This window comes from Myxine glutinosa (genome assembly GCF_964187855.1).
Source record: "Myxine glutinosa chromosome 12 unlocalized genomic scaffold, kmMyxGlut1.1 SUPER_12_unloc_2, whole genome shotgun sequence".
Taxonomy (NCBI): domain Eukaryota; kingdom Metazoa; phylum Chordata; class Myxini; order Myxiniformes; family Myxinidae; genus Myxine; species Myxine glutinosa.
Genome location: NW_027616356.1, coordinates 751,397 through 823,156, shown reverse-complemented (window position 1 = coordinate 823,156; position 71,760 = coordinate 751,397). Strand labels below are relative to the sequence as shown.

Sequence of the window (71,760 nt, the reverse complement as noted above, 5' to 3'; positions counted from 1 at the left end):
TTATCTGTCCCTCTGCAGACCAGGGAGACAAGTACCGCTCGAATCCCGGTTTTAGATGGACTAGTTGCCGAGCGGTTTTAACAACCCGAAGTTCGAGCCATTAACAGTACTAAACCCGATCCTAAACGTTGGCCAAATCGTGCCACAGGTATTCAATGAAGGAAATCACTAAAGCGACCGAATGTGAAGAAGAAGACGAAGGTAGGAAGAACAAATATAATTTATTACTATTATTTACAAGACCAAAAATAACCAAGGAGAATGGAAAGGATAAGAAAATAACTGAACAGAAAGAAGCAAGGAGACACAGTGCAATATTAGCTTATATTAAACAGGCCTAACTTATACCCCGACAGGACAACACAAACAGACTCACACGAATGGGGAATTGCAGGTTGGTTTGGCTGGAGGGAGAAGAAGGTCGAACCACAAGCTGGAAGACTTGGCAGGGCGCACAGCAAGCCGGTCCTTTTCAGGCTGGGAGCGAGCAGGGCGACGTCGACACACGTATCTCGTTGCACGCGGCAGGGGCTGGTTGTCGCTGCACGCCTCGGGCTCTTTTGGTCCTCTCCTTCTCTCCAAATCGTCTGACGCGTCTTTCTCCCTCAATCTCCTGCCTGCGCGATCGTCGCACGTATCTCTTCTTGGGGGCCGTGCCACCGCGGGTTATATATGCCCCTCCCTTGAACCTTTGCGAAGCTCCTCGATGTTTCTCTCCACACCCTCTCCAAGCCCAACCCCTTGTTCTTGGTTGGTTGAGCGGGGATGACTCACTCCTCCCCTCTATGACGAGGTGGAGACACGCCTTTCGTCTCCGAGGTTACCTCGTGCGCAATGGAGTCAAATGCAGCAAAGTGGACGGGAGATGAAAATGCAGCAAAGTGGCTAAAGGAGTCAATTGCAGCAAACCTGGCAAACCTGGCACTTGGAAGATGCCATGGGGCGTCGGAGGGACCTGTCTTATTTAATTGATGCAACGTAATGAACTAGTGGATCACAGAACCTTCAACTACATTTACTAAGGACATAACTATGAGGGAAATCATAGATTTGCTACGTGTGTGCGATGGCCTAACTACAGACGACCTTTGATCTTTGACACTACAATTGGAGGGTGATATTTACAGGGAATATTTACAGCATACAAAAGGGGAAAATTTACATCAAATTACACACACAATTCCCAAATCCCCAACAATATATTGTTACTGATCGCGGTTTAGGATGTTGTTTGCCGAGCGAAGGCTCCGCGACCGAACAGTTGTTCCCCGACTCACCCGATTCACCCAGAACTTTGGCCGTATCGCACCACAGCTGCCCAATCTGGAAAAGACTAAAACGACGAATGCAAAGAGGAAGACGAATAAGACGAGAAGACGTACAGAAGAGTAATGGGATTTATTATTTACACAAGCAAAAAGAAAACAGTCACGTTTATTTACAACACATAAGACGCAGGTGACACAGTGCAAATACTAGCTTATACAGACTTAATTAACCCAGGGACAGAACAAACAGAACAAACTCACGTACACAAGAAGGGTGGAAAGGCAGGAGGTGGATGACTGGAGGGAGAGGAAGGTCCAAGGGGGTCCTGCAGCACGATCGGCGCGTTTAGCAGCCGCCGTTCCTTCACGGCCCTGCTCAAAACCGCCGTCCAGGCCCCAAGCGGCTGTTGGGTGTTGTTGCTGCTGTGGCCGCCGCTTGCTTTGCCAGGACTCGTCTGACTCGTCTGGTCCAAACCCTCAACTCAACAACACTCTTGCACGTCTCCCTGTCCAACCACTCTTTCTCTTTCTTGGTCCAACCACTCTTTCTCTTTCTTGGTCCAACCACTCTTTCTCTTTCTGGGTCCACTCACTCCTCACCACCGACTCTCCACGCCACGTGCGCGCGCGCCTTTTATAGCGCCTCCGGCGATCAAGCCGCCGGCCTTTTGGACACGCCCATCGGTGTGCTCACCTCGGCCCTGGTTGGTCACGCGACCCTCTGGCTCCGCCCTTGATGACGACGGGCGGGCACGCCCCTCTTCCCCGACCCGAGCACATGTTCAATGGTGGTTTTGGAGGGGATGTAATTGGCAATCGAGGCTTGGCAATGACGAAAAGGGATGTGAAAGGAAATGGAGATTTTGGGGATGGGAATGAAAGGGGATCTATTCTCTTTCACTGGTGCAATGGAGTACTTCAATTAATGGGAGACACAGCCTTACCCTAAAACACAGAATAAGATATAACTATCGAACAGGGGTATTCTATTATTGGCTGACGTGTATGCTTGTGGACTAATTATGGGATGCCCTTTCACCTTTACACAGCTCCGGAGGCAGGGGGCGCAGAATAAACAATAATAAAAATAATAAAGCACACAATCAAAAAAATATACAGTCCTCATATCCGCAACACTGCACCGTCCTCCTCTTAGGCACGCCCCGGGCCTACAACTTTTATTTAGTGTGACACGTAGGTGTAGTTCCCTCTACCTTTAACCTGACCCTGAGTGCGACAGTTTTAAAACATAAATAAATGTGTCCCGCTGCTCCATTGCACCCTGCCTAACAGACTTACGCCCACAGTTAACCGAATTGCGGAATGGTCTTCAAACTACACACTGACGGTGGGGAGCATTATTTACAATGACGCTATTTTTATTTACAAGACTAACCCAGGACCTGTGATTGTTCTTTCTGGGGGGGAGACAGGCTGCTCTGCATCAATGCACCATTAAAGCACCCAAAAACGCACCAATACACACCCAAGCACCAATCGGTGCAGTCATCACTGTTCAAGAATGTTCAACAATAAAAAAATAAATCAACAACCCCTAACCCTGCAGGTGATCTCTTGCTCTTCGGCTCCCTCTGCTGGTTATTATTATTTGTTCTTCCAGATGTTGTCATTCTTTCATTTTCTTACTGGCGGCCTATTTGCAATAAAGTGTGCCCAATGTGTCCTTTTTATTTTCCTTTATTTATGGCCCACAGGGCCGACTACGTGTGGTTCACCTGTGGGGCATCGGTGCCCTGTGGCCAAGGTCCGCCAGCAAGATTTCGGGCCCTCATGGCCGGTTCCAGCAGAGGGGCCATGCCCCAACCCATGGGGTCCATAAGTGGTGCTCGGCCACAGACATGTGGTCCATAATGTGGTGCATCGATGCAGACAGCTGGTTCTGAGAGTGCCGGGTGCACAATGGCCGACTCACGCACGCTCCCCTCGGCGCCCAATGGCGCACAGGTCATGTGGGAGACAAAAGAGACAATTGAGCGAGGGGTAAGGTCACAAGGGTACACATCAATAAGGCAATGCAAGGCGAAATGCGTACGGAGGGCGAAGTGAGAAAGCTCGTCCCTACCGTACGTCACCCCCCTGTCACCTACACGACCCTTGCCCTTACCCCATATTTACAAAATCTACCCATTTACAAATTCGTCACTACTGTCACGTCTTCCCCATATTTCTCCTATACCAAATTCGTCTCCACAATCCCTCTACTTCAAAATTTGCCATCACCAAATTCATCATCAATCCTCATAAGGAGGAAGAGATGGAACATCAAAGCACAATGTCACACCCACGTCATGATGCGTCTCACAATCCAAACATTTGCATCATAAAAAATAATCAAAACATGGCATGGTGTGGAGTACCTGTCACCTCAGGTGAGTGGATGCAGATGGTGCGAGGAGATCCTTCATCCTAACTATCCTCTAAATGATTTTAACACACTTTACACTACCCGGGGTCTTTCCCTGCCAATCCATTGGCCACTTACACTATGGGTTCTAACAACCAATTCCCATTGACCAAACTGTGGTGCTTCTCAATTTGGGGTCTCACTCCCCCGATTCATCTCCCGGTGCCCTCGCACAATTTCTGGGCTGCGACGTGTAGCTCTCCCAGCAGGTCTACCCACCTGCACACCTCCACCACTGCAGTTGCCACCCGAGCTTACCTAGCTCCTCACCCTAACCTAACTAACTGGGGAAAGCCCCTCCTGGCTCTGTCACCCCACTCGGTGCCCTCTGGCACTGGGCTACCCGGGTCCGTCATCCGGATCCTCGGGCCCCATCCACAACAACTACTACCGGCTCCCAGAGCCCACCTGCGGCCTCACCTGGCCGACATCCTCACAGTGGTGGAGTGCCCAACCAACTACACACACTAACAGGCTACACGCCCAGCCATTTCCACAACACTAATGCACCCATCCAAACATCATTCTTCCAACCGCACCACAGATGCCAATATCCAACCACAATTTACCTGTACCCTCTACCTAACACTTACACTACCCGCCCCGGGTATTCGTGATGGGGGTCCATCCTTCCCCCATTCACACCTTCGCACCATCCACTCCACTCCACAATTTCCACCATACTCACCCCACGACCATCCATTCCACTACTCCATACCATTTATTCCATACACCTGTCCTCCATTCACCTGTCATTGCACACCTGTGCAATCATACCTGGTGCCACCTGCACCCTCCTCCTCTTCCTAGACCATTTGGTCAGCACAATACACAATCACCTTCACTCACTCATACACTGCTCCACACACCTGTTCAGTTGCACACCTGTGCAATCACACCTGGTGCCACCTGCACCCTCCTTTCTTCCTGGACCATTTGGTCAACACAACACGCAATCACTATTACCATCACTCAAACACTGCTCCATACACCTGTTCAGTTGCACACCTGTGCAATCACACCTGTTCAATCCTCAAACACACAGCATCATCTCATCTAACTACTCCCCTCTGAAACTTGCGCTTCCCAGTCGTCCCTTTAAACTATTGCGCTCCCACGTCATTATCATCCACACTAAACTACCTGCGTCCCCACTACAGGTATCAGTCACTAACTAATCTTAACGTTACCTAATGTCATCTTCTAGGGCCCTACACACAATATCCTAACCCACCCGGGCTAGTTTTCACTGCCATCAACCCCATAACCTAGTGCTCCTTTGCCCCACCCTGTGAGGGATGACAGAGTTGCCATCCCACCACATGGGGGGCGTTCTACTATCAATTTGGCACACCGAATTTCAGCCAATCAAAAATTTTGCCAATCATCTGCCAATCACCGTACCAATCATCAAATTTTGCCTTTTTCTAATTTCGGGGCCAAAACACTATCCTCATCACCCGTCTACTTATTAGATCCTCTCGGTGCGCCAATTCCCTTTTAAAGCTCGGCTTCGTACAGCCGAGCAATGAGTGCGGGTTGTTTTGTGCCAGCGGCTGGATACGTCCCGCATTCGGGGCAGGGACGGGGGCTTACCCGGGCCGAGATCCCACGCACCACCTTGGCGTGGAGCCATCCAATGTCCCGATCTCGACCTGCCGGCACGTCTCAACAAAAAGTGGTCGCCATGACGACCCTTCCTATCGAGCTGCCCGCTCCGCCTAGTTGAGCACGGACGCGGCCGTTCCAAGCGAGGCCCAGCGTGGATCGCGTACGGCGGTCCTTTCGAACCCGCCGTGGCTCGGATCCCCGCTGGTTCTCGCGGCACGCGAAGCCCGGCACGCACCGAGGGCCCGATTCGGCTAAAAGTCGCTCTAACCGCTAACCCGGTTACCGTCGATGCTTCACCTGCATGCTTACACGCATACGCTACCCCTTCCTTGCTCATACCTCCAGCTGTTCCCATGCTCCTCGTACCTTTCCTTACACACCTCGGTACACTCATTCCGCTCACAGACTTGGTCACACACCTGACCACCGAACACCTTGGCACACATTCGTCGCTCGCACACCTCACCAACACACCTCTTCGCGCCCCCTCCTCGGTCACCTCCTCTGTGACAATCACAGGTGTGCTCTCACCCGCACACCCAACCACGTGCCTCACGACCAACTCAAGTGTGCATTCCCACACACGCTCTACCATTCCAGGTGTGCATCCTTCCATTCCAGGTGTACATCCTCGCTCACCTGTCACAACCAACTCACGCTCCGTGCCACTCTCACTACTCTCACCACCACTCTTGACAACGCACTCACCCTTACTCTCGACAGCGCACTCTTTCCTCATGCACCTGTCCGTTACACACCTTTCTCGCGCACACTCTTGCGCACACTCTCCCGTTACACCCTCTGTAACACTCACCACAGGCGTGCATTCCCCCTTACTCTTGACAGCGCACTCTTTCCCCGTGCACCTATCCGTTACACACCTTTCTCGCGCATCCTCTTGCGCACACTCTTTCGTTACTTCCTCCGTAACACTTACCACACCGCGCTTCCATGTACCCCCTCGCACACGCGCTACGACCGACTCACTCTCGACAGCACACTCACTGGTCGGCGCGCACTTTTTCCTCACACACCCCATGGTCGGACATTCTCGCACACCTCTTTTTTTGCACACCAGACCTGTCGCACACTTCACCAACGGCCTTTCACGAACACCCGGATCCAAACCAATCCCCAAGCCGACTGAAGCTTTCCTCACATCATATACCTTGCCGAATATTTCGCCACTCACCTTGGCACCTCGTCTCCGCACCTCTTTTGCCACCTGCAAACTTTTTATTTGGTTAGTGAGCAGCACATCACGATTCGAGCACAGACCTTGTACCAATTCCATTACTTCCTCCTTTATCTCCCTCTTAGTTTCCCTCCGTCTCTTCTTAATTTCACTCACCTCTTCTTCCACTTCCTCTAATTTTTGCTTCACCTCTTTTATTTCCCGGTGCGTCTCCTCAAGTTCGTCCTCTAAGGCTTCCGTGACAGTCTCTATGTGCATCCTCACCTCTCGGTCCTTCGTCTCCATTATCTCTGTCACCTCGTCCACCCTCATTGTCAGTCCCTCACGTACCATCTGACATTCCTTTTGTGTTGCTATTAATTCGTTTTTAATGTCCTTTTGTGTCGCTTTTAAACCCCCGATGATTGCAGTGTTCTTTTCCACTTGGTCCGCTAGTTCCCTTTGTCCGACTGTCAGCTGTTCTACTCCCTTCGTCAGACCCTCTATTCCCCCCTGTAACCTAGCCGTATTATTCCTCACCTCTTTCTCCATACGCTTCTCACCTCGCTTTACCTCCTCGCGTAGCCCCGAAACCTCCTCACCTACACCTCGTCGTATCCCCTCTTTCATCTCCTCCATCTCTTTTGTAGATGCCACCCTCATCTGTCCCAATTCATCCCTCTGAGCATCCAGTTTACTTTCTAACCCGATTTGCACCTCCTCTATCTGGTTCCCCATTCGTTTGATTTCCCGGGCAGATTGTTCCCCTATTTCCCGCAATTTGTCCTCCATCCTATTTTCTAACCCCATTAACCCATTTTTTACCCCCTCTAACTGATTCTCCTGGGCAGCCATTCTATTTTCCACCCCCGTTAACCCATTCTTTACCTCTTTTATCCCGTTGTCTAACCCCTCAAAATTATTGTCTAACTTCTCACCGGTACCCCTCGCATCGTCACTCATTGCCCCCATTTGGCCCTCTAATCGCTCACTATCAGCCCTCATTCCCACAATTTGGTTTCCCAACCGCTCACCCATTTCTCTTCGCTCTCGGGTGGACTTATCATTTTGGGCATCCATTTTTGCCATCATTTGAATCATAAAGACTCGCATGTACTCTGGCATCTCTGGCTTGGCTGCCGCGACCACGGACGCAGCGCAATTTGGTGCCGCTACACCCACGTGCGTGAGGACGCCATCTTGTGCGTCTGATACTCCCTCAACCGCCTCCTCATTGCTCCCCTCCATTTGATCCTGGGTTACTCCTAACCCCTCCTCCAGCTCACCCACCGGCATTCGATCACCTTGACCAGCCATGGCGCGATTTCAAAATTCGGGTTTTATTTCTTCAAAACACAATTTTTCAGCAGCTCGTAATTTTGAGCGCGTTAAGCGCGCTTCGGGCCTCGTATCCCACTCCTCGACACCAATTGTTACTGATCGCGGTTTAGGATGTTGTTTGCCGAGCGAAGGCTCCGCGACCGAACAGTTGTTCCCCAACTCACCCGATTCACCCAGAACTTTGGCCGTATCGCACCGCAGCTGCCCAATCTGGAAAAGACTAAAACGACGAATGCAAAGAGGAAGACGAATAAGACGAGAAGACGTACAGAAGAGTAATGGGATTTATTATTTACACAAGCAAAAAGAAAACAGTCACGTTTATTTACAACACATAAGACGCAGGTGACACAGTGCAAATACTAGCTTATACAGACTTAATTAACCCAGGGACAGAACAAACAGAACAAACTCACGTACACAAGAAGGGTGGAAAGGCAGGAGGTGGATGACTGGAGGGAGAGGAAGGTCCAAGGGGGTCCTGCAGCACGATCGGCGCGTTTAGCAGCCGCCGTTCCTTCGCGGCCCTGCTCAAAACCGCCGTCCAGGCCCCAAGCGGCTGTTGGGTGTTGTTGCTGCTGTGGCCGCCACTTGCTTTGCCAGGACTCGTCTGACTCGTCTGGTCCAAACCCTCAACTCAACAACACTCTTGCACGTCTCCCTGTCCAACCACTCTTTCTCTTTCTTGGTCCAACCACTCTTTCTCTTTCTTGGTCCAACCACTCTTTCTCTTTCTTGGTCCAACCACTCTTTCTCTTTCTGGGTCCACTCACTCCTCACCACCGACTCTCCACGCCACTTGCGCGCGCGCCTTTTATAGCGCCTCCGGCGATCAAGCCGCCGGCCTTTTGGACACGCCCATCGGTGTGCTCACCTCGGCCCTGGTTGGTCACGCGACCCTCTGGCTCCGCCCTTGATGACGACGGGCGGGCACGCCCCTCTTCCCCGACCCGAGCACATGTTCAATGGTGGTTTTGGAGGGGATGTAATTGGCAATCGAGGCTTGGCAATGACGAAAGGGGATGTGAAAGGAAATGGAGATTTTGGGGATGGGAATGAAAGGGGATCTATTCTCTTTCACTGGTGCAATGGAGTACTTCAATTAATGGGAGACACAGCCTTACCCAAAAACACAGAATAAGATATAACTATCGAACAGGGGTATTCTATTATTGGCTGACGTGTATGCTTGTGGACTAATTATGGGATGCCCTTTCACCTTTACACAGCTCCGGAGGCAGGGGGCGCAGAATAAACAATAATAATAATAATAAAGCACACAATCAAAAAAATATACAGTCCTCATATCCGCAACAATATATTGTTGCGGTTTTGAGTTTGTACAGTGAGTCTAATAAAGGTTAAAATTTGCCCCCCATAGTTAGTCACACAAGCAACATGTAGCCTTGCGATAGTATAGTTATGTCTTAGTATTTGTGAGCTTAGTTCCTTTCCATTGTTAGTCTGCGTTGAGTAAGAGCCAGGAGAAAATAGGCCCTACTGCCACCGATCATCCTACGTCCGTAGCCTCAATCCCTTTCGCGTTAACGTTGGTTCATTTTGGGCGAGTTAACACGAGGCAGGCAGAGGAGGACCAGGGCGGAGTCGAGGGCGGAGCAGCGGAAGCGCTGACGGTAAGCACGAGCTGCCAATCAGAGCTCAGAGGTGGTGAAGGCGGCGTTGCGTCACAGGGCGTAGTGAGAAGGATCGAGAGTGTTCCAGAAGGTTCGGGGGGCGTAGCTATAAGACCCGCTGCGCAAAGCCCTCGACAGGACTCGAACAAAGGACTCGCGAGAGAGGGACGTGCATCGAAAGGACTCGCAGATGAACGGAGGACTTGCATGAGGACTAAGCGTGGAAAAGGATCGTTATAAAGAACTTGCATGAGAACTCGCGCGCACTAACCAGCTTGGAGGATCGAGAAAGAGGATTTGGCCGCATGTGAGATCCGTACAGATACGCGGGCGCAGCCAGACGCGCATAAGCCGATATACAGTGCATTTGAGACGCACGAGTGAGAACGGCTGGTTAATCGCCAGCCACGCTAAAAGTCCCGCCCTTCGCCGTTCCGCCCCATCATCTGCCTTGTTCGGGAGACACGCTACAAGTCGCTGCCATTGCCTGCCACCATCTTCGCGGGACGTGCCCGGGCCGTGGAGAGCCGGACGGGGACCATCTCTGGACGACCACGTCGACACGTTGGGGAACATCTACCCTTCTGCAATTCCCTGTGTGAGTGTGAGCCGGGCCCGTTGTCTGGGAATAAGTTAAGACTGTCAAAGGCTACTCTGTGTCTCTGTGTCCCTGAACATTGTATATACGTGTGGGAAATAATTAAACCCTTGTTCTTCCTTTTCCTGATTCGATCGTTCCTGTGGTTTATTCATTTGACTAAGCGTGGCACGAGCACAACCGCTCTAATCGGGTTCCAACCTCGAGGTAACTGTGCGGACCACGTGTACGCAATCCGCTCGGCGTACTCACATCACACGTGGTTCGTGCGAGGCTTCTTTCCTCGCTCCCAGGGCAGCGCGGGGAATTAGGTACGAGCGAGAAGTGGTCCCGAAACCCTCCCCCGCATTTGTCCGGAAGGGACGTTGCAAGTCCCGGTTCCGCCAAGCCCAGTAAAGACAAGGGGATTAATCCCCCCTTGGTAAGGGGAAGAAGGGCGGCGTAGAGAACCGTAACAATATATATGCATATACATTGCCCAACAATAAATTACCTTTTTTTAAATTAATTCAATAATTATACTGCAGAACACGAGTTGGAACATGAAATCAGAACACAAACTTGATGTTTTGTCGGGGTATGCTACGTTACCCATCAGGTTGTGGAGTGCTCACAAAACTGTGGAATAATCACTCAAGGTAGCACTCGATGTAGCACTCGAAGAGGTCTAACGAAACAGTTGTTGAGGAACGGTGATAGTGAGTGATAACAAGTGATAGCAAGCGGATTACCACTACCAAAGGTGGACGAATGTTATGTTTTAACCCCTGTCTGTTTGTTACTTGGCAAAAAAAATTTTTTTTAGAAGTATGTTGATCACTCTGTTTTGTGTGTGTTTGTGTGTGTGTGTGTGTGTGTGTTTATGTGTGTGTGTGTGTGTGTATGTGTGTGTATGTGTGTGTGTGTGTGTGTGTGTGTGTGTGTGTGTGTGTGTGTGTGTGTGTGTGGTTGTGTGTGTGTGTGTGTGTTTGTGTGTGTGGTCGTGTGTGTGTGTGTGTGGTTGTTGTGTGTGTTTGTGTGTGGTTGTTGTGTCTGTGTGTGTGTGTGTGTGTGTGTGTGTGTGTGTGTGTGTGTGTGTGTGTGTGTCGGGAAACTAGTCAATTGCTTACGGGTTAACGTTCTTGCTTTAGGTGGAGAAACTATGTTTGAGATTTGCAATTTAAATAATGTTGAATATGGGATGCTGTGAAATTAACATCATTTATAGCAATTCTTTAAATTATTTATATTTAAGTTTAGGAACAACCGATACTGTACAATTAATTAAGTGTGTGTGTGTGTGTGTGTGTGTGTGTGTGTGTGTGTGTGTGTGTGTGTGTGTGTGTGTGTGTGTGTGTGTGTGTGTGTGTGTGTGTGTGTGTGTGTGTGAATAAAATAGAGAGATAGAATTGTGAGGAACAGAAATGAAAAAACGAGATGTGTGTGTGTGCGTGTGTGTGTGTGTGGTTGTGTGTGTGTGTGTGTGTGTGGTTGTGTGTGGTTGTGTGTGTGTGTGTGGTTGTGTGTGGTTGTGTGGTTGTGTGTGTGTTTGTGTGTGCGTTTGTGTGTGTTGTGTGTGTGTGTGTCTGTTTGCTCACTTATACTTGCCTGCAGGTCACAATTTTAAACAGATCTTCACGAAACATCACCAAATGGTAGAGTTGGTGGTCGGACAAAATCCTATATATATATTTTTAGGTCAAAAGGTTAACATAGGCCACATTGACCTTAACCCCTTTTTTCGAATTTCTAAAATCCTCAATTTTCATCCGATTGACTTGACATTTGAATAGGATTAACACCAGTTAACTGAATTCGGCCACCAACTATTTTTGCGATCAACATAGGTCACAAGGTCAACATAGGCCAAAGGTCAACCACTTTTTTTCAAATTTCTAAAATCCTCAATTTTCATCTGATTGACTTGAAATTTTAATAGGATTTGCATATCAGTTAATTGAATTCAATCACCAACTATTTTTGAGATCAACATCGGCCAAAATGTCAAAATAGGACAAAAGGTCAACATAGGCCCAATTTCTAAAATTGTCAATTTTCATCCGATTAACTTGAAATTTGAAGACGATTTGCATATCCAGTCACTTAATTCAACCACCATTTTATTTGTGAGGTCAAAAGGATGCGCTACCGAGTGCCATTCTACTTTGTTCTCTTTTGTCAAGTGTCGCTCTACGAGTGATTTTTTTCATTTGTTTGTGAACAGGATGTCTCAAAAAGTTATGGACGGATTCAGACGAAGTTTGGTGGTTGAGTTGGAAGATATGATAAGTATAGGTCATCCCTTATATGTAGGTCATCTACATACAAGGGAAGAGTGGGCCTAGTGTTTGGGAAAAGGAAAGGTGAAATGTAACCGACAGAAGGTGTAAGGTGGCGAAACGGGCATATTGTAGTCACAATGGCATGAATTAGTAAATAAAATAATAATAATAAAAACCATAAAGCCCACACTGCTATCAGACCAAGCAGCAGGCACCGGTTTCCCCGCACAACGTGATAACAGCATCCTTTGTGGAAAAGGTCCTGGGGTGGAGCAGAAACCCTCTGACTCAGATCGTCAGCACTTCGGTACAAAACCGTCACTTTTTGTTTTAGAGAAAAATAACATTTTTCCTTTTCGTCTTTCTGGGCCTTGTTTTGCTGATTATTTCATATTATTTTCCAGACGGTTACGTCTTTTACTTTGTCACGTTGGTATCTTGAATATCTCTGGACAATTCTCGGGGATTTACCATTCACCAGGCGGTTTTACGTTCACTTCACCTTCTCTACTGGAGAGCAGAGTTTGCTTTCCCCAGGCACCATATTTCATTCCTGTACACCTGGTGAGTTGATCAGCTTACCTTTATTACATCCACCACCGAAAGTGGACAGGAGGTTAGGTTTTCACCTGTGTTTGTCTGTGTCTGTTTGTCTATGAGCAGGATATCTCAAAAGGTTGTGGACAGATTTAGACGAAACTTGGTGGACAGGTTGTGTGTGTGACATGGACTAATTGATTACATTTTGTGAAAGATCCGAATCCGGATGCGGATAATATATATATATATTTAATTTTCTAAGTGATTGCTCGATTTTCATGTTGTGAAAAAAATCTGTCAGACGTTGGGTGTAAATTCATCAGGAGAACATGATTATTCTGCTCTAAATTTGCCTAAAAGAGTTGGAATGTACAAATCTAAGGTTAAAATTACAAACTTTCCCCTATTCGGAGAGGGGATACCTCCACCGCTGCCAGACCCTCAGACTTCCAGTCGCTACATGTATTCTCTCTCCCTTGTACCACAGATCCTTTCCATCATACTGGTGTTTCTTCTCTCAATGTTGGAAACTAAGTGATGTATAGCATGAAATCTAAAAAGCGTTGTGGACGAGATATGACAAAACTAGGTAAATGGAGTTGGTTCGGTGACAAGAACAAGCCGATGAGATTTTGGTTCAGGTCCGGATCCAGATACATCCCATCAGTGGATAGAAAACGTAACCTGTTCAACCTGGTGGAGGTATGCGCTCCACCGAGTGACGCTCTCGTTTCCTCCACCACCAAAGGTGGATGGAGGTTATGTTTACACCCCTATTTCTCTGCTTGTTTGTCTGTGAGCAGGTTATCTCAAAAAGTTATGGACGGATTCAGACAAAACTTGGTGGACAGGTTGTGTGTGACAAAGACAAATTGGTTAGATTTTAGTGAATATCTGGATCCAGATACACAAATTTGTGATGTGATTCTGCACCATTGAGACAACAACAACAACAACAACATGCATTTTAAGGCCATTTTCCCTGCTAGAGCGGGGGTTAGCCTTGCGGGCCCCATGACAATCTTCTCCATTTTGCCCTATTTTCTGCATCTCCCCTTGTTCACCCCCTAATTCTTCACCATTGAGAGATGGGACGAAAAAATTTTTTTTTTTTTTTTGTATACTGAATCGAGGCTCGTGAAAGAGCTAACATTTATTTCACAAACAAATCAACCAGACAAACAAAATATACAAAAAGAGGGAGCGGAAGACAAGATGGGGAGAGAAGGGGAAGCACACAAACACAACATTTGAGAGCAGGGAGAAGTGTGGGAGGGAGAGGGCTTGGGGGGAGGAGGCGTGGGAAGAGGGCGGGGGGGGGGGGGGGAGAGGTATAAAACACAAGGGGTCCAAGGACTTCCAGGACAAAGATTGGTATTTTAAAAAAAAAAAGTGTAGGATTTTGGGTGAAATTAGCGGGGGTAGAAAAGATCAAGGTTTTGGATGGGGGAAGATAAGAGATGGTGGTGAACAGCTGTTTTAAAGACCCGGAGGGTGGAGTGGGATTGAAGAGAGTGAGGGAGCTTGTTCCAGAGGCGGGAGAAAAGAGGAATGAAGGAGTGAAGGTGAGCAGAAAGTCTTGATTTTGGCAGTTTAACCATAAGAGGGATGCAGGAAGATCTTGTGCGACCTGTAGGAATATTTGGGGGACAGAGCCCAGATAGAGCTGGGGGGGGCAAGGCCAGAGAGGAGTCGGTAGAAGACCGAAAGACCACCAACCTGCCTGCGGTGAGTGAGTGAAAGGCCCTTGGAGTTAGCTTCATCGCGGGAGATTCCAATGATTCTGAACGCTTTGGTTTCAACAGCGTGAAGACGAGCTAGGTGTGAGGCCGGAGCACCAGACCAGAGGGGAGAGCAGTATTCCATAGAGCTGCGGATGAAAGCCTTTTAAGTGGTGAGGAGCTCAGGTGTACCAAGGAAGGACTTCGCACGACGGAGGATGCCCAGTCGGCGACTGGCTTTGGAGGCCAGATTTGAAATGTGGTTTTCCCAGGAAAGATCATGGCAGATAGTGAGACCCAAAAGCTTGAGTGACAGAACTTCTTGGAGAGGATTATTCAGAAAGTGGATGGGAGGGTTGTCCAGTCGGTCTTTTCGGAGAGACATCATAAGAGTGTGAGATTTGTCAGGATTGAAAGACATGTTCCACTTGTTTGCCCAGTCTGTGATTTTGTCCCGGTCTGCAGAGAGTGAGGAGGCTGCAGACTGCCGATCTGAGGGATGAGGAATGGAACGACAGAGAGTAGAGTCGTCAGCAAAGAGATAGAGAGGATTTTCAAGAGAGTCAGAGAGATCATTGATGAAGACCAGAAAAAGCACAGGGCCCAGAACACTGCCTTGGGGAACTCCAGCCTGAACAGGAAGAGGAGATGAGAGAAACCCATTCAGGGCCACACGTTGACTACGACTAGAGAGGACGTCCGCCAGCCATGCGTGGAGATTTCCATGGATACCAAGGAGGAGAGTTTGGTGAGCAGAGTGGGGTGCCAGACCATATCGAAGGCACGTGAAATGTCAAGGGAGACAGCTCTAATTTCCTGTTTGGTGTTGAGGACCTCCATCCATTGTTGAGAAAGCAGAAGCAGCATGTCCAGAGTAGAGTGACCAGGTCTGAAACCAAATTGATTGTCAGAGATCAAGCCATTGGAGAAGAGGAAAGATTTCATATCTGAAGCAATGATGGATTCCATGACTTTGCTGATAATTGGGAGAAGGCTGATTGGTCTGTAGTTGCTAGGATCTGTTTTTGCACCTTTTTTGTGCAAAGCGGTGATGTTGGCTGATTTCCAAGCAGATGGCAGATGACCTTGAGCAAAAGAGAGGGTGAAGAGAACAGAGAGAGGGAGTGAAAGAGCGGAAGAACATGATTTTAGGACCCGTGGGCTGATGCCGTCAGGACCAGTTGCAGAATCAGAGTCGAGGGTTGACAGAAACTTTTCCACCTTGTCAGGAGGAAAGGACACAGAGTCCAGGAGCAGCTGGGTACGACTGGGTACAGTGGGTACAGAGAGGGATGGGTTTGGGACACAAGATTTAGAGGCAAACACAGAGTTGAGGCATTCAGCTTTTTCACGTGCAGAGTCAGCCGTGTAGCCGTTTGAGGTGAGGGAGGGGATGGAGGGGGAACAAACACCAGAAACAGATTTGACCAGACGCCACCAGGATTTGGAAGAGGGAGGCAGATAAGAGAGTTCGGTCTTGAGAACGGAGAGATATTGTTTCCTGGCTCTCCTGAGGGTGGACACACACTTGTTTCGGGCTTTGTGAAAGGAAATTAGATTTCCTTCCGTTGGATTTGCTTTCCAGGAGATGAAAGCAAGTTGTTTCTGGGCAACAGCCTCACCACAAGATTTGGTGAAGATAGAAGAGAGAGAGAGAGAGATGGGAGACTGTGGTGATGTGACTGTGGAGATTGTGGAGACTGTGGTGACTGTGGAGACTGTGGAGACTTCACCACACTGTGGTGATGTACCATGGACGGGAGGAAGGGTATGACAACTGAAGACGAGATGGGATAAATCTGTGCATGAGAGAGATCAATTTACTTTGGAAGAATTCCCAGGATGAGTTGATGTCAGAGGCGGTAGAGATGGGAGACCAGTCCAGATGAGTGATGGCTGCTTGAAGACCATGCCAGTTGGCCTGAGTGAAATGCCAGACTCGTCGACGCTGAGGAGGCTCTCTGAGAATGGTCAGAGAGATGTCCACTTTAACAAGCACGTGATCAGATGAGCCGATTGGAGCAGAAGAAGAGCAGCAGACATTTTCAGGGAAGTTAGTCATAACCAAGTCCAGAAGAGAAGATGCTCCGTTGACTGAGATCCGGGTCGGGAAATTGACAGATTGTGTCAGTCCCAGTCCCATCCCATCCCATCCCAGTCCCATTGATGTCAGTCCCATCAATATATTGGAAGAATGTTTTTGTCATTAAAGAAGGGACTGATTTTGACCAATGAAATATAACGTGGTTGAAATGTAAGTACCATACTTTACCATACTATATTAAGAGATCATCATATAACTGTGAAGATGAGATTTTTGTGGGAAGCATTGCCGTAATTTAGTATGATCGTTGCCCCTGATTTAGACAGCCCGTGTTGTTTCTGTTTGTGCCCAACGTTCCCTATTTGTGGTGCCCACTTACAGAGCCATGTTCCTCCCTTCCACACTGCTGCCATATTGTAACCTTTGGCATACGTTTGTTGCAGCTACGTATGCATGGTGTTCCACAACAATAATCGGTGTCCATCATGGGTCCTGGCATGGTTCCACTGCCCGGAATGACCTCAACACACGTCACACCGATCCTGCTTCTGCTGCTGTGCTCCGCACTCACCGAGGCTCTACCTGAAGGGTGCAGTTACATTGATAGTGATAAGAAGACTTTAGAATGCAAAAATCAAGAAACCTTCCCCGACCTGTCCAGAATTCCCAAAAGCACCACAAAACTGCATTTTGTAAAGAATGCTTTTACCTCCCTGCCCTTTGGTTCTCTTGACAATCTGGAGAACCTGGAGGAACTGAAGTTTCAAGGAGTTGCTATCGATTGCCGCAAGTGTTCCATCTCCTACCTACACACGTGGTTGTTCTATCTTCAAACGGAGAAGAGGTTTATCGAAGCCGACAAAGTAAAATGCATCGATTACGGTACAACAAAGAACGAAACGGTGTTCTACTTGGGGACGGAGCCCGAAGAATGTGTGGCACCAACCAAATGCGGAAGCGTGTTGTGGCCTGACCTCGGGTTGCATGTACTCTACGCAATCCTGATCGTGCCTTTGGCCTATAGCTTGCACTGCATGCGGAACATGACTGCGGGCCAAGGAGGCGACACTTTAGCAAGACAAATGTCCGACACCCCATACGAGCATTTACTCCACAACAAAATATACGAGGACCTCGAAGAGCAAGCAGCGTCCCCCAGTGCTCCGCATGAGTCTCCATATGAAGAGATCAACATGAAAAACAGGAAGTGATGTGACAGGTCTTTTAACAAGCATACCTGCACATGGCAACAAGAAATTTCATGCCAAGACTTCAAATCTGTGCTTCTTCTATTGTGCTTTTCTCTTCAAATAAACCCATATGTATATATATATATATCCTTACTCAGCAATGAACTAACTCACAATTAAACTCAAGGGCAGATCATTATTCAGCAATCTCATCTGATTTCCTCATCATGACCAGCAGTGGTCACATTATAATGCTGAAACTATACAAACAGGTTGACCATGTAACTTTCTACAGATAATAATAATAATAATAATTCATTTATTTTGTATAGCGCTTTTCCAGAAGCCCAAAGGCGCTTTGACAGAGTGGAAAACATAATGCATAACAATACATGAAAACAACAATTGCAAAAAGACAAGAATCAAGAAAACAAACAGCAGCGATATACGGCATATATATAAGACAAGAATCAAAAAGACAAGACAAGAATCAATAGGGAAATATTTAAAGCAAAAGGAGGGAGAAGGAGAAGGTTTTGATGAGGTCCCGCAGATGAGTTTCATTAATGATCCAATCAAACTACTGATATGAGGTATATGACAAAACCATTAAGTGAGTTGTAGGGCTAAATTAAGTTCAGATTAAACTATGAGTGAATTATAGAGTTAATGAAAAACTGTTTCGCCCCAATTAATTAAATGAAAATTATTGCAACATATAGGGCTGCATGACGTCATCTTTTGTTTCTGGACGTTTTGGGAAAACCTACAAAGCAGGTTGCATTCCAGCCTGAAGGCTTGTACTACTACTCTCAGACATCTGCAGCATACTTCTACTTAATCTTCTTCTTCTTACTATAATGGAGCAAACGTGGATGTCACCGAAACTCCGAAATTGACAACGCCACCTTCGGTAGCAGCTGGTATTACAAATCATCTTCCTTTATCTTATGATATGGAGTATATTATGTTGTGATCAAAAAAAAAATTTTTTTTTAATCATAAAGTGAATTTTCAGCACTGTGCCACAACACATTGCCCCCCAAGGGTGGGCCGAGAAGAGAAGGATACTCCTGCCGGGAGAGCGGTTACTATAGCAGGTACTCCTGCCCGGAGGGCTGTTACTATAGCAGGTACTCCTGCTCGGAGGGCGGTTACTATAGCAGGTACTCCTGCCCGGAGGGCGGTTACTATAGCAGGTACTCCTGCCCGGAGGGCGGTTACTATAGCAGGTACTCCTGCCCGGAGGGCGGTTACTATAGCAGATACTCCTGCCCGGACGGCGGTTACTATAGCAGGTACTCCTGCCTGGAGGGCAGTTACTATAGCAGGTACTCCTGCCTGGAGGGCAGGTACTATAGCAGGTACTCCTGCCCGGAGGGTGGAATTACTAGCAGGTACTTCTGCCTGGAGGGCCCGGTTTAAGCTAGAAAACTGACCAGTAACGTGATGGTACTATCGTTTCATTGTCAAATGTACAGGTAATGATAACATTTTAGGACTTGTAACTAACCAATCAGGATATGAAATTATAAAGAACAATATCAACATGAATGGGTTAATTTAACGTTTATTTATACACGAACAAACCTATAATAATCACCATGAATCAGAACCTTTAAAGACACACTAACAGATATGTACAATGTACATTGATGAGTCGTGGAGATTCATTTCAACATTCGTGAAAAGGAAAAGCTTTTCAAACTGAAAATCTCAAACTATATTGGATCGAAGAAGAAAGGGAAAGAAAAAGTTTAATTTGAACTAAATAAAAATGTAAATTGAACGTGTTTTACACTTTTAGAATGAGCTATATATTTACTGTAGGGTTGAAAAAAGATATTTTGTAAAGTATTACTAAAGGGTAATTCAATTGTATTATAACTATTGTCGCTTTCGTATTTACGTCACTAAATATATTAACAGCACTTGTGCTTTATCGCCATTTTGATTCATTTCTTCAATAGCAGGTTAAACAATTAAAACTTCAAAACACAGGAATTGTTTAAACACAGCAATGCACGGCTGCTTGACTCATCCCCCCAACCCCCATCCCACCCCCACCCCTCTCCCTACACCCCCAGCTCCCGCTCCTCCCCCTACAATCCCAGCCCCCGCCCCTCCCATACAACCCCAGCTCCCGCTCCTCCCCCTACAATCCCAGCCCCCGCCCCTCCCATACAACCCCAGCCCCCGCTGCTCCCCCTCCAATCCCAGCCCCCGCTCCTCCCATACAAACCCAGCCCCCGCTCCTCCCATACGACCCCAGCCCCCACTCCTCCCATTCAACCCCAGCCCCCACTCCTCTCATACAACCCCAGCTCCTGCCCTCCCCCTTGCACACCAACCTTCCGCACCGCCCCCCTACAAAAACAGCTCCTGCTCCTCCCCCTACACTCCCAGCTCCAGCCCCACCCCCTACACCGCCAGCTCCCACTCCTCCCATACAACCCCAGCTCCGACTCCTCCCCCTTACACACTGACCTCCCACACCACCCCCAAACCACCGTGCCCCCACCCCTCCCCCTACACTCCAACCTCCCTCCCCTTCCCCCTACACCCCAACCCTCTGCACCTCCCCCCTAAACCCCAGCTCCCACACCTCCCCCTACACCCCATGTCCCACCCCTCCCTCCTACACTCCAACCTCACGCACCTCCACTCTACACCACAGCTCCCGCCCCTCCCCCTACACCCTCAGCTCCCACCCCTCCCCTACAACACCTGCTCCCACTCCTCCCCCTATACCCCAGCTCCCACCTACACCCCAACCTCCCGCACCTCCCCCCTACACCCCAGCTCCCACCTACACCCCAACCTCCCGCACCTCCCCCCTACACCTCTGCTCCCACCCCTCCCCCTACACCCTCAGCTCGCACCTCTGCCCCTTAAAACCCAACCTCCTGCCCCTCCCCCTTCCACTTCCACCTACCTTACCCCATTCAAACCTCCCCACCTCAACTCCACCACATTCCCGCAGCTCAAATATTTAAAGATCTTTGTCTCACTATATCTAAAACTTTTAATTACTGATTTTCCAAAGACCTTTTTCTCTGTAATCGTAAGTAATAATATATAATGTTATATAACTGCATATAAAGATTGGTGTTCATGAGGAGGTATTTTTGTTGAACACGTTTATTACTAAAAAAAACCAAAAAATAAAACGCTTTACTTTAGCACAGTTCCACAAGGTAAAACGTTTTGTTATAATCTGGTATTTTATGATCTCATCAATGGATGTAAACAATGGCGTTATTAAAACAATCTTCACTTTCACTTTGTTTCTTGTGTTCAATTCCGCTACTGTCATGTGCGTTGGGAGGGATCGGATGTTTAATTCCGGTATTGTCACGTGCATGGGGAGCGATCGGATGTTTAATTCCGGTATTGTCACGTGCGTGGGGAGCGATCGGATGTTCAATTCCGGTATTTCCACGTGCGTTGGGAGGGATGGAATGTTCAATTCTGGTATTGTCACGTGCGTTGGGAGGGATGGAATGTTCAATTCCGGTATTGTCATGTGCGTGGAGAGGGATCGGATGTTCAATTATGGTGTTGTCACGTGCGTGGGGAGGGATCGGATGTTCAATTATGGTATTGTCACGTGCGTTGGGAGGGATGGAATGTTCAATTCCGGTATTGTCATGTGCGTGGAGAGGGATCGGATGTTCAATTATGGTGTTGTCATGTGCGTGGGGAGCGATCGGATGTTCAATTCTGGTATTGTCACGTGCGTTGGGAGGGATGGAATGTTCAATTCCGGTATTGTCATGTGCGTGGAGAGGGATCGGATGTTCAATTATGGTGTTGTCACGTGCGTGGGGAGGGATCGGATGTTCAATTCTGGTGTTGCCACGTGCGTGGGGAGGATTCGGATGTTCAATTCTGGTATTGTCATGTGCGTGGGGAGGGATCAAATACTCAATTCCGGTATTGTCACGTGCGTGGGGAGGGATTGGATGTTCAATTCCGGTATTGTCACGTGTGTGGGGAGGGATCAGATACTCAAATCCGGTATTGTCACGTGCGTGGAGAGGGATTGGATGTTCAATTCCGGTATTGTCACGTGCGTGGAGAGGGATCGGATGTTCAATTCCGTTGTTGTCACATGCGTGGGGAAAGATCGGATGTTCAATTCTGGTATTGTCATGTGCGTGGGGAGGGATCAGACACTCAATTCTGGTACTGTCACGTGCGTGGGGAGGGATCGGATATTCAATTCCGTTATTGTCACGTGCGTGGGGAAGGATCGGATGTTCAATTCTGGTATTGTCACGTGCGTGGGAAGGGATCGGATATTCAATTCCGTTATTGTCACGTGCGTGGGGAAGGATCGGATGTTCAATTCCGGTATTGTCACGTGCGTGGGAAGGGATCGGATGTTCAATTCCGGTATTGTCACGTGCGTGGGTAGGGATTGGATAGCTTTGTGCTGTTCCCTTTGCTTTGACAGGGTGGGCCTTTGTGTGGCCTTACACAAGACTACATGATGTCAGCTGTCAATCAGGTCGCAGTAACCAGTGTCAAAAGGTTCAGTAACAAAAGCCCAATTGAGATGGTCCGGTCACGTCGTCCAAATGTCTGATGAATGCCTACCAAAGAAACAGTGGTGTGTTCCATTAGCAAGCAATCAGGTGTGTTCCATTAGCAAGCAAGCAGGTGTGTTCCATTAGCGACTGGTTCACGAATCTTTCTCCTTCTTAGTCCCCCATGCTTCATGCATAGAGTAAGCTTTGCAGTGGAGGATGAATTCCTTCTCCTCTAAGCTCCAGCTCTGTACATTTAATCTGCTCTGATTAATCTGGAACCAAGTAGTTGTTGGTTGTAGAACAGGCGTCACCGTTTTAGCTTTGGTGTAAAGTTCTGTCCTCTCATGAAGCAGGGATCCCCTTCATCGCTGGAGAAGGTGCAGTCATTATCCATTCAGCAAACATTCCGGCTGCTCGGTGTGGCCGCACAGACTTAGGCCTCAGCCGACGAGGAGTCTGTCGCTTTAGCCATTTTCTGTGACCGTCATTGTTTTGGCATATTTTTGTTACAGCTCGTCCCTGTTATTGTTATATCCTCTTTATGTATACTCATATCATAATAATCAATTATTAAACCAAAATCGAATCGGCTCATTATTGTCACCTACCCAACTCATCCACCTAGTTTTATCATAACCCCCACCCATAACTTTTTGAGATATCGTGCTCTATATCATTTTTGGCCCCATTTCTCAATGGTGAAAAATCACTTAATTCTTTTTTTTCTTCTCATATCCGGATCTGGATCTTCACCAAAACCTAATCAATTGGTCCTTGTCACACACCCAACATCTCCACCAAGTTTCGTCCAAATCCATCCGTAACCTTTTGAGATATCCTGCTATGTATAGTTTTTGGGACCTAGAATCACTTAAAAATTTCTAGTAGCCGGATCCGAATCCGGATCTTCACCAAAATCTAACAGTTTCGTCCTTGTCACATACTCTACATCTCTGCCAAATTTCGTCCGAATCCGTCCACAACTTTTTGAGATATTTTGCTCACAGACAAACGAACAGACAAACGGACAGGGGTGAAAACATAACCTCCATCCACCTTTGCTGGCGTAGGTAACTATTTGAGATATCCTGCTCACAGACAGACAAACATGGTTGAAAACAACCTCCGTCAATCTTCGGTAGCGGAGGTAATAATACTAGCCGAGTACCCACACTCTGGGTCTACTGGGTTGGTATAGCTTTGCATTACTTGCTGAATAAAATTAGTCTGTGTATTGCAAGAAGACTCATGATGTTTTGTGTTTCTAAAGAAGCCCACAGGGTACAAGGGGTCTATCGGGCTCCAATAAGGGTCTATAGGGCGTCTATATGGGTCTTAAGCATTCTGAAGATCTAAAGGGTATGTTCCAATAGTAGTTCGGGTCTAAAGGGGTCTGAGGAGTTGAAAAGGTCAAAGGAGTCTCAAGGGGTGTGAGGGTTTAATAATGGGATATAAGGGCCTAAAGTGGTCTAAGGGACACACAAGATTTGGAAACAAACACAGAATTGAGACATTCAGCCTTCTTACTGGCGGAGTCTGCTGTGGTGCCATCTGAAGCGTGTGAGTGGAGGGATGAAGGGGGAGCACACTCCAATAGGTATATGAAGATCCCCCAGCTCTCTCTGTGCTCTGTCCCCCAAATATTCCTACAGGTCGCACAAGATCTGCCTGCAACCCTCTTATGGTTAAACTGCCAAAATCAAGACTCTCTGCTCACCTTCACTCCTTCATTCCCCTTTTCTCCCGCCTCTGGAACAAACTCCCTCACTCTCTTCAATCCCACTCCTCCCTCCAGTCTTTAAAACAGCTGTTCACCACCATCTCTTATCTTCCCCCATCCAAAACCGTGATCTTTTCTACCCCCGCTAATTCACCCCAGATACACTTTTTTCGAAATTCCAACTTCTTTCCTGGAAGTCCTTGCAGTGTCCATATGTTTTATACCTCTCCCACCTCCCCCCAAGCCCTCTCCCTCCCACAGTTCTCTCGATGTCCTTGCTCTCAAATGTTGTGTTTGTGTCCTTCCCCCTCTCTCCCCATCTTGTCTAACGCTCCCCCTGTTTTGTGTTTTATGTGTCGGTTTGTGTCGGTTTGACTTTTTGTGTGATTAATGTTAGCTCTTTCATGAGCCTCGATGTTGTATACAAAAAAAAGAAAAAAAAAGAAGAAAAAAAAAGATTTATTGTATGGTCACTGGTCAGCCTCGGAAAGGTCATGGCTGATGGTGAGGCCGCTGGAAATAGTTGAGTCGAGAGACTGAACCCGTTCTTGTGGATGCGATCATGGAAAGAGTTGGGGCGTTCATCTGACGATCCTTCTGGAGTGACAGGTTGGGTGCGAGCTTTGCCAGGATTTAAAGACGTGTTCCATGAGTCATGAAAGCAGAATGTAATCAATTCCAGATCAGCAGAGACCAGAGAATGATGCAGTTGCCGTCACATTGGAGCAACAAACTGCAAAGACCTTTAATTATTTTTTTGTTTAATAATATAATTTAAACCCAATTTTCATTTACTTACAGTAGATTGTCCATTTACAATAATTTTAACCTTTTACATGATCGTTATCCCAACTTTACACCTTGGTTAAGCCACAGATGTACTGATAAACCCTCCTCTACTGGGTTTGTGGGATTTGTGGTGAGTGGGGGTGGTGTGGGGATGGTGAAGGGTGAGGTGGAGATCGACAGGAGGTGGGATGGGGGTGGGGAGGAGATGGGATGGGGGTGTGGAGGAGGTGGGATGGGGGTGGGGAGGAAGTGGGATGGGGGTGGGGAGGAGGTGGGACGGGGGTGGGGAGGAAGTGGGATGGGGGTGGGGAGGAGGTGGGACGGGGGTGGGGAGGAGGTGGGATGGGGGTGGGGCGGAGGTGGGATGGGGGTGGGGAGGAGATGGGATGGGGGGGAGGGGGGATGGGGATGGGGAGGAGGTGGGATGGGTGTGGGGAGGTAATAATACTAGCCTAATCAATTGGTCCTTGTCACAGGACCAATTGGGATGGGGGTGGGGAGGAGATGGGATGGAGTGGGGAGAAGGTGGGATGGGGGTGGGAAGGAGATGGGATGGGGGGGAGGAGGTGGGATGGGGATGGGGAGGAGGTGGAATGGGGATGGGGAGGAGATGGGATGGGGGTGGGGAGGAGATGAGATGGGGGTGGGGAGGAGGTGGGATGGGGGTGGGGAGGAGATGGGATGGGGGGGCGGTGGTGGGATGGGGGTGGGGAGGAGGTGGGATGGGGGTGGGGAGGAGATGGGATGGGGGTGGGGAGGAGATGGGATGGAGGTGGGATGGGGTTGGGGAGGAGGAGGGCTGGGATGGGGAAACTGAGGAATGGTGGGGATGGAGTAGTGGGGAATCACTATCGATGAAAGTAAAGATGGAGTTGTAAGCCTTTGCTATGGAATATGTTATTTTAAAGAGATAACTCCTGCACAAAGCGATTTTCATGGAAACAGCAAAGGATGTTGAATCCGAAAGACTGTCCGACAGGGGTCGTCCTGTTTGCCACTCACGTCTCGGAAACACGGACGGAGCAACGGACGTGAGTGCGCTCCTTGCGGACCGGTTCTTCTCGTGACGATCAGGGTGATTTGTTACGTCTTATATTCGTAACCTCCTCGTTGTCGCCATGTTAATCCCTCTGTGACGTCATTTCTCATCAAACGGGGCTTTGTTCTGATTTGAATGATTCAACAAGTACGGATCGAGAGCTATAAGCACGAAATATGTGTAAACTTTCTACCATATTGTATTTATCGAGGCAACCTGTTATTATTTAATTATGCATTAATGGTGTATGAGATGAGATGAGATGAGGTGAGGTGACATGAGATGTACCATACAGGATACAACCTTCAGAGCGTTGGTGATGTCGTCGTAGCAAGTCTCCTGGCACAGTCGGAGTTGTTTTTGCTGCCTGGTTCCCCTTTGCCATTGCGTTCCCAGCAATCCAGCGAACATTTCAACGTTGCACTTTGGCTGTGGCCTCGTTTTGGTACAACGTTCAAATGGATGGTTTCTTTGGTGTTGTTACAAGAAAGTTTCTTCATAGAAAATCTGTTGATACTGCCACTAATTATAATAAAATAATAAAAGGTCAGTCTTTTGATACTGCCACTGGCAACACGTAACCCAGTGAGTGCTACCTGCCGCATGGTCGGGTTGTCGGTGACTAAACCAACACACCTCAGTGACCTCAGTGACACCCTTCCAGGACGAAAAACAACACCTGACAAATGGCGGATGAGCTCTCGTAGTGAGCCAACGGCCATCCTGTAAGGAGATGGAGTCTCCTAAAAAAAATACCCATCCGGTTTGAACGGGTTCAAGTCATACCAAAAACTAAAAATGGTACATGCTGTCATATGAATATGTGAGCGGGGGGCGTGGCCGATGCGAAGGAGGGCGGGGGCTGGCAGACCTGATGAGAGATACGAGGCCGAGTGACGTGGCTTGCTGTCCTGTTCATTCTAGTTGCTCTGATTTCACCAGTTCCCGAAGGGGGGCTGTTAGGTCAGACAGCTTTGGTATAAAGGGGCCCATGTACGTAATGATACCAACTGCCTTGCGAAGTTCACAGAGGTTTTTCGGGTCCGGTAAGCTCTGGATTGCGTCCACTTTTCCTGGGTCTGGGTGGGCACCTTGTTGGTCATAGATGAGACCAAAAAAATGAATCTGTGGCTTTTTGATGCTGCACTTGTCGCTGTTGAACTGCAGGCCGAATCTGGCAGCTGTTTTCAAGAGGTGGTGAAGGTTTCGGTCATGTTCTTGCTCCGTTTTGCCGTAAACGGCAACATCATCAGCAATGCCGATGACACCTGGGCATTGCTCAAGAAGTTGGTCCATCTTGGCTTGGAACACGTCCTGGGACATCACCAGTCCAAACGGCATTCGCCGGAAGCAGTAACGGCCATATGGCGAGTTGAAGGTCGTGAGCAACTGGGAGGGAGGATCGAGCTTGATTGACCAGTACCCATTTTTGGCATCCAGCTTGGAGAAAACCATTGAGCCTGCAAACTTGTGCGTCAGCTCTTCAAGCGTGGGAGTACGGTGGTGGCACCTCTTGATGGCACGGTTCAAGTCCTTCGGGTCCAGGCAGAGCCTAAATTTGCCGTTTGCTTTCCGCAAACCTTAAGTTTGCCGTTTTAGGTGAGGCTACTGACCCAGTCTGTAGGCTCGTCGACCTTCCGTATGATGCCCTGTCTCAGCATTATGTCCAATTCTGACCTTACTTCGTCTATCATCTGGATGGGGCATCGACGTGGTGCATGTATTACAGGGGGCACATTGGGGTCTACCACGATGCGATACTGGCCTGGGAAGTTTCCAATGTTGTCAAATTGGTCTGGATACGTGCTCAGCAGGTCGTCCAACGTGTTAACTGGCTTGTGAACCGTGCAGTTCTCCTTCACCGAGCAGTGCAGGGTGAGGAGTTCAAGGTCCCTACAGGTGGGCAAGCCGAGGATTGCGGGGCCAGCGGCCTTGACTACGAAGAACTCTGCATCGACCCACTGGGTATTCCTTTTCTTGCAGGGGATAACAAGGGTGCCAAATTGCCGAATTTGTGAGCCATTGTAGGCCGTTGGTATTGTCTGGGGTTTCTCCTGAATATGATCAGGTAGCGGCAGCCCAGAGGAGTCGACCTTTTGGGGATACATTTGTCTGTATATCCGAAGGGACAAGGTATTGCCCTCTGCCCCAGTATCGACCTTGACTCTCAGGGAGTGAACACCAACTCAGTGAGGTAGTGAAATGGCCAAGTCCATGAAAATCTCTCGCTGGGAATCCATGGTCTGGCTGTGGGTTTTGATGGTGGTGAAGCTCAACGTGTTGCAGTCCCTGTCGGGGTCTTCATCTCTCCCCAGGGTGTGGAGGGGCTTTCAGGTGAAGGATGTGTGCCCTCTGGTGTCTGGGCGGGTTGTCTGCCGGCCTTGTTCTTGCCTTGCTCTTGAGAGACAGACGGCCTTCCAGTGGTTTTGCTTTCCGCATGCCTCACAGGTTGAGCCCCATACTGGGCATCGGTGTCGGGGCTTGGGTGGATGCTGTCTTCCACAGAAACGGCACTCTTTTGGGTGGTACCCAATTGTGTGGACAAAATTGGTTGCCTGTTGGGTCTGGGTAAACTGCTGCATGTGAGTGACAGAGGCCTCATGTGCCAGACTTATTTCCAGGGCTTGGTCCAGCGTGAGAGAGTCATCTTTTGCGAGGAGCGCTTTCTGTAGCTCCTGATGCCGCGTCCCCGCAATGAGCTGCTCTATTATGCGCTCGTCTGCCTCGGGGGTCTTGAACTTGCATTGGCTTGCTTGCTGGCGACATCTGGAGATGAAATTGTCCATAGTTTCATCTTCGTCCTGCTTAAATCGCTGTAAGCAGAAACGAGCCACACGGTAATTTGCCTGGGGTTTCAGCTCAGCTTCAAAACGCTGCCAAACAATCGCTGGCGTCACGGTGTTAGGCCTTGTGTCGTCGGCGTTCTCAAGGCCCCACGAACTGTAGCGCCACAGGCCTTCCTCACCTGATAGCAGGAGAATGTGGTCGACTTGTTTGTCACCTGCGACGTCCTTCACAGAAAAGTACAGCTGGGTACGCTTTCTGAATAGCTCGAAGGCTTCACCGAGGTTGGCGCTGGTCCAATCCATGCGCGGCATCACGGGTGCGTCCGCCATTGTGAGCTTGGCTACGAATCCCTAGATGGGGTTCCAATATTGAGGAGCACGTCATTTTGAGGACCACGCCCATCGACAGCCACCTCGCATCACCGGCTGAGCTACTGAATCAGAGGAAAATGAAATCCAACCTGCCTACCAAGGTGCCAAATGTAGCACCGAATCAGGACGCAACCGTAGAGGCACTTGAACGTCGGCAAGCAACCCAAAAAGAATACTTTGACTGCCGGGCTGGCCCGAATCTTTGGCCACTTCACCTGGGCCAACGAGTTCGGGTTCTCGAGGAGGCTGGGCGGTCCCACACTTGGGAACCAGCAATTGTGTCCACCACCCGCTCGGAGCCAAGGTCGTACGAAGTCGTCACGGAAACAGGAAACATCCTGAGGCGGAATCGCCGCCACATCCGACACGCTCAACAGACCCAGCCAAGGCGGCCGGAGCCCGAGATGTTCCAGAATTCCCTCGATGATACCGATGTTGACCGTGCCATTGCCAAGGGACAAATGGGTGCTGACGAGGAGCCACCATCATCTCCACGTACCCAAGCGCCTAACACACCACCAGCATCCCAAACTCGATCTGGTCGCACGGTCAGACGGCCTGTCAGGCTGGATATTTGATTCCTAGTGGTCTAGCTAATGTAAATATGTGGGTGGATAGCCATCCTGAACTGCATTGCAATTCACCCGGTAATACTGTGATTTTCTTTTTTGTTTTGTTTCTCTCTCTCCTTAGGTTTCCAGCCCATTTGATGCTCTGTATGAACTTGCCTATTATTATTATTATTATTATTTTTATTTACTTTTTGGAGAAAGGGGGATGTCATATGAATATGTGAGCGGGGGTGGGGGGGGCGTGGCCGATGCGAAGGAGGGCGGGGGCTGGCAGACCTGATGTGAGATACGAGGCCGAGTGACGTGGCTTGCTGTGCTGTTCATTAAACTGCTCATCTCCTAAGTTGAGACTTGGATTCATCTTATTACACATGCTGCTTTCTTGCTTGAAAAGGGTAGAACACAGACAATCCCCATCAGTTGGCATCCATGGGGAGGAGGAAATTCCTCCTGAGGAAATGCCCCGCTGAGTGCGGTTAGAAAAGCGGCGCCATTGTTACGACGTCGCTGGTACCAGGAGTATCCCAGGAAGTGACGGCAGTGATGGCACTTCCCCCAAGCTCATTGGCTGTGTTAAGTGTTTGTCTTGCCACTATGTCCTTGTGCGTGTGTTTGTCAGCTCTGTTATGAACCTCAACTCAAGTATTAACAAGGTTCAGACATACATGGCGGCGGCCATATTGGATTTTGACGTGGCCACCCAATTTACAATAGCGTTCTTCCTTGTGCCGAGATACACCCACACACCAGATTAGAAGTTGGTACTTCGCTTATTTTTCAAGATATTCATCTCACAAGGTTCAGACATACATGGCATCAGACATACATGGCGGCGGCCATCTTGGATTTTGACGTGGGATGCACCCACACACCAAATTCGAATGCGGTCCTTCGCTTACGCCCGCACGCACGGACGCACAGACGGACACACGGACGGAGGGGAAAACCATAGTCCCCCTTTCGCTCCGCTGTGCGACGGGGGACAAAAAAGAGAGGGGGTGTCTTGCTTTGAGCACCTGAACATTTTCGGGTTACCTCAGAATCAAGGAATGCCTTCTCCAACAAAACAGATGTGCAATCCATCGATTTCCTTCCTTCCTTCCGTGTAAGTGCTGCTTCATCAGGATGAAGATCACCGCACTGCAAGACTTCAAACTAAAGTGATGCTTTACAGTGTGAAATGCAATAGTACCCTCTGTTGCACTATAGTACAGGTTAAATCGACATGAAAATAGCCCAACCAGGACATTTTCAATAATAACCGGTTTTTGGTTCTAAATACTTTATAGGATTGTCCTATATCTGCAGAAAAAGAATTCTCATAGATTCACACATGGAGAACCCTGTTTTTTATTAGGTCAAAGTATATTTCCTGTAAATAATGCGTTTTCCAGGTTTAGATGCTAATGATTCACAAATACTCTTACTTATGGCACAAAATGTTGTGAATATTTTCTGCTAAATACAAAATAATAAAATTAATAACTTTTACTCATTCCTGGAACATATTTATTATGCCTCCGCCCCCAAAGGTGGCCGGAGGCATTATGTTTTCGGGTTGTCCGTCCGTCCGTCCGTAATGGCTAAACCTTGTTTTTTCTCAGCAACCACATGTCCAATTGAGACGAAGCTGTCAGGGTAGGAGTGACACCCATGCAGAATTTTTTTTTGATAACTGTGACGTCGTAGGTCACATGGTTTGGCAGCCATATTGGATGTAACCTAAAACTTTTTTAAAAAACACTCTCTCCCAAACCACCGAATTGATCAACTCAAAACATTACATTATCATTGATTAGGCATGGCGATTAAAAGTTGATCACAAAAACATCGTTGGTCAAATGGTGTGGCAGCAATATCAGATTGAATAAAGATATTAAATAATTATATCTCTGAAACCGCTTAACCTATCGATGCAAAACTTTACAAATGTCATCTAATACCATTGCTGCATAAAGATTATGATGTCCTAGGTCAAGTGGCTTGGAAGCCATCTTGGATAGAAAAACAAACCTTATCCGATCAGCACGGAACTTCACAAGCATGATCCCCTACCCATACATATGCAGAGTTTACATTTTTGATGTCATATGTCACGTGAATTGGCAGCCATATTACCTTGAAACCCGATATTTTAAAAATTCCTTCTCCAAAACTGCTTCACCGACCGATGTGAAAACTGTCATGTCTGGTAAAAATGTGCAACTTGAAAACAACTGAAGGGATTTAAATCAAACTTGTTTATTTTATAACAGTGAATGAGGGAATATACCCATCGTCACGGGCAGGGACTGCGCGGAAGCATATTGGTGACAAAGTCGCATTGATCTAGTTTTTAAAATGTAATTATTTCATTAATATATGCAGAATTTTATGTAAATATATATTTGGTCAGTACAAATAAATACCAAGTCAGTACATGGCACCACCTAAAAACTGTGCTAACTATGGAGGAATATGGATACAAGGCAGAGGCTGGCTCAGTTGTCCCCATTATCTGGCTCAGTTGTCCCCGTTATCTGGCTCAGTTGTACCCATTATCTGGCTCAGTTGTACCCATTATCTGGCTCAGTTGTACCCATTATCTGGCTCAGTTGTACCCATTATCTGGCTCAGTTGTCCCTATTGTCGGGCTCAGTTGTCCCCATTATCTGGCTCAGTTGTCCCCATTATCTGACTCAGTTGTACCCATGGCTGGCTCAGTTGTACCCATTATCTGGCTCAGTTGTACCCATTATCTAGCTCGGTTGTCCCCATTATCTGGCTCAGTTGTATCCATTATCTGGCTCAGTTGTACCCATGGCTGGCTCAGTTGTACACATTATCTGGCTCAGTTGTACCCATTATCTGGCTCAGTTGTACCCATTATCTGGCTCAGTTGTGCCCATTATCTGGCTCAGTTGTACCCATTATCTGGCTCAGTTGTACCCATTATCTGGCTCAGTTGTACCCATTATCTGGCTCAGTTGTACCCATTATCTGGCTCAGTTGTACCCATTATCTGGCTCAGTTGTACCCATTATCTGGCTCAGTTGTACCCTTTATCTGGCTCAGTTGTACCCATTATCTGGGTCAGTTGTACCCATTATCTGGCTCGTTGTACCCATTATCTGGCTCAGTTGTACCCATTATCTGGCTCCTTTGTACCCATTATCTGGCTCAGTTGTACCCATGGCTGGCTCAGTTGTACCCATTATCTGGCTCAGTTGTACCCATTATCTGGCTCAGTTGTACCCATTATCTGGCTCAGTTGTACACATTATCTAGCTCAGTTGTACCCATTATCTAGCTCAGTTGTACCCATTATCTAGCTCAGTTGTACCCATGGCTGGCTCAGTTGTACCTATGGCTGGCTCAGTTGTACCCATGGCTGGCTCAGTTGTACCCATTATCTTGTTCAGTTGTACCCATGGCTCGCTCAGTTGTACCCATTATCTGGCTCAGCTGTACCCATTATCTTGCTCAGTTGTACCCATTATCTGGCTCAGTTGTACCCATTATCTGGCTCAGTTGTACGCATGGCTGGCTCAGTTGTACCCATTATCTGGCTCAGTTGTACGCATGGCTGGCTCAGTTGTACCAATGGCTGGCTCAGTTGTACCCATGGCTGGCTCAGTTGTACCCATGGCTGGCTCAGTTGTACCCATGGCTGGCTCAGTTGTACCCTTTATCTAGCTCAGTTGTACCCATGGCTGGCTCAGTTGTACCCATGGCTGGCTCAGTTGTACCCTTTATCTAGCTCAGTTGTACCCATGGCTGGCTCAGTTGTACCCTTTATCTAGCTCAGTTGTACCCATGGCTGGCTCAGTTGTACCCATTATCTGGCTCAGTTGTACCCATGGCTGGCTCAGTTGTACCCCTGGCTTGCTCAGTTGTACCCTTTATCTCGCTCAGTTGTACCCATGGCTGGCTCAGTTGTACCCCTGGCTGGCTCAGTTGTACCCTTTATCTAGCTCAGTTGTACCCATGGCTGGCTCAGTTGTACCCATGGCTGGCTCAGTTGTACCCATGGCTGGCTCAGTTGTCCAGCACCTTCAGACCTGCTGATTGATATAATATTCTGATATTGTTAGAGCAGACAACGCTTATGTACATCATGTAGCTGTGCCAAGAAAGGCATTGCTTGCAGTGTTCATTGTAAGTGTGGTGCACAATGTGAAAACAGTTCACACATGGTTGATATTGTTGCGGATATGAGGATTGCCTTTTTTTTTGATTGTGTGTATTGTATTGTGGTAAATTGTTGTGTAACATTGTTGATTATGGCCCCTCCTGCCTCCGGAGTTGTGTAAAGGTAAAAAGGGCGTCCCAGTAGTTAATTCCATGAAACACCACATTGAAGGACACGATAAAACCCTTGTTCAGTAGTTTATATCCTTATTATGTGTTTTAGAGTAAGGCCTTGTCTTCCATTAGAATGACACTCCATTGCACCAAACCAAAGAGATAGATTCCCTTCATTCCCATTCCCAAAAACCCCCATTTCCCCCTTTCGTCATTGCCAAGCCTCGATTGCCAATTACATCCCCTCCAATTGCCGCCATTGACCACGAGGCAGGGTTGGGGAAGAAAGGCGGGTCCCCACCTCGTCAGAGAGGGGAGGAGTGAGTCAGCCCCACTCAACCAACCACGAACAAGGGGTTGGACTTGGAGAGGGTGTGGAAAGGAACAGCAAGGAGGTTCGAAAAGGTTGAGGGGCGGGGGCTATATAACCCGCCGCGGGACGTTCCCGAAAGAGACATGAGATGGGCTGAGAAAGGAGAGGAGCTTTTACGAGAGATGAGCTGAGATCTGAGATGAGCTATGACAAGAGCTGAGTTGTGAGGTCCCAAAAGCAGAGGTCATCCAGGGAAGCGCAAAAGCCTGCTATTCGTCACCTTGCTCGCCAGCGGCAGCGTCTACAGCAGCAGCAGCAGCAGCGTCCCCAGCAGCCACCATGCTCGCCAGCCATTTGGGGCCTGGACGGCGGTTCGGAGCAGGGCCGCGGAGGAACGGCGGCTGCCCAACGCCGATTCATGCTGCCGAACCAATTGGACTTTCCTCTCCTTTCAGCCAATTCCTATCATCATTCCCCGTGTGAGTCGTCTTTGTTTGTTCTGTCCGGGGTAGGTAATTAAGTCTGTATAAGCTAGTAATTTGCACTGTGTTACCTGTTTTTTTCATGTCCGCTGTAAATACCCGTGACTGCTCTTTTTGCTTATGTGTGTGTAAATAATAATAAACCCCGTTACTCTTCTGTACGTCTTCTTCTTCTTCCTCTTTGCATTCGTCGTCTTAGTCTTTTCCATATTGAGTAGCTGTGGCGCGATACGGCCAACGTCTGGGTGAATCGGGTGAATCGGGGAAAAACTGTTAGGTCGCGGTGCCTTCGCTCGGCCAACAACATCCTTAACCGCGGACCGTAACAATATCATAGAAATGGATGAAGCATAACATGTGAAGATGTTTCATGAATATGAACAATATGACTATTAAAATCACAGGGCACATGCACAGGATAGTGTATACTTATCATGCTTAATAGACATAACACATTATTTTGAGGGGTTATGCGTTCGTTAATTTAGGGGTGTGATGTACTGCTGCGTAAATTTGGATGTAAACTTTTTCAGTGTGACTTTGTGTTTAGTCTGTTAATGTTGTCCTGGTAAATGTAATATTAAAACATTATTGTGGACCTGGAGTTTGAAAAGTAGACAACCATACACTATATGTAATATGTCTATAAATATGTACACGTATTATAATTCAGACTAGATGATGTGAACTTACTACATCAAACTCCAGGTGTGCTGTCATTTGCCTTTTTCTCAGGAGTGGCTTCCGTCTTGCCACTCTCCCATAAAACCTCGATTTGTGACGAGCTGCAGAGACTGTTGTCCTTCCGGCAGGTTCTCCCATCTTAGCCAAGGAACTCTGTAGTTCTGTCCGAATGGTCATTGGGTTCTCAATCACCTCCCTGACCGAGGTCCTTCGTGCCCGGTTGCTCAGTTTGGTCGAATGTCCAGCTCTAGAAAGAGTCTGGTTAGTTCCATATTCTTTCCATTTCCTAATGGTGGAGCTCACTGTGCTCTTGGGAACTTTCAACATTATAGAATTTTTTCTTATACCTTTCCCGAGGTCTATGCCTCCTCACAATTCTATCTTGGAGTTCTACGGACAGTTGCTTGGACTTCATGGCAATGTTTCTGCTCTGACATGCACTGTCAACTTCGGAACCTTATATAGAAACGTGTTTCTTTCTAAATCATGTCCAATCAATTGAATTGGCCACAGGTGGACTCCAATCAAGTTGTACAGACATCTCAAGGATGATGAAAGGAAATTGGATGCACCTGAGCTCAATTTGGAGTGTCATAGCAAAGGGGTTGAAAACCTATTGACTCAATACATTTCAGATTTTCATTTTTAATTATGTTGTAAACATTTCTAAAACAAAAATTCCACTTTGACATTATGGGGTATTATGTGTCGATCAGTGACAAAAAACATATATTTAATCCATTTTATATTCAGGCTGTAACACAACAAAATGTGAAAAAGGTCAAGGGGTGTGAATACTTTCTGAAGGCACTGTATGTGGCATGCCTTCTCTCGGTCTATCAATGCCCATTTACATTAACTTATTCTTTTTCTTTAACGGCCACAATTATTCCCACGTTCTCATGGGGTTGGCTGGGGAAAGCTTGGCTCAAGTCTTTGACGAACCTGCTGGCCAAGCATGACGTTCGACTAAGGTTAGGGCAGGAATTTGTAATTTGGCCAATGTGTTGGCGATATCTCGCCTACCATTTGCGAAGGACACCGTGGGATCTTTAATGTCCTCCGACTGATGCCAGCAGACGGGACGCCCGTTTAACGTCCATCGAAGGGACGTCACACATCCATGGGACAGACAAATCACCCTGCCTGTGAAACACCGGGATGACAGTGAAGGAGCAGCGCTCCTGCTTGAGACGGACGAAGTGACGGACAAGACACAAACTCGTCCGAGAAGATGTTTATTGTATAATCATCTCGGGAACTCTGAAAGCCCGTTTATCGGGTTCGCATATATATATATCCAAACCAAAAAGCATACATCAGAACCAAAGCCACGCCTCTCAGGCGAGGCACGCTTTGGTGGTCATGTGACCGACAGGTGCAAAGGATTATAACCTCGGCGCCGCGGTTTGGCCGCCGGTTACGTCACCGGCTTGGGCCAGGAGATTCTGTTGCTGGTCTCGAGCTTTGGGGGACCCATGGGTCGCTACACACGCCCCCCCAGAATCGACTTGGTCCAGGAAGGTCAACCTGAGGGGGGTCCGGAGGACCCGACCGAAACGACCCCTGGCTGGTCACGGGGGGGTTGGGGGGGGTGCGGTGTGGTGGCGGGTGGCCGGACGGGGGGTGCAGTGGACGGGGGGCGGCCGCGCCGTGGTGGGAGAGCCAGCCGTCGCGGCTGGCCGACGTCCATGTGGGCCGGCTTGAGGCGGTCCACCGAAATCCGGTCCGCCCGGCCGCCGATGCTGACGACGAAGGACTTGTTGTCCCGTCGTAGGACCCGGAAGGGTCCGTCGTATGGTGGCCGGAACGGCCCCCGGTGAGCGTCGTGGCACACAAAGACGTACTCCGCCGTGCGGAGTGCTGGGGGGACGTAGGATTGGGGGTCGCCGTGGCGGGACATGGGCACCGGGGCGAAACGTTAGGCGGCCTCCTGGAAGTCCATGCGCTGGCGCGCAGCGGACCAGGGGCTGGTGGCGTCGGGTACGAACTCGCCCGGGACACGGAGGGCCTGGCCTTACACCAGCTCGGCGGTGGATGCCTGGAGGTTCTCCTTTGGAGCCGTGTGTAGGCCCAAAAGGACCCACGGGAGCCGGTCCGCCCAGCCGTCGTCCTGGAGGCCGGCCATGAGTGCGGCCTTCATGGAGCGGTGGAACCGCTCGCACAACCCGTTGGCCTGGGGGTGGTAGGCCGTGGTGCGGTGCAGGGTAACGCCCAACGTGCGGGCGACTGCGCCCCACAGTTCGGACGTGAACTGTGGGCCGCGGTCCGACGAGATGTCCGTCGGTGCGCCGAAACGCACGACCCAGGTGGCGATGAACGCCTGGGCCACGTCGGCGGTGGAGGTGGAGGCAAGGGGCACGGCCTCCGGCCACCTGGTGGTCCTGTCCACCATGGTAAGCAGGTGGGTGAACCCCTGCGATGGGGGCAGGGGACCCACCAGGTCCACGTGGACGTGGTCGAAACGTCGCTCGGGCACGGTGAAAGGAGCCAGCGCAGCCTGGGTGTGACGGTGGACCTTGGCCCGCTGGCAGGGTGTGCAGGCGTTGGCCCAGTCGCGGACGTCCCGTCGCAACCCATGCCAGACGAAACGTGCCGACACCAGCCTCTGGGACGCCTTCCGGCCTGGGTGTGAGAGGCCGTGGAGCGAAGCAAAAATGCGACGACGCCAGGTGACTGGCACAACGGGGCGAGGTCGGCCTTGGGAGATGTCACAAAGCAGGACCGTGTCCGCGGAGGGGACGTCAGCCAAGCGGAGGCCCGTGTCCGCCACCCGGAGCGCCTGCACCGTGCCGTCGGTGGCCTGGTCCGTCGCCATCAGGGCGAAATCGACGCCGAGGTGGACGGCGTTGGCGCCGGCTCGAGAAAGGCAGTCGGCCACGGCGTTGTCCTTTCCGGTGACGTGCCGGATGTCCGTGGTGTATTCCGACACGGCGGAGAGGTGGCGCTGCTGGCGGGCCGACCACGGCTCCGTGACCTTGGCCATGGCGAAAATCAATGGCTTGTGGTCGACAAAGGCCGTGAACGGGCGGCACTCCAGGAGGTGGCGAAAATGGCGGACGGCCAGGTACAGCCCGAGGAGCTCGCGGTCGAAAGTGCTGTACTTCAACTCGTTGGGCAGGAGTTGCCGGCTGAAGAACGCGAGCGGCTGCAAGGCCCCGTTTACCCATTGCTCATGAACCGCGCCCACGGCGTAGTCGGAGGCGTCCGTGGTGAGGGCGATGGGAGCATGGGGTACCGGGTGGGCCAGCAGCGTGGTGTTGGCGAGGGCCCGTTTCGCGCTGGTGAAAGCAGCGTCCATGTCCGTGGACCAGACGACGTCGCGCTTCGCCGGCTGGCCGCAGAGGGCGGTGTACAAGGGCCGCATGAGTTGCGCAGCTCGGGGCACGAAGCGGTGGTAAAAGTTCACCATCCCGAGGAACTCCTGCAGCGCCTTGACGGAGCGGGGGCGCGGGAAAGCGGCGATGGCCTCGACTTTGGCCGGTAGCAGTACGGTGCCGTTCCGGGTGATGTGGTGGCCCAAAAGGTCGATCGTCGCCGCACCAAAGTGACATTTGGCCGGGTTGACGATCAAGCCGTGCTCGCTGAGGTGGCCGAACAGCGTCCGGAGGTGGAGGAGGTGCTCGGCTCTGGACGTGCTGGCAACGAGGATGTCGTCCAGGTAGGTAAAGAGGAACGGCAAGTTGCGCAGCACGCCGTCCATCAGGCGCTGGAACGCCTGTGCCGCGTTTTTGAGGCCGAAGGGCATCCGGAGGAATTTGAAGAGGCCGAAAGGTGTAATAACGGCCGTCTTCGGGATGTCGGCCGGGCGGACGGGCACCTGGTGGTACCCCCGAATCAGGTCCACTTTTGAAAAAATGGTCCGCCCCGCCAACCGGGCGGAAAAATCCTGGATGTGCGGGATAGGGTACCTGTCGGGGGTAGTGGCGTCGTTGAGGTGGCGGTAGTCGCCGCATGGCCGCCATCCACCCCCCGGCTTCAGGACGATGTGCAGCGGCGAGGCCCAGGCACTGTCGGAGCGCCGCACGATGCCGAGGCGCTCCAGCACGGCGAACTCGGCCTTGGCGATGGTGAGTTTGGCTGGGTCGAGATGGCGAGCTCGGGCGTACACCGGCGGGCCCGTAGTGGGAATGTGATGCTCGATGCCGTGACGCACCGCGACGGCCAAAAACGTCGGTCGCGTGAGGGCCGGGAACTCCGCGAGGAGATGCGCGAAGTCGTCTGTCAACGGGAGGACGCAGGAAAGCTCGGTGGGTGCGGAACGGCTCAAGGCGCACACCAGCGAGCTGAAAGTTTCGGCGTTGACGAGACGCCGACGTTTAACGTCGACCAGCAGCCCATGGGCGCAAAGGAAATCGGCCCCAAGCAAAGCCATGGGGACGTCCGCCGTCACGAACTCCCAGCGAAAGAGCTGGCTGCCGAAGCGGAGGGCGACGGTGCGTGGGCCGAAGGTGCGGATGGCGGAGCCGTTGGCCGCGATTAAGTAGGGGCCGCAAATGGCGGCCCGCCTGTCCTCCGCCGAAGCGGGAATGACGCTCAGCTGAGCGCCGGTGTCGCAGAGAAAACGCCGCCCCAACGCTTGGTCCGCTATGAATAGCAGGTTTCCGGAATGGCCGGCACTCATGGCTGGTAGTGAGCGCCGGCCCGACCGTTTCCCGACTTGCCGAACGTGCACGGGGGTCGACATGATCGGGCCTGCCGCCCGAACCTGGCGTGGAAATAACACCAGGCCGGGTGTGGTGGGGGCTCCGGTCGACGCGTCGGGACCGGGCGACGCGGCGTCGCCGCTGCCAGTCGCGCCGGCCCGGCGGCCTCCGGGAAGGAAGCTGCGTCGCGGGCGTAGGGCGGGTGGGCGGGAAACTGCGCCGCGGGCGCCGACTGGGCGGCGGGCGGGCTCCCGGCAGCCACCCCGACGAGCTGGCTCGCCGCTCCGACGAGCTGGCTTGCCGAATCGATCTTGTCGGCCTCCCTGGCGAGGTCGTGGGGGTTCGTGATGGTCGTGCTTGTCAGGGCGACCCGGACCTGGGCCGGGAGCTGGCGGAGAAAAAGCTCTTGGAAAAGGAAATCCGAGGGATGCTCGCCGAGCAACGCGAGCATGTAGTCCATACGTTCGAACGGGCGCGTATCGCCGAGCTCAGGAAGGTCGAGCAGGCGTCGTGCGCGTTCAGCCGGGGTGAGGGCGAAAGCGCCCAGAAGAAGTGCCTTGATGGCGTCGTACTTGCCGTCAGCGGGCGGGCTCTGGAGGAGGCTCAGGCAGCGGGCGTCGGTCACGGAGCCGAGCGCGGCGACCATGTAATGGTATTTCGTGGTGTCCTCCGTAATGCCACGCAGGGCGAACTGGGAGTCCGCCTGAGCGAACCAGACGGCGGCATGTGCTTCCCAGAAAGTGGGCAGTTTGAGGGATACTGCCGTGTCCATCGCGTGTCGTAAACTCGGGGTCACCAGTGAAGGAGCAGCGCTCCTGTTTGAGACGGACGAAGTGACGGACAAGACACAAACTCGTCCGAGAAGATGTTTATTGTATAATCATCTCGGGAACTCTGAAAGCCCGTTTATCGGGTTCGCATATATATATCCAAACCAAAAAGCATACATCAGAACCAAAGCCACGCCTCTCAGGCGAGGCATGCTTTGGTGGTCATGTGACCGACAGGTGCAAAGGATTATAACCTCGGCGCCGCTGTTTGGCCGCCGGTTACGTCACCGGCTTGGGCCAGGAGATTCTGTTGCTGGTCTCGAGCTTTGGGGGACCCATGGGTCGCTACAACAGTATATATACCTGTGTCGGGATTCAAATTCAGGCTGGACAGCCCTGAGGCCAGTGTGAATTCCTCTCTGACCTTTCCGTTGATTATTCTCCTATCTTTGCAGCCCCAAACCACCTCAGGTCACACACATTCCTGAAGAAACCCTCACATGGTCACTCCCCCTACCCACAAGTCTATCCTGCTTGTCCTGCATTCATTACGTCCCTCCATTCTCCCAATTGTGAAATGATCTCATTGTTTTCGTCATTTCGTCACCTTAACTTCAGTCTTTCAAATGCACTGCCCATCACTACCTCATGCGCTCATCCATCCACCTCTGCGGTGTCTTCTTCGCACACTAGTTGTACACTACTCTGTTACAATTCCATTTTCAGGCGCTTCATGACGTCAACACCGGGCACCGAAGGAGGTCCGGCGATGACACGCGCCGAAGGGGAGTACTCGGTTTTCACTCCGTTTGTTTGTTTGTTTGTCCGGGCGATATCTCACCCCATTCTTTGAGCTATTAAGCTGAAATTTGGGCACAATAGTGAGCAAGTGCTTTGGCAAAAACGGTATTTTTTATTTTTTTATGATTTAATAAATTGATGAATTATTTAATTTTTATCGATTTATTACGTACTTATTTATTTTCTTTCTCATCTGGGCAATATCTCAGGCACCTTTTGAGCGAGGAGCTGATATTTGGACACAACAATGACCAAACGATTTGGCTGTAAAGGGTATTTTTGATTTATTGATCAATCAATTCATCGATTTGTTATTTATTGATGAAGTAATTATTTAATTTTTCTGATTAATGAATTATTTAATTAATTTTCCAAAAGCTACACCTTCGGATAAAACACTGGTGGTTTGGGTACGCTATTAGCCAATTTATTAAGAAATTAATTAACTTATGATTATTATTTATTTTAATTACACAATTAATCAATCAATTATTGTACACCTTTCCCTCCCAATACTGTCTCTATGTGCTGCATGGCAGCACCCGAGCTGGAGAATACTGTATGTTGTTTATTTATTTGGCATGGGGGTGGTGTACTTTGAATGTATCTGTACTTGTTCTTTCATTCTCTCTCTCTCCGGGTCATTGTTACTCGTTTTGTGCTACTCCTCCTTTCCATCCATTTCTCAGCATCTGTGTCCATTGATCAAGAATCTGGAGGTTTGTCGTTACCTGGCTTGGCAACATGTGTGCAGCTGTCTTACTCATATCCTGCTTTATAAACCTTGCCTGGGAGGCAGATTGTAAGGCAGTCTTTGGTACGAGCACATCCACCACCACAACCAATGCAGTCACTGACATTCCTGTTCGGAGCTCTGTTAGTGCTGGCCTCGTTCAGGAAGTCAAGTCCAGCAATTCCTCTGGAATTTTTCATTTGGAGAGTGAGTATGAGTATGCAGCTGTGAACCTACTACATCATCTTTCTCATACTAGTCTCATGGTAAATTGGAATTATTTGGACATAACACAAACGTTAATTTAAGTGGATATAAACTAAAGAAGAGGAGGGTGTTTGGTTTAACAAAAATCACACCCATGTCCGAAAGAAGCGTTTGGTATTTTTAATATGAAATAGGTAAAGCCGAGAAACGAACAAAACCCATCAGAACCTTCTAGAATTACCCTTTAAAACCCAGCAGAATTCCCCTTTACAACACTTTATATTTTAAAATTATCCTTTAGAGCCCTTTAAAGTTAAAGTTTTAACCCTTTAGAACTACCCGTTAGAATTAACCTTTAGAATTACACCAGAATTAACCTTGAGAATTACCCTTTAGAATTAACCTTTAGAATTAACCTTTAGAATTAACCTTTAGAATTAGCCTTTAGAATTAACCTTTAGAATTAACCTTTAGAATTAACCTTTAGAATTAACCTTTAGAACCCTTTAGAATTAACCTTTAGAATTAACCTTTAGAATTAGCCTTTAGAATTACCCTTTAGAATGAACCTTTAGAATTAACCTTTAGAATTAGCCTTTAGAATTAGCCTTTAGAATTACCCTTTAGAATTAACCTTTAGAATTAACCTTTAGAATTAGCCTTTAGAATTAGCCTTTAGAATTAGCCTTTAGAATTAGCCTTTGTAATTACCCTTTAGAATTAATCTTTAGAATTAACCTTTAGAATTAACCTTTAGAATTAGCCTTTAGAATTAGCCTTTAGAATTAACCTTTAGAATTACACTTTAGAATTAGCCTTTAGAATTAGCCTTTAGAATTAACCTTTAGAATTACACTTTAGAATTAACCTTTAGAATTAACCTTTAGAATTAACCTTTAGAATTAGCCTTTAGAATTAACCTTTAGAATTACACTTTAGAATTAACGTTTAGAATTAACGTTTAGAATTAACCATCAGAATTAGCCTTTAGAATTAGCATTTAGAATTAGCCTTTAGAATTACCCTTTAGAATTAGCCTTTAGAATTAACCTTTAGAATTCGCTTTTAGAATTAGCCTTTAGAACTAACCTTTAGAATTAGCCTTTAGAATTAGCCTTTCAAATTAGCCTTTAGAATTAACCTTTAGAATTAACCTTTAGAATTACACTTTGAATTAACCTTTAGAATTAGCCTTTAGAATTAGCCTTTAGAATTAGCCTTTAGAATTAACCTTTAGAATTAACCTTTAGAATTAGCCTTTAGAATTAACCTTTAGAATTAGCCTTTAGAATTAGCCTTTAGAATTAGCATTTAGAATTAACCGTTAGAATTAGCCTTTAGAATTTTTTTTATTTTTATTTTTATTTTTTTTGTATACAAGATCGAGGCTCGTGAAAGAGCGAACATTAATCACACAGAAAGACAAACCGACACATAAAACATATAACATCGGGAGCGGTAGACAAGTTGGGGAGAGAGGGGGAAGGACACAAACACAACATTTGAGAGCAGGGACCGAGAGACATGGAGACATCGAGAGATCTGAGAGAGGGCGAGGGCTTTGGGGGGGGGGGGGGGCATGGGAAGAGGGCGGTGGGAGAGGTATAAAACATATGGACACTGCCAGGACTTCCAGGAAAGAAGTTGGAATTTCAAACAAGGTGGATCTGGGGTGAATTAGCGGGGGTAGAAAAGATCAAGGTTTTGGATGGGGGAAGATAAGAGATGGTGGTGAACAGCTGTTTTAAAGACCTGGAGGGAGGAGTGGGATTGAAGGGAGTGAGGGAGTTTGTTCCAGAGGCGGGAGAAAAGAGGAATGAAAGAGTGAAGGTGAGCAGAGAGCCGAGATTTCGGCAGTTTAACCATCAGAGGGTTGCTGGCAGATCTTGTGCGACCTGTAGGAATATTTGGGGGACAGAGCACAGAGAGAGCTGGGGGTGCAAGGCCGGAGAGGAGTCGGTAGAAGACAGAAAGACCACCTACCTGCCTGCGGTGAGTGAGTGAAAAGCCCTCAGAGATAGCTTCATCGCGGGAGATTCCAATAATTCTGAAAGCTTTGGTTTCAACAGCGTGAAGCCGAGCTAGGTGTGAGGCAGGAGCACCGGCCCATAGGGGAGAACAGTATTCCATTGAGCTGCGGATGAAAGCCTTGTATGTGGTGAGGAGCTCAGGTGTGCCGAGGAAGGACTTCGCACGACGGAGGATGCCCAGTCGGCGACTGGCTTTGGAGGCCAGCTTGGAAATGTGGTTTTCCCAAGAAAGATCATGGCAGATAGTGAGACCCAAAATCTTGAGCGACAGAACTTCTTGGAGAGGATTGTTGAGAAAGTAGATGGGAGGGTTGTCCAGTCGATCTTTTCGGAGAGACATAGTAAGAGTGTGAGATTTGTCAGGATTGAAAGACATGTTCCACTTGTTTGACCAGTCTGTGATTTTGTCCAGGTCTTCAGAGAGTGAGGAGGCAGCAGACTGCCGATCTGAGGGAAGAGAAATGGAGCGGCAGAGAGTGGAGTCATCAGCAAAGAGATAGAGAGGATTTTCGAGAGAGTCAGAGAGATCATTGATGAAGACCAGAAAAAGCACGGGGCCCAGAACACTGCCTTGGGGAACTCCAGCCTGAACAGGAAGAGGAGATGAGAGAAACCCATTCAGGGCCACACGTTGACGACGACTAGAGAGGAAGTCCGCCAGCCATGCGTGGAGATTTCCATGGATACCAAAGGAGGAGAGTTTGGTGAGCAGAGCGGGGTGCCAGACCGTGTCGAAGGCACGTGATATGTCGAGGGAGACAGCTCTAATTTCCTGTTTGGCATTGAGGACCTCCATCCATTGTTGAGACAGCAGAAGCAGCATGTCCAGAGTAGAGTGACCTGGTCTGAAACCAAATTGATGATCAGAGATCAAGCCATTGTAGAAGAGGAAAGATTTCATATCCGAAGCAATGATGGATTCCATGACTTTGCTGATAATTGGGAGAAGGCTGATTGGTCTGTAGTTGCTAGGATCTGTTTTTGCCTCCTTTTTTGTGCAAAGCGGTGATGTTGGCTGATTTCCAAGCAGATGGCAGTTGACCTTGAGCAAAAGAGAGGGTGAAGAGAACAGAGAGAGGGTGAGATAGAGCAGCAGAGCAGGATTTTAGGACCCGTGGGCTGATGCCGTCGGGTCCAGTTGCAGAATCAGAGTCGAGGGTTGACAGAAACTTTTCCACCTTGTCAGGAGGAAAGGACACAGAGTCCAGGAGCAGCAGGGTACGACTGGTTATGGTGGGTACAGAGAGGGATGGGTTTGGGACACAAGATTTAGAGGCAAACACAGAGTTGAGGCATTCAGCTTTTTCACGTGCGGAGTCAGCTGTGTAGCCGTTTGAGGTAAGGGAGGGGATGGAGGGGGAGCAAACACCAGAAACGGATTTGACCAGACGCCACCAGGATTTGGAAGAGGGAGACAGATAAGAGAGTTCGGTCTTGAGAACGGAGAGATATTGTTTCCTGGCTCTCCTGAGGGTGGACACACACTTGTTTCGGGCTTTGTGAAAGGAAATGAGATTTCCTTCCGTTGGATTTGCTTTCCAGGAGACGAAGGCAAGTTGTTTCTGGGCAACATCCTCACCACAAGATTCCGTGTACCATGGACGGGAGGAAGGGTATGACAACTGAAGACGAGATGGGATAAATCTGTGCATGAGAGAGAGCAATTTACTTTGGAAGACCACCTACCTGCCTGCAACAATTAGCCTTTAGAATTAGCGTTTAGAATTAGCCTTTAGAATTAGCATTTAGAATTACCCTTTAGAATTAACCTTTAGAATTAGCCTTTAGAATTACCCTTTAGAATTAGCCTTTAGAATTAGCCTTTAGAATTAACCTTTAGAATTAACCTTTAGAATTACACTTTGTAATTAACCTTTAGAATTAACCTTTAGAATTAGCCTTTAGAATTAGCCTTTAGAATTAACCTTTAGAATTAGCATTTAGAATTAACCTTTAGAATTAGCCTTTAGAATTAGCCTTTAGAATTAGCATTTAGAATTAACCTTTGAATTAACCTTTAGAATTAGCCTTTAGAATTAGCATTTAGAATTAACCTTTGAATTAACCTTTAGAATTACACTTTGGAATTAACCTTTAGAATTAACCTTTAGAATTAGCCTTTAGAATTAACCTTTAGAATTAGCCTTTAGAATTAGCGTTTAGAATTAGCATTTAGAATTAACCTTTAGAATTAGCCTTTAGAATTAGCCTTTAGAATTAGCGTTTAGAATTAGCCTTTAGAATTAACCGTTAGAATTAGCCTTTAGAATTACCCTTTGGAATTAACCTTTAGAATTAGCCTTTAGAATTAACCTTTAGAATTAACCTTTAGAATTAGCCTTTATAATTAACCTTTAGAATTAGCCTTTAGAATTACCCTTTAGAATTAACCTTTAGAATTAACCTTTAGAATTAGCCTTTAGAATTACCCTTTAGAATTAGCCTTTAGAATTAGCCTTTAGAATTAACCTTTAGAATTAACCTTTAGAATTACACTTTGGAATTAACCTTTAGAATTAACCTTTAGAATTAGCCTTTAGAATTAGCCTTTAGAATTAACCTTTGGAATTAGCCTTTAGAATTAACCTTTAGAATTAGCTTTTAGAATTAACCTTTAGAATTAGCCTTTAGAATTAGCCTTTAGAATTAGCATTTAGAATTAACCTTTAGAATTAACCTTTAGAATTACACTTTGGAATTAACCTTTAGAATTAACCTTCAGAATTAGCCTTTAGAATTAGCCTTTAGAATTAACCTTTAGAATTAACCTTTAGAATTAACCTTTAGAATTAGCCTTCAGAATTAACCTTTAGAATTAGCCTTTAGAATTAGCCTTTAGAATTAGCATTTAGAATTAACCTTTAGAATTAGCCTTTAGAATTAGCCTTTAGAATTAGCATTTAGAATTAACCTTTAGAATTAGCCTTTAGAATTAGCCTTTAGAATTAGCATTTAGAATTAGCCTTTAGAATTAACCTTTAGAATTAGCCTTTAGAATTACCCTTTGGAATTAACCTTTAGAATTAGCCTTTAGAATTAACCTTTATAAATAACCTTTAGAATTAGCCTTTATAATTAACCTTTAGAATTAGCCTTTATAATTAACCTTTAGAATTAGCCTTTAGAATTAGCATTTAGAATTACCCTTTAGAATTAACCTTTAGAATTAGGCTTTAGAATTACCCTTTAGAATTAGCCTTTAGAATTAGCCTTTAGAATTAACCTTTAGAATTACACTTTGGAATTAACCTTTAGAATTAACCTTTAGAATTAGCCTTTAGAATTAGCCTTTAGAATTAACCTTTGGAATTAGCCTTTAGAATTAACCTTTAGAATTAGCATTTAGAATTAACCTTTAGAATTAGCCTTTAGAATTAGCCTTTAGAATTACACTTTGGAATTAACCTTTAGAATTAACCTTTAGAATTAGCCTTTAGAATTATCCTTTAGAATTAGCCTTTAGAATTAGCCTTTAGAATTAGCATTTAGAATTAACCTTTAGAATTAACCTTTAGAATTAACCTTTAGAATTAGCCTTTATAATTAACCTTTAGAATTAGCCTTTAGAATTAGCATTTAGAATTACCCTTTAGAATTAACCTTTAGAATTAGCCTTTAGAATTAGCCTTTAGAATTAGCCTTTAGAATTAGCCTTTAGAATTAACCTTTAGAATTAACCTTTAGAATTACACTTTCGAATTAACCTTTAGAATTAACCTTTAGAATTAGCCTTTAGAATTAGCCTTTAGAATTAGCCTTTAGAATTAGCCTTTAGAATTAACCTTTGGAATTAGCCTTTAGAATTAACCTTTAGAATTAACCTTTGGAATTAGCCTTTAGAATTAACCTTTAGAATTAGCCTTTAGAATTAACCTTTAGAATTAGCCTTTAGAATTAACCTTTAGAAATAACCTTTAGAATTAGCCTTTAGAATTAACCTTTAGAATTAGCCTTTAGAATTTTTTTTTTATTATTATTATTATTTTTTTGTATACAAGATCGAGGCTCGTGAAAGAGCGAACATTATTCACACAGAAAGACAAACCGACACATAAAACATATAACATCGGGAGCGGTAGACAAGATGGGGAGAGAGGGGGAAGGACACAAACACAACATTTGAGAGCAGGGACCGAGAGACATGGAGACATCGAGAGATCTGAGAGAGGGCGAGGGCTTTGGGGGGGGGGGGCATGGGAAGGGGGCGGTGGGAGAGGTATAAAACATATGGACACTGCCAGGACTTCCAGGAAAGAAGTTGGAATTTCAAACGAGGTGGATCTGGGGTGAATTAGCGGGGGTAGAAAAGATCAAGGTTTTGGATGGGGGAAGATAAGAGATGGTGGTGAACAGCTGTTTTAAAGACCTGGAGGGAGGAGTGGGATTGAAGGGAGTGAGGGAGTTTGTTCCAGAGGCGGGAGAAAAGAGGAATGAAAGAGTGAAGGTGAGCAGAGAGCCGAGATTTCGGCAGTTTAACCATCAGAGGGTTGCTGGCAGATCTTGTGCGACCTGTAGGAATATTTGGGGGACAGAGCACAGAGAGAGCTGGGGGTGCAAGGCCGGAGAGGAGTCGGTAGAAGACAGAAAGACCACCTACCTGCCTGCGGTGAGTGAGTGAAAGGCCCTCAGAGATAGCTTCATCGCGGGAGATTCCAATAATTCTGAAAGCTTTGGTTTCAACAGCGTGAAGCCGAGCTAGGTGTGAGGCAGGAGCACCGGCCCATAGGGGAGAACAGTATTCCATTGAGCTGCGGATGAAAGCCTTGTATGTGGTGAGGAGCTCAGGTGTGCCGAGGAAGGACTTCGCACGACGGAGGATGCCCAGTCGGCAACTGGCTTTGGAGGCCAGCTTGGAAATGTGGTTTTCCCAAGAAAGATCATGGCAGATAGTGAGACCCAAAATCTTGAGCGAGAGAACTTCTTGGAGAGGATTGTTGAGAAAGTAGATGGGAGGGTTGTCCAGTCGATCTTTTCGGAGAGACATAGTAAGAGTGTGAGATTTGTCAGGATTGAAAGACATGTTCCACTTGTTTGACCAGTCTGTGATTTTGTCCAGGTCTTCAGAGAGTGAGGAGGCAGCAGACTGCCGATCTGAGGGAAGAGGAATGGAGCAGCAGAGAGTGGAGTCTTCAGCAAAGAGATAGAGAGGATTTTCGAGAGAGTCAGAGAGATCATTGATGAAGACCAGAAAAAGCACGGGGCCCAGAACACTGCCTTGGGGAACTCCAGCCTGAACAGGAAGAGGAGATGAGAGAAACCCATTCAGGGCCACACGTTGACGACGACTAGAGAGGAAGTCCGCCAGCCATGCGTGGAGATTTCCATGGATACCAAAGGAGGAGAGTTTGGTGAGCAGAGCGGGGTGCCAGACCGTGTCGAAGGCACGTGATATGTCGAGGGAGACAGCTCTAATTTCCTGTTTGGCATTGAGGACCTCCATCCATTGTTGAGACAGCAGAAGCAGCATGTCCAGAGTAGAGTGACCTGGTCTGAAACCAAATTGATGATCAGAGATCAAGCCATTGGAGAAGAGGAAAGATTTCATATCCGAAGCAATGATGGATTCCATGACTTTGCTGATAATTGGGAGAAGGCTGATTGGTCTGTAGTTGCTAGGATCTGTTTTTGCACCTTTTTTGTGCAAAGCGGTGATGTTGGCTGATTTCCAAGCAGATGGCAGTTGACCTTGAGCAAAAGAGAGGGTGAAGAGAACAGAGAGAGGGTGAGATAGAGCAGCAGAGCAGGATTTTAGGACCCGTGGGCTGATGCCGTCGGGTCCAGTTGCAGAATCAGAGTCGAGGGTTGACAGAAACTTTTCCACCTTGTCAGGAGGAAAGGACACGGAGTCCAGGAGCAGCAGGGTACGACTGGGTATGGTGGGTACAGAGAGGGATGGGTTTGGGACACAAGATTTAGAGGCAAACACAGAGTTGAGGCATTCAGCTTTTTCACGTGCGGAGTCAGCTGTGTAGCCGTTTGAGGTAAGGGAGGGGATGGAGGGGGAACAAACACCAGAAACGGATTTGACCAGACGCCACCAGGATTTGGAAGAGGGAGACAGATAAGAGAGTTCGGTCTTGAGAACGGAGAGATATTGTTTCCTGGCTCTCCTGAGGGTGGACACACACTTGTTTCGGGCTTTGTGAAAGGAAATGAGATTTCCTTCCGTTGGATTTGCTTTCCAGGAGACGAAGGCAAGTTGTTTCTGGGCAACAGCCTCACCACAAGATTCCGTGTACCATGGACGGGAGGAAGGGAATGACAACTGAAGACGAGATGGGATAAATCTGTGCATGAGAGAGAGCAATTTACTTTGGAAGAATTCCCAGGATGAGTTGATGTCAGAGGTGGTAGAGATGGGAGACCAGTCCAGATGATTGATGGCTGCTTGAAGACCGTGCCAGTTGGCCTGAGTGAAATGCCAGACTCCTCGACGCTGAGCAGGCTCCCTGAGGATGGTCAGAGAGATGTCCACTTTAACAAGGACATGATCAGATGATCCGATCGGAGCAGAAGAAGAGCAGCAGACATTTTCAGGGAAGTTAGTCATAACCAAGTCCAGAAGAGAAGATGTTCCGTTGACTGAGATCCGGGTCGGGAAATTGACAGATTGTGTCAGTCCCAGTGAGTCGCAGAAGTCCTTTGCTGAGGAGCCATGGCTGGTGAGAGAGGTACCCACACCCAGCCAACTGGCATGATGACAGTTGAAATCACCACATATGAGGAAGAGAGAGTTGGGATGAGTAGATAGAAGTTGGTCCATATCATCAGACAGCGAGATGTAGATGGAGTCATCACTGTTTGGTGGACGGTACAACACACATATGAACAAGAGGTGGGAGCGAAGGGGAAGCCGTAGCCAGAGGTATTCCTGGGGGTGAGGTGGAGAGAGTGCAGTGCAGGGCGAGTGAGAAAGAGAGTTTTTGATAAAGATAGCAACCCCGCCTCCAGGACGAGGCTCAGGTCTATCATACCGGAGGAGGGAGTAGCCCGGGAGAGATACTATGGAATCAGAGACATCATAAAGGAGGAAAGTTTCTGTTAAGCAGATCACGTCTGGTTTGACAGAAGCAACCTGTATGGAGAGATCAGTTAAATTAGCCTTTAGAATTAGCATTTAGAATTAGCCTTTAGAATTAACCTTTAGAATTAACCTTTAGAATTAGCCTTTAGAATTAACTTTTAGAATTAGCCTTTAGAATTAGCCTTTAGAATTCACCTTTAGAATTAGCCTTTAGAATTAACCTTTAGAATTAGCATTTAGAATTAACCTTTAGAATTAGCCTTTAGAATTAGCCTTTAGAATTAGCATTTAGAATTAACCTTTAGAATTAGCCTTTAGAATTAGCCTTTAGAATTAGCATTTAGAATTATCCTTTAGAATTAACCTTTAGAATTAACGTTTAGAATTAGCCTTTAGAATTACCCTTTAGAATTAGCCTTTAGAATTAGCCTTTAGAATTAGCCTTTAGAATTAACCTTTAGAATTAGCCTTTAGAATTAACCTTTAGAATTAACATTTAGAATTAGCCTTTAGAATTAACCTTTAGAATTAGCCTTTAGAATTAACCTTTAGAATTAACATTTAGAATTAGCCTTTAGAATTACCCTTTAGAATTAACCTTTAGAATTATCCTTTAGAATTAGCCTTTAGAATTAGCCTTTAGAATTAGCATTTAGAATTAACCTTTAGAATTAGCCTTTAGAATTACCCTTTGGAATTAGCCTTTAGAATTAACCTTTAGAATTAACCTTTAGAATTAGCCTTTACAATTAGCATTTAGAATTAGCCTTTAGAATTAGCATTTAGAATTAACCTTTAGAATTAGCCTTTAGAATTAGCCTTTAGAATTAGCATTTAGAATTAACCTTTAGAATTAGCCTTTAGAATTAACCTTTAGAATTAGCATTTAGAATTACCCTTTAGAATTAGCCTTTAGAATTAGCCTTTAGAATTAACCTTTAGAATTAGCCTTTAGAATTAGCATTTAGAATTAGCCTTTAGAATTAGCAATTAGAATTAACCTTTAGAATTAGCCTTTAGAATTAGCCTTTAGAATTAGCCTTTAGAATTAGCCTTTAGAATTAGCCTTTAGAATTAGCCTTTAGAATTGGCATTTAGAATTAGCCTTTAGAATTAGCCTTTAGAATTAGCCTTTAGAATTAACCTTTAGAATTAGCCTTTAGAATTAACCTTTAGAATTAGCCTTTCGAATTAGCCTTTAGAATTGGCATTTAGAATTAACCTTTAGAATTAGCCTTTAGAATTAGCATTTAGAATTAACCTTTAGAATTAGCCTTTAGAATTAACCTTTAGAATTAACATTTAGAATTAGCCTTTAGAATTACCCTTTAGAATTAACCTTTAGAATTAGCCTTTAGAATTAGCCTTTAGAATTAGCCTTTAGAATTAGCATTTAGAATTAAGGTTTAGAATTAGCCTTTAGAATTACCCTTTGGAATTAGCCTTTAGAATTAACCTTTAGAATTAGCATTTAGAATTAGCCTTTAGAATTAGCCTTTAGAATTAGACTTTAGAATTAGCATTTAGAATTAACCTTTAGAATTAGCCTTTAGAATTAGCCTTTAGAATTAGCATTTAGAATTAACCTTTAGAATTAACCTTTAGAATTAACCTTTAGAATTAGCCTTTAGAATTAGCATTTAGAATTAGCCTTTAGAATTAGCAATTAGAATTAACCTTTAGAATTAGCCTTTAGAATTAGCCTTTAGAATTAGCATTTAGAATTAGCCTTTAGAATTAGCCTTTAGAATTAGCCTTTAGAATTAGCAATTAGAATTAGCAATTAGAATTAACCTTTAGAATTAGCCTTTAGAATTAGCATTTAGAATTAGCCTTTAGAATTAGCATTTAGAATTAGCCTTTAGAATTAGCATTTAGAATTAGCCTTTAGAATTAGCCTTTAGAATTAGCATTTTGAATTAGCCTTTAGAATTAGCAATTAGAATTAACCTTTAGAATTAACCTTTAGAATTAGCCTTTAGAATTAACCTTTAGAATTAGCCTTTAGAATTAGCCTTTAGAATTAGCCTTTAGAATTAGCCTTTAGAATTAGCATTTAGAATTAGCCTTTAGAATTAGCAATTAGAATTAACCTTTAGAATTAGCCTTTAGAATTAACCTTTAGAATTAGCCTTTAGAATTAGCCTTTAGAATTGGCATTTAGAATTAACCTTTAGAATTAGCCTTTAGAATTAGCCTTTAGAATTAGCCTTTAGAATTAGCATTTAGAATTAGCCTTTAGAATTAGCAATTAGAATTAACCTTTAGAATTAGCCTTTAGAATTAACCTTTAGAATTAGCCTTTAGAATTAGCCTTTAGAATTGGCATTTAGAATTAACCTTTAGAATTAGCCTTTGGAATTAACCTTTAGAATTAGCCTTTAGAATTAGCATTTAGAATTAACCTTTAGAATTAGCCTTTAGAATTAACCTTTAGAATTACCCTTTAGAATTAGCATTTAGAATTAACCTTTAGAATTACCCTTTAGAATTAGCATTTAGAATTAACCTTTAGAATTACCCTTTAGAATTAGCATTTAGAATTAACCTTTAGAATTACCCTTTAGAATTAGCATTTAGAATTAACCTTTAGAATTAGCCTTTAGAATTAACCTTTAGAATTAGCCTTTAGAATTAGCCTTTAGAATTAGCCATTAGAATTAACCTTTAGAATTAACCTTTAGAATTAGCCTTTAGAATTACCCTTTGGAATTAACCTTTAGAATTAGCCTTTAGAATTACACTTTAGAATTAACCTTTAGAATTAACTTTTGGAATTACCCATTATAATCACCCTTTAGAATCATGTTTTAGAATTAGTGTTTGGAACCTCCCTCGAGAATTACACTTTAGAACCCATTATAATTAAACAATGCGAGTTAGAAGGGTCCTTCTTCATTTTTGACGGACGGATGGATGGATGGAAGGACATACATAGCCAAATATTGAAGCGGCTTCACCGCTTAAAAACACGAGAGTTTAAGGTAAACCATAAAAGCCAGCAGAGAGACATCCTAGATAATGTGGTAACACTATGTGGCTTACATAGTAGAAAGGTTATTAAACCCCAAATCAGCATGATTTAGACTTCGAAAAATAGTCCAATTAGTGTCTAATAATGCAAAAACAAATAAGGTTGTTTGCTGTCCTGCACTGTACTTTGTCCACAGGCTTACCGGCAGATTTTAACAGGTACGACCATGATGGTGACGGTTTTATCAGTGTGCTGGAGCTCATGGAGGTGAGCCACACTCGCTTCGACAATGCACGAAGACCTCTGGACAGTGCGGACCAAGACGGTATGTTGTAAACGTTCAATGGGGTCCGTGTGCAGGGGTTTATGTTTGTTTACATATAACTAATATGAATTCGGACGTTTCTGTTTTAGTCGAGACCTGAAAACAAGACAACACCCTCGTGTTTCTACGAGCCTCAACTTCTGTATTTTATAGTTTCTGGATGAGATAAATGTACAACAAAATCGCTGGAAACCAGAGTGCTTCAGCTTTAGGGGGATGAGTGTCTGAGTTTGGAAATTGTCCTTCCTTCAGAAGCTGCCCCACCTCACCCCTTATCCCCCTGCACAGCAGGAGATGGGATGTTGCAATCACGTGTGTGTGTGTGTGTGTGTGTGTGTGTGTGTGTGTGTGTGTGTGTGTGTGTGTGTGTGTGTGTGTGTGTGTGTGTGTGTGTGTGTGTGTGTGTGTGTGTCCAGGCAATAACTGTTATCTACCATTTGAGCTTTTGTCACCAAATTTCCAACAAACATTCATTATGAGAACTAACAACGATACCCGCCCTGTGGGCGGGGCTTCAATTGGGAGGCCCAAATGAAAAGGCAAAATATCAGAAATTGAAGGCTTGTTTTTTATTTTAAACGATTCATATAAACATCCGTTAAATCATATCACACGTCAATCAAAATCTAAACAGTATTTGTAGAATTTCAATAAAAGCCACATCACTGTTCATAATCGTTAAATATTATTCCATCGTGTTTGGAAAAACTGGAAAATTGGAAAAATTTGAAATTGGAAAATTGGGGGAAAAAATTGGAAAAACAATATAGCCTATTTTACTCCAGGGGGTCCCAGGATTACCCACCCAAAATTTTGTTGCGATCGGTTCAGCCGTTTTTGCGGGACCTGGGAACAGACAGACAGACAGACAGACAGACAGACAGACATTTGGTGAATTATTGGAAGATATGGAATAAATATTTAATAATTGGGTCAAAATGTGAAAGGGCAAAGTCATATTCACTATAAGTATCCCGTATTATCCCGGCCACAGCACGTATAGCGCGAGGCCATGGTTTTTTTCCCCCTTGGAGACGAGTTCCGGGAATGTGGTTGCGAGAGGAGAAGCTGATTATGGTACATGGAGGCCCCACCCTTTAAACTGTTTCACAGAGTGATAATGGTTATGATGCATAATGAAAGTGATAATGGTACATAACGATAATGATAATGGTACATTATGATAGCACGTCATGCTCGAGACGGCCGTTTTTTTAATCACTATCGTGTTTATTTACTACGAGCGTGGATCGGCCTGCCACACTCGGATCACCACACCACACGTCGCTGCAGAGGCGAATTTGAGTTGCTGTGTTGTCATGATTTTCACAAATCACAATAAAACATTTCTTTTATACAAATTTATCTGTAATATTGGTGATATTATTCATTTGTAATTTATTTGGAACCATAAAAGGTACAAGTGGTGTAAAGCTCCAGATGGTCAAGGGTCCAAGCTGCCTAATTGGTCTGAAAGGAGTAAGGGGTCTAAATGGTGTTAAGGTCTAAGGGGTAAAAAGGGACTTAAAGGTTGTAAAGGTTTAAAGACTATTAAAGGTTGGAGGGGTGAAGAGATGTAAAGGTGTCTAAAGTATTGACAGGGTTTTGAAGGTAAAAGTGGTCTTAAGGGTCTTGGGGGTCTTCAGGATTTTGGAGTCCAATGGGTCATCAGGGTCTTTTGTGTCTTTTTGGACTCTCGTGGTCTTAAGGGTCTTGGGGACTCAAGGGGTCTTCAACGGTTGAAAGGTTGCAACCGAATTAATAGACAGGATGCAACCGAAAATAGTACATAATTAATAGACATATAATCACAGCTTCACGGCTTCCCGGACGGACGTACGGCTGCACGGACTGTGTTTTTCGGTTTCATATATATATATATATAGATTGTGCTTCAGTGTGTTTGTCCAGGCTGTAACATTTTTACCATTTGAGCTTTGTATCCTCAAATATCCAAAAAACCTTTATTATGAGAATATATATAATATATATATATGAATGATCGTTTTAAGGCCATTTTTCCCCGCTGGAGTGGGGGTTAGCCTTGCAGGCCCCATGACAATCATCGTTCCCTGTTTGAGGCAATGTTTTTATGGCCGGATGCCCTTCCTGACGCCAACCCCTGGTCACGCTCTTATGATGCACAGGGATACGGTGTACCTATTCTAAATCAGGGTACACACCGTGATCATTCATCCCAGCAAGCTGGTACTCAATTTGCCGACCTCAGAAGGATGACAGGCTGAGTCAACCCCCCTGGATCCTAGGATCCCAAGCCAGTACCCTAACCGCTAAGCCAACACCAGGCTGGGTATTATGAGAATATGTATGACTAATTAATAAAATGACAAATATATATATATATATATATATATATATATATATACTGTATATATACAGTCGTGGCCAAAAATATTGGCACCCTTGCACTTTTTTCAAATAACACAATTTTCTCGAAAAATAAGTTGAAATTAACAAAAGTATTTGGCCTCCACAATTCTTTATTTCACTGTTAATATTACAGAACCTTTGTTTTTGATTCAGAACTTAATATATCCTTTTAAATCAGAAAATAAAAATAAATGGCATTGACAAAATTATTGACACCCAAGACTTAATATTTGGTAGCACAGACTTTGGACAAAATAACTGCAGTCAAGCGCTTCCTATAGCCATGAATGAGCGTCCTACACCTCTCTACTGGTAGTTTGACCCACTCTTCTTGTGCAAACTGCTCCAGTTCTCCCAGATTTGCAGGGTGCCTTCTCCCAACTACTGTTTTCAGATCACCCCACAGGTGTTCAATGAGATTCAGATCTGGACTCATTGCTGGCCACTTCAGAACAGTCCAGCGTTTTGTCTTGAACATTCCTGGGTGCTTTTTGAAGTGTGTTTGGGGTCATTGTCCTGCTGCAAGGCCCATGACCTTCGACGTAGACCCAGCGTTCTGACACTAGGTTGAACATTGCGCTCCAAAATGCCTTGGTAATCTCCTGATGCCATGCAAACATTCAAGGCACCCAGTGCCAAAGGCAGCACAGCAACCTCAAAACATTACTGAACCTCCTCCATGTTTAACTATAGGGAAGGTGTTCTTTTCTTTGAAGGCTTCATTTTGTTTTCTGTAAACATAGAGATGATGTGCTTTACCAAAAACACTCTAATTTGGTCTCATCTGTCCACAGGACATTCTCCCCGAAGGATTTTGGCTTGTTCAGGTGTGTTTTGGAAAACTTCACTCGGGCTTTGTTATGTCTCTCTCTCAGCAGTGGGGTCCTCCTGGGTCTCCTACCAAAGTACCCCCTTTCATCGTGTTGGCGACAGATGGTGAGAGTTGAAACTGTCATACCTCGTGTCTGAAGGTCAGTTTGAATCTGTTTGGCAGTTGATCGAGGTGCTTTCTCCACCATTCGAACAAGCCTTTGCTGCAATCTTCGATCAAGTTTTCTCTTGCAGCCACATCCAGGGAGGTTGGCTACAGAGCCATGGGCCTTAAACTTCCTGATAACATTGCATGTGGTTGACACAGGAACATCAAGGTCTCTGGAGATGGACTTGTAGCCTTGAGATTGTTCATGCTTGGCTACAATCTTGTGTCTGACCTCCTCAGACAATTCTCTGGTTTTCTTTCTTTTCTCCATGCTCATTGCAGTACACACATTGTGACACACATTGTGCTCATTGTGACAAAAAACAGCAGAATGACTCCTTTTCTCTATTCAAACTGGTTGAATGAGTGATTTTTATATTGCAGGCACCTGCAACTCATCACAGGTGAGTTCAATTCAATTCTTTATTATTATTTTTTTCAATTTTGTTTCAGTTCAATTTTGAGTTCAATTCCAAAGTAAAGGAGAATCACCTACTTGAAATCTAATTATTTCTAACAACTTCTAAAAGGTATCAATAATATTGTCCGGGCCATTTTAGGATTTCTGTGTGGAATAAGCTTAGATTCCGTAGTTTTTTCAGCTTTTTTGTTTTGTTCCACTGCAAACCAAAGAAATACATGTGTGGATACCAAAATCTTTTTTTATTTCAACAATTTTCTGTAAGAAATGGTGCATTATTTGAAAAAAGTGCAAGGGTGCCAATATTTTTGGCCACGACTATACATATTTAGCTTGAATTTAGTTTGAGTACAAAGCGGACACTGACAGGCTTAGCATTTTGGGATGTTTTCTAGTTTTGTTCCTGCTCCACCATGCTTCCTCTCACTGCATGTCTCTGTCCAGGGGATGAGGAGCTTTCTCTAAGGGAGTTTGAACAAGCGCCCTGGGTTTTTAACATCCCCTCCGACATCGTAAACCCTGCTCGAGAAGATGACAATGGGAAGGTCATCATTGAGAGAAAACCCCGCATGGACTGATCACCTGACAAACATGGAATGAGCAGGTTTTTGTACTCACCTAAATGTCCGAATCAAACTTTTGGATACCTGCATCTGTTTAAGTACCAATATTATAGATATCGACACTTGCTTATCTTCTATCTATAATTCCAGTAATCTCTGTGTGTATGTGTGTGTGTCTGTGTGTGTGTGTGTTTGTCTGTGACCGCTGTTTCTCGACAACTACCGGTCTGATATACTTGAAACTTGCCAGGTATATTGCTGGGGACCCGAGGATGTGCCTTTTCAAGGTTTGAAATTAATCGGACAAGTGGTTCCCAAGGTATGGTCACCGTACTCGCAAGCCGTTCGCTTTGGCTTTGCGAATGGACCAAACCATTTCATGTAAATAGAGGGGGGGGGATTGTCACCGTACTCGCAAGCCGTTCGCTTTGGCTTTGCGAATGGACCAAACCATTTCATGTAAATAGAGGGGGGGGATATAATTTTAGATAACCATTTCATGTAAATAGAGGGGGGGGGATATAATTTTAGATATATATATATAGTACGGGCACGCCCTAGTATTATAGTAAATACAGTACTTACAGGTATAAATTTACTACAGCTCCTTGCTCATCACATGGTGCTCCCTCCATTAAACTGTGCTTTCTACAATCACACATGATCGTTGTTGTGATAATTATATTCATAACAACCCATTTGTATAAAAATAAAACTGTTTGTGGAAAGTTCTACACTTCGATGGAGAGACGACATACACAGCTGATATGAATTTCTGCCCAAGTTTTGCTACGAGCGTGAAAATCGGTCACGAAGGTCACATGTAATTTTGGGGTTGACGTTGTTCCACCAATTATCTACAGTGTGCAGTTTGTTATCCAAAATAATACCATGTGTGCATGCTAAAGGCTGCCGTGTACTGCGTTCTACCGCAAAATGTATTACGTCTCACAATGTCTGGTGAGGAAACAAATGTCCAGCCCGTTTGTCGTGAATGATAAATTTGAGAGGTGTCTACAGGTGAGCTTTTATTGGCAGACAGTGGTAGGAAGTAGTTGACTTTTATTGTTTCTGGACAGTGTATAGTGGTAAGTTTACAGTGAATATTTAAGTTGCAGAAAAAGCAAAGATGATAAGTACAATTCCTACTCACCATTTATTATGTGTATTGAAGAACAGTTGGAACTAGAATGGCTCGGCCGAGGGCATACATCCACCAGTCTGAACAGTTTTACGTGTTGTATCCCACTGATAGACCAAATCTACATCCGGACCTGAATCAAAACCTATTCGGTTTGTTCTTGTCACTTACAAAACTCATCACCAAGTATTGACAGAATCCGTCCACAACGTTTTGAGATATGCTATAGAACGTTTTTGGCCCCCATCTCTCAATGGTGAAGAATCACTCAAAAAACTGGAGAATTCTAGTATCCAGGAATCCAGATATTCACCAAAATCTAATAAATTTGTCCTTGTTGCACACCCAACCAGTCCACCAAATTTCTTCCAAATGTGTCCTTAGCTTTTTGAGATATCGTGCTCACAGGCAGACAACCATACAGACAGACATGGGTGAAAATATAACATCTGTTCACCTTCGGTGAAGGAAGTAGTAAACGTTCACGAGTGAAAATTCAGCTTCAGGTTCATACCAAAACCCTCTCCACTTGGGAATCACAACCTAAAAGAAATGTCGAGCAGTATTGAGAAAACTAAATAACTTGCGGAAAGTCTGTGATAATACATTTGAGGCCTCGGAGACAAACTCTCAGGGAAGACGTGGCATGTCCGTGAGTAAAAGAAGAACACTTCTGGCGAACACCAGTAAGGTGAAAATTTCAAGAGATAAAGCAGAATGCACAACTAGGTCTTGTAGGACATCTCGCGAAAATTGAGACTTTGCTGGGTATTGATGAGAATTAGAATCGAGCTCCCCACAAGGCTGCGTGTCCTTTAATCATCATTTCGCATTGTCCTTTCTGTTGTTCCAATTGTGACGTCATTCTCTCTCGATGAAGATCTGCCGAGAAATAAAATAAATCAACTTCTCCTTCTGAAACCAGGCCAAAGAAAGAGTGGAAAAGTATCCAGAAAGAAAAACAATGATTGGTGGGCAAAAATAGTAAAACCATGCTTCACCTCACGTAAATAAAACCATGCTCTGTCACATGACACATGAATGGTGTTGCGGGTGCTTGGAGACACTACAAGGTACTGTATTACATACATGTTTGCATATACGTATAGTGGGATCTCTGCATTATAGTCGGGTCAATATACGAAAAAAACTCACCTAACCCCCAAAAAATTGATACAAAAGGTTTTTCAATGGATTCTGGTACCATTGGGCATGCTAAATAATAATAATAATGCATTTATTTTATATAGCACTTTTCAGGGAGCCCAAAGATAACATACTAAAAATCTAGTAACATCTGACTTCCGGAAAGGGGTCATTTTCAAGATGGCGTCCAAGATGGCCGCCGGGAGCTTAAAATGGCCATATCTCAATTATTATTCAACCTAGAAAGGTGGTTTTGGTGTCTAACCCTAGGTTTTAGGGCCCAAGGAATCCAATTGAATCAATAAAATTTCCATCAGTTAATTATTTATTGACAAGTCCAATATGGCATCCCAAGGTGACATCCTGATCCACTAAAATGGCTCTGTCGAATAGTAGTCAACCTAGAGAGATTTTTTCAGTGTGTATACCTAGGTTTAAGGCACCCAGGAAATCATCAAAATTACTTAAATAAGCACAAAGTAATCAGGTAATCCAGTAAGCCAGGTTTACCAGCCCATTAGGCATTTGTTGTCTTATACAGTTAGTCGCTATTCACCGTCATCCTCCGACTCCTCTGGAAGAAACTTGTTGTGTGGATTGTCACATTCTTCAAGTTGGTACGGTCCACAGGCAGTAGTACATGGTAGTCCATATCGTCTACAAGAGCAGCGGAGTGTCTTGCAGGCAGTGGAGCAGTTACAATGAATGACCTTCAAGAGACTGTCTGGAGCAGCGTTCATTCTTGACATAAGTGGGACAAACTGATTATCCTGCAGGCTCCACCCCCATTTCATTGCATCCATACCCTCTTCTTTTCCCATCCACACCATGATCTGCTAGTACGCTCTACGACAGTGAAGTTTGATAGCAGATTCAGTTGGGGGGCAGACGTTCGGGTGTTACAAAAGACGAAGCAGAGACAACCTTCTTGCTGAAGGTGTTATATCGCATTGTTGCAAGGGAATCTTTGAACTTGCCACCAAAGAGGATAGCCATTACTCGGTATCCAAGGTCATCGATCACCTCTGTGGTCTGGTTTGGGATGGTGAATGTGTTGGCACAAGACCGAAGGACAGGGTCTCCTTTTACAAGCTTCTGGAAAGCAGTCTTTTTGCCAACACCAAAAATCCGAGAAGTGGTGTCACAACCAGTCATGGCATGGATGAATATCAACCGAGATCACATGTCATGTCCGAGGATTTCTTTTAGACGGTTGATGTCATACACTTTAAAACTGCCATCAGCTTTGGACTTGTCTGATCTGAAATAAAGGCTCTTACTGTCTCCCTACGCATAGTAAAGGAGTAAGACAAGGAGATCAGTATCTTCTCCAATCAGTGTACTGGAGTGGAGTCACAGGTGGCAGTGGTGTAGACACATTACACTCTTATCTCCAATCTGAAACACACACTTGGTTCATTAGCTGGTGAGTCGGAGGATGACGATGAATAGCGACTAACTGTATAAGACAACAAATGCCTAATGGGCTGGTAAACCTGGCTTACTGGATTACCTGATTACTTTGTGCTTATTTAAGTAATTTTGATGATTTCCTGGGTGCCTTAAACCTAGGTATACACACTGAAAAAATCTCTCTAGGTTGACTACTATTCGACAGCCATTTTAGTGGATCAGGATGTCACCTTGGGATGCCATCTTGGACTTGTCAATAAATAATTAACTGATGGTAATTTTATTGATTCAATTGGATTCCTTGGGCCCTAAAACCTAGGGTTAGACACCAAAACCACCTTTCTAGGTTGAATAATAATTGAGATATGGCCATTTTAAGCTCCCGGCAGCCATCTTGGACGCAATCTTGAAAATGACCCCTTTCCGGAAGTCAGATGTTACTAGATTTTTAGTATGTTATTTAGCATGCCCAATGGTACCAGAATCTATTGAAAAACCTTTTGTATCAATTTTTGTGGGGTCAACCATATATTGACCCCTCTATTAGGCATTTATACTAAAACTTCTGGTTATAACAAATATTTAGAAAATGTTTTAATGCATATTTCCCCTGTATCCACAATCCACAGAGTAGGAAACATCGGATATGAAGAAAGATTGCTTTATCCCGGCAAGACGAATGCAGACCCAAGGCCGGAAGTTCGAAAGTCCTCAAAATACAGAGGGCATTGCCAATAATTATTATCCAAAAAAAAATCAAGACAAACAATCATTTTATCATTGCCTGCATCTTTGCCTTGCCCTGCTGAGGAAAAAAAAACACCACCATGGGTTGCTGCCAAGGAATGGTGGCGGAGACATTCAGCTGGGTGAGGCTTGCTTGGACCCACCCCCTTGGAACAGCCAAGGGACGAGGCTCGGAGAGACGGAATTTAGGTTTTTTGGAAACGGATTTTATGCTTCGCAGCAGAATGTTATCGACCCAGTAAGGCATGTCTTCATCATATATTAAAAGGATGCATAATGAATGTTATACTATACTGCACTAGGTTTATCGTTGCATCACGGATTTAACCCAGATGAGACAGACAATCGCTATCTTCCTTGCAAACATTAAAAATTACGATATCTGCAAACTGTTAAATAAACAGCACATTCTAAACACTCATCCTTGATTTACTTGAGTTTTTTTTACGAATAAGCATTGCCAACAAGAAATCAGTGCCCACTTTTTCCATGAAAACAAAATATCAAAGTGGAAACAGAAAAAAAGAACCAACAATATTAGTAGGTATAACAACAATATCACAAGTATATTAGGCTTTAAGATGTTTGTGTGCTTTGGAGCAGAAAGGCTTAGTCCCGGATGTTGTTGGGGGACCGACAGTGACATCTAATAGGCCGTTCCACACCATTATTGCGGGCATATAAGAATGATCATACTGAGCAAGTGACCAGTGACCACTCTCCATCTTGCCAGTAAGACCCTGCACAGCATAGCTTCCAAAGGAGGCACTTGCTCTGGTGGACCTTATTGGAGTCCGTGATGGAGGTAGCATGGACTGCACAAGTGCTGGAGCCTCCTCCGTGTGTAGACTGTACATTAGACCCAGACCTGCGACAGTTCTCCTGTGTGGTAGGGGGTCAATATTCAAGTCCTGTGGAAGGGCCTTGATGATAAGTACAGCATGACATTGTACATCATTCCAGCTTCTGAAGATGCATTGTACTTGCAAACATCCGTGTGAGAGGAGCATACTCCATTGTGCTCCACACATGGGCTTTCTACACTCGGGCTCGGCCAGGTGGATCCAAATATGGAGCAAAACTATGAAGGACACTCACTCTTTGTCCAGCTCTAACGGCAATGGAGTTCACATATGAGACTGGAAGCCCAAGCTCCAGGAGAACCTGATTAAGTACATGTCCAGCTTATTTATGTACTCGCTGCAGAGGCTTGCCACCCATAAATAGCTCCGGAGGCTGCTCACTAGGTAGTCATCTACTGAGAGACAGGACCTTGCATTTCCCAGCAGAAAATAGGACATTACATTTCCGCCCCCCATTTATAGATGTTTTGTAAATCCTCCCTCAGAGAAATAATGGCATTGTCTTCATCCAACAGGCAGTAGATGGTACTGTAGTATCAATCGCATCGAGGCAGGTAGGATTATGCAGGTTGTCACACAGGTCGTTCATTGCTACCTATAAAAGGCAAAAACCTCTGTCTGTCTGTGTGTGTCTGTGTGTATCTGTGTATGTCTGTGTCTGTCTGCGTCTGTCTGTGTCTGTCTCTGTCTCTCTCTGTTTGTATGTGTGCTATACACGGCCACATCTTCTAAGTTACAAACTCCAAACTCGGGGTACAAATACAACTTTGTATAGGGGGTAACATAGGCTATGTGGTCCTGGCCTCACGCGAGGGTGTGGAGGTCCGGAGGGGGCGCAAATTATCTATGTAAATGTGTACCATGCAGTGGCACCTGGTGACGGTGGCGGAGGGTATTACAATTTCCTTTTTTTTTTACCCGGGCAACGCTAAGGTCCAAAATTTGTCCTTCCCCTCTCTCACCCCCCCCCCCCCATCCCAACGCCCTCCTTCCTCCCTCCTTTCCCCAATCCCACCGTCATCCACATACATTTTGGCTTCAGCACCTTGAAATGTACCAACACTACCTTCAAGTATAGCATGGTGATAAATATCACAGACAATCTACTTGATCTAGGCCAATAACATTTTACCTTGTATGACGCACAATGGTAATTCCTGTGATACACCATTGTAGGTGACCTTCATATCAGCACAACAATTACATGTATCAGTTCATTGGTACAAGTTTGTAACTTGGCGTTCCCAGATCTGTGTGTACCCCTCGTAGTCTCCTGGCAAAACAACCTTTGAAACATTCATAACTCATGATTGACCAGCTGGTGCCAGTGCCCAGTTACATAATCACAGAATGTCATTCAGCTTGACTTCCAGAACAATGGGTTTGCTTTTGCCCCACATACTGCACAGATCAAACTCCTCGGAAGCAGGAAGGGGTTCCTCATTACCAATTGTCAGGTTGGTGGTGAGCTATCCCGTGGTGGGATCCCGAAACAATGATGTGATGGGCCGTATCACGCTGAGATGCCAGACGACACATTTTGTATAGATGGCCTGCTTTGCCACAATTATGACAGGTATACATATGATCTGCCACAGTTATGACAGGTATACATATGATCTGCCACAGTTATGACAGGTATACATATGATCTGCCACAGTTATGACAGGTATACATATGATCTGCCACAGTTATGACAGGTATACATATGATCTGCCACAGTTATGACAGGTATACATATGATCTGCCACAGTTATGATAGGTATACATATGATCTGCCACAGTTATGACAGGTATACATATGATCTGTCACAGTTATGACAGGTATACATATGATCTGTCACAGTTATGACAGGTATACATATGATCTGTCACAATTATGACAGGTATACATATGATCTGCCACAGTTATGACAGGTATACATATGATCTGCCACAGTTATGACAGGTATACATATGATCTGTCACAATTATGACAGGTATACATATGATCTGTCACAGTTATGACAGGTATACATATGATCTGCCACAGTTATGACAGGTATACATATGATCTGCCACAGTTATGATATATGCTATGTCGACATACTACTGATACTAGTACACATGTCCGGCTCTATGCTATAAGCAGAACCCTTTCGTACCAGATAGCATTACATGGATCAATTTAGATGCTATGGTTTATGTTTATGATCAGGTACCTAGGCTCAGGTACCAGCTAGGTTCAGGTACCTAGGCTCAGGTGCAGTGGGTGTATTAAGCACTTGTTCTCCTTTCCTCTGATCTCATGCCTTCTGTCCTCAGGCGGACAAGTCAGCTGGAGTTACAGTCCTGGACAGATCGCCAATCTGACACAGGAAGTCAGGGCAGGAATTTATTTCCTATGGTGTGGGCGGGTCGAGGGCCTATAGCATCAAGACCTTCTTGCTGAGTCATGGCCATGTTCGGTGTTGCCATGTTCGGTGTTGCCATGTTCGGTGTTGCCATGTTCCATGAGTGATTAAACAGTGCTCTTTACCAGCAGAGCCTTCATCCCCTTTTTGGTTTATTGGAATACTTGCGGGGGGGATCGTCCATATTAACCTCACCCTGCCTACAAAACACCTGGATGACAGTTTCGCTCGGCCAAGAGTCAAACCCAGGCTAGACAGCTCAGGGGCAAGTAATGCGTTCCTCTAGGCCATCCTGCCAGCCCAAAACAACAATCACAAGGGAAGATTTGTCTTTAAAAGGAAACAAAACAACAACCTCGTGCAACGTTGGATGGAACAAAGCTCGGATTTCTCAATCCCAAAAGTAAAAGCTGCTTTGAGTTTTTTTGTACATCTGGAAAACATAAAGTCCAACATGTTCAATATGCCAAGGATTCCACAAGTGTTTTGGGCTCTTGGCTCTGCCAGTGGGAGCAGGGGAGTTGCCCCGAGTAGTGAGCGAAGTCGCTCTGTTCTGACTCTGTTCATGTTATCTGCACATTGTGAATCATAAGTTCTGATTCTGCACAGATGGACATACGGTGGACAGACAAATACCGTATCCTCATTACAGTTAAAGTTTTTGTACATGAAAATTTCCTGATGCCAGAAATATTTTAGGGGAAGCGGGTGAGGGGCAAGTCTGGTTAAATATATACAGACCATTTCTCCATATGGAATACTACAGTACTCAACTAGAACGGCACTCGGTAGAGCACATACCTCCACCAGGCTGAACACTTGATGTTTTGTATCCCACCCATAGGCCGGATCTGGATTCGGACCTGAACCAAAACCTAATCGGCTTGTTCTTGTCACCGAACTAACTCGTCCACCAAGATTTGTCACAAGTCGTCCATAACTTTTTGAAATATCATGTTATATATCGTTTTTGGCCCAATTTCTCAAAGGTGAAGAATCACTTTATTCTGGTATCCGGATCCGGTTTCAAATCTTCATCAAAGTCAAATCGATTCGTTCTTGTCACACACCCAACATGTCCACCAAATTTCGTCCACAACTTTTTGAGATATCCTGTTGACAAACAAACAGACAGACTGACAGTCCTCTCCCTTTCCTCTCCTCCCTCACTCTCTTCATCACTCCTCTCTCATCCCCACCCCTCTCTCGCTTCTCCTCCGCTCCTCACACTCCTTTCCCCTCCTTCCGCCTCTCACTGTCTCCTTTCCTCGTCTCCTCTCCACTCCTCTCTCTCCTCTCCACCCCTCTCTCCTCTCCACTCCTCACTCTCCTCTCCGCCCCTCACTCGCCTCCCCACCCCTCACTCGCCTCCCCACCCCTCACTCGCCTCCCCACCCCTCACTCTCCTCTCCACTCCTCACTCTCCTCTCCGCCCCTCACTCGCCTCCCCACCCCTCACTCTCCTCTCCACCCCTCACTCGCCTCCCCACCCCTCACTCGCCTCTCCACCCCTCACTCGCCTCTCCACCCCTCACTCGCCTCCCCACCCCTCACTCTCCTCTCCACTCCTCACTCGCCTCCCCTCTCCTCACTCTCCTCTCCACTCCTCACTCTCCTCTCCTCTCCTCACTCTCCTCTCCTCCGCCCCTCACCCTCCTCTCCACTCCTCACTCTCCTCTCCTCTCTGCTCTCCTCCGCTCCTCACACTCCTTTCTCCTCCTTCCGCCTCTCACTGTCTCCTTTCCTCCTCTCCTCTCCTCTCCCTCCTCACCCATCTGCCCCTCACCCCCCGTCCCCACATCGCGTCCGGCCAAATACATTCCAAACGTCTATTATAATGCATTTTTGCCAATAAATCGGCAATATTCGTCCGTTTTTCCTCACCTTTTGCTGCAACCGACTCTTAAACCGTCTTAGTGACTTTGAAAAATGAAATCAGATTTTAAATTAGAATCGAGATAAAGTTGTGAGGGAGGCTGAATGCACTTTTTATAACGTACAGCCCTTAATTTCATTTAGCCTGGTGTTGGTTTAACGGCTAAAGATGGCTGGTGAAAATCCCTGTAAATCCGTTGGAATTAACACCAGGTAGGTTGACTCACCTGTCATCCTTCCGAGGTCGGCATAATGAGTAACACTAACAGCTTGCTGGGATGAATGACCCATTGGAATGTCCTGTGAAGGAGTGGCGACCCGTCCAGGCTTTATAAAAGATTCCACTCCATGTGTATGCACTATGTAGTCATGGGTACTTGTGCAAATGGATACAGTATAATCAATAAGTGATAATAATTCAGGTACAGTAAATAAATTATTGCAACTTTTGAGATGGATATCTTAAAATGGAGGGTTGTTTTTGTTAGAGTCCCACCTTAACTTGTAAAACATCATAGGAGACATTTACTGGAGTATGAAGATACTAATAGAACTCTGATATGCTCTATTTAATAGATCTTGGAGACTATTTGTGTAGTAGATAGATTGTGGTAGATTGATATGACGTCATTGTAGCGTTTGAATTTTAGTAAATTAGTGAAAATCTGATGTGCAAATTATATTAAATTCACACAAAACTTGTTGGGATAAATATATATTGAAGAATATTGTAAAGGTAGGGGGAGCTCCCTCGAAGGGAGCAGTCTATCTTTCAATTTTTATCTTCACAGGATCGGGTGCCATCCCTCGGGGTGGTGCGATCGGTGTGAGGTTCCCGAAGATCTGGACCATGTTTTTTCTTTTTGTCCGCGTTATAATAATGCTAGATCTCGTCTCCAGCTTTCTGTCCGCGGAATGGGGATCACGTGGTCAGGTCTGCCGGAAGCCTTTCGCTGGCTGGATCTGAAACATCCTGGGTTTTGTAGATCAGTTTTAAAGTTCATCAAAGATACGGGGTTAGCAGTGTGAGGCTCTAGTTTTTCTCGTGTAAACCTCCTGGTTTTGGTTTTGTTTGGATGTTAGGGTGCGTGGCGTATATAGAGCCTCGCGGCTCTGAAAGCGCCATTAAACCTTAAAAAAGAAGAAGAAGAAGCGGTAGGAGGATTCGTTGGCCTTCATCTTTGACGTTAGGATCAGGTTCTCGTAGATCTACGAGCTACCAGCGGATTACAATACACGAATACAGTGTCTCAGTTGAGGCCATTGGGGACGTTTGATTTTTCTCGTTCACAGGTATGGTTCACAGGTGTGGCTCACAGGTGTGGTTCACAGCGGCTGTCTTCACCTCCTGTACGAATCCCGGAAGTTTCTGTGAAATCCCGCGAGATCGCTGTTAGCGGGACGTTTGGTCCGCGTGATCGGTCTGTATCTCCACGAGAAGAGAATCTTCACGAACTCGAATCGACAGCCTCCCCTGGTGCAGGTACCGGTATTCCCGTGTTGTGCAATGATTGTTCGGGTTCCGCTTTCAGATCTCTCCCAAAGTTAAAAAAGAACTTCCGTGTTTTTGTTTATTTTTAACGACGTGCAGTCAATACGAATTTTCTCATCCAGGTGTAAGATTTACATTGTTACCTGTTTGTGCCACGTTAAGCCGATTGTTCTGCCTGCGATGCGCTTGTGAAACGAAGTTTCTGAAAAGTTTATCATGTGATTCGAACCGTTGCCATCTGGTGATTGCAGGTTCGAGTCCCTTCGTCTGGAAAACCATGGCAAACCACCCGAGTACGAACGGTACGTTAAACCAACTTAAAGTTAAGTTATTAACAGATGGACTCAGCACCTTGGGATATGATCATCTCCGTGGCCGACGATAAACCGACCGCCCCCCCCCCCCCCATCTCTCAATTGTGAAGAATCACTTTTAAAATTCTTGTTTCTGGATCCAGATCTTTACCAAAATCTAATCATTTCGTTCTTGTCACGCACCCAATCTATCCGACCCCTTTAGATCTTAAGACCATTTAGACCCCTTTAAGAACCTTCAGACACTTTCGACCTCTTTGACATTTTAGCCCCTTCAGACCCCTTAGACCACTTTAGGCCCTTATATCCCATTATTAAACCCTTACACCCCTTGAGACTCCTTTGACCTTTTCAACTCCTCAGACCCCTTTAGACCGGAACTACTATTGGAACATACCCTTTAGATCTTCAGAATGCTTAAGACCCATATAGACGCCATATAGACCCTTATTGGAGCCCGATAGACCCCTTGTACCCTGTGGGCTTCTTTAGAAACACAAAACATCATGAGTCTTCTTGCAATACACAGACTAATTTTATTCAGCAAGTAATGCAAAGCTATACCAACCCAGTAGACCCAGAGTGTGGGTACTCGGCTAGTATTATTACCTCCGCTACCGAAGATTGACGGAGGTTGTTTTCAACCATGTTTGTCTGTCTGTGAGCAGGATATCTCAAATAGTTACCTGGTCAAACCCCCCCCCCCCCCAAAGTTACCCCCCCCCCCCCCCCCCCACCTGGGGGATCGAAGGCCCGTGGGGGAGGGAAGGCAGGTGGATCCAAATATCGAGCAAAACTATGAAGGACACTCACTCTTTGTCCAGCTCTAACGTCAATGGAGTTGACATATGAGACTGGAAGCCCAAGCTCCGGGAGAACCTGATTAAGTACATGTCCAGCTTATTTATGTACTCGCTGCAGAGGCTTGCCAGCCATAAATAGCTCCGGAGGCTGCTCACTAGGTAGTCATCTACTGAGAGACAGGACCTTGCATTTCCCAGCAGCAAATAGGACATTACATTTCTGCCCCCCATTTATAGATGTTTTGTAAATCCTCCCTCGGAGAAATAATGCCATTCTCTTCATCCAACAGGCAGTAGATGGTACTGTTGTATCAATCGCATAGAGG

General features: G+C 46.1%; 3 protein-coding genes across 6 annotated transcripts in view; all 3 read left to right on the top strand.

Moving 5' to 3' along the window:
- Window positions 1–12,602: 12,602 nt before the first annotated feature.
- On the top strand, window positions 12,603–19,535 carry LOC137437911 (uncharacterized). The gene is made up of 2 exons (XM_068132640.2): window positions 12,603–12,876; window positions 17,061–19,535. Exon 2 carries the CDS (start codon window positions 17,103–17,105, stop codon window positions 17,826–17,828), a length of 726 nt encoding a protein of 241 aa, XP_067988741.2. The 5' UTR covers window positions 12,603–12,876; window positions 17,061–17,102; the 3' UTR covers window positions 17,829–19,535.
- A 6,136-nt stretch (window positions 19,536–25,671) lies between these two features.
- On the top strand, window positions 25,672–64,115 carry LOC144888915 (uncharacterized). 3 transcript variants are annotated; one of them, XM_078768661.1, is made up of 6 exons: window positions 25,829–25,882; window positions 26,186–26,335; window positions 42,290–42,540; window positions 54,765–54,893; window positions 59,129–59,288; window positions 63,577–64,115. In XM_078768661.1, the coding sequence occupies exons 3-5, from the start codon at window positions 42,345–42,347 to the stop codon at window positions 59,260–59,262; spliced, it is 459 nt and encodes a 152-aa protein (XP_078624787.1). In that variant the 5' UTR covers window positions 25,829–25,882; window positions 26,186–26,335; window positions 42,290–42,344; the 3' UTR covers window positions 59,263–59,288; window positions 63,577–64,115. The 3 variants fall into 3 exon arrangements, with proteins under 3 accessions (XP_078624786.1, XP_078624787.1, XP_078624785.1); XM_078768660.1 differs by lacking the exon at window positions 26,186–26,335 and having other exon boundaries at window positions 25,672–25,882; XM_078768659.1 differs by lacking the exon at window positions 26,186–26,335 and having other exon boundaries at window positions 25,833–25,926.
- A 5,497-nt stretch (window positions 64,116–69,612) lies between these two features.
- Window positions 69,613–71,760, top strand: part of ATG7 (autophagy related 7) — a 52,711-nt gene continuing 50,563 nt past the window's right edge. Inside the window, exons 1-3 of one of the 2 annotated variants that reach the window (XM_078768651.1) lie at window positions 69,968–70,022; window positions 70,119–70,308; window positions 70,569–70,619. In XM_078768651.1, coding sequence (XP_078624777.1) covers window positions 70,595–70,619 — 25 coding nt within the window. In that variant the 5' untranslated portion in view covers window positions 69,968–70,022; window positions 70,119–70,308; window positions 70,569–70,594. Of the gene's footprint in view, window positions 70,309–70,568; window positions 70,620–71,760 lie in introns of both variants that reach the window. The other variant, XM_068132642.2, reaches the window with a different exon arrangement.

Coding starts and splice junctions, on each gene's coding strand:
- LOC137437911 (XM_068132640.2), top strand. CDS start 17,103: ATGGGTCCTGGCATGGTTCCACTGCCCGGAATGACCTCAACACACGTC.
- LOC144888915 (XM_078768660.1), top strand. CDS start 42,345: ATGTGTGCAGCTGTCTTACTCATATCCTGCTTTATAAACCTTGCCTGG. Junction 42,541..54,764: donor TGGAATTTTTCATTTGGAGA/GTGAGTATGAGT, acceptor CTTTGTCCACAG/GCTTACCGGCAGATTTTAAC. Junction 54,894..59,128: donor GGACAGTGCGGACCAAGACG/GTATGTTGTAAA, acceptor GTCTCTGTCCAG/GGGATGAGGAGCTTTCTCTA.